We start from the raw sequence: 72,089 nt of genomic DNA on the forward strand, positions 1-72,089 counted from the left end.
GTTGGCAACCCAGAGAGACGGTCCCTTCCCTTCTTAGAACAGCGCTTGGCGCATAATAAGCACTTAATAAATGCCGTTATCATAATTATTATCACACAGTAAGCACTCAATAAATATGACTGAATGAATGCACACAGTAAGCGCTCAATAAATACGATTGAATGAATGAATGAAGGAGCACACAGTAAGCGCTCAATAAATACCACTGAATGAATGCCCACAGTAAGCGCTCAATACGACTGAATGAATGCACACAGTAAGCGCTCAGTAAATACGATTGAATGAATGAATGCACACAGTAAGGGCTCAATAAATACGATTGAATGAATGAATGAGCACATAGTAAGCGCTCAGTCAATACGATTGAACCAATGACAAGTTGGTAACATAGAGAGATGGTCGCTTCCCTTCTTAGAACAGCGCTAGGCACATAATAAGCGCTTAATAAATGCCATTATTATTATTATTATCACACAGTAAGCGCTCAATAAATACGATTGAATGAATGAATGAATGAACGCACACAGTAAGCGCTCAATAAATACGATTGAATAAATGAGCACACAGTAAGCACGATTGAATGAATGACAAGTTGGCCACATAGAGAGACGGTCCCTTCCCTTCTTAGAACAGCGCTTGGCACATAACAGGTGCTTAATAAATGCCGTCATCATTATTATTATTATCACACAGTAAGCGCTCAATAAATACGACTGAATGAATGAACGCACACAGTAAGTGCTCAATAAATACGACTGAATGAATAAATGAGCACACAGTAAGCGCTCAATAAATACGACTGAATGAATGCCCACAGTAAGCGCTCAATCAATACGATTGAACGAATGACAAGTTGGCAACCCAGAGAGACGGTCCCTTCTCTTCTTAGAACAGTGCTTGGCGCATAATAAGCGCTTAATAAATGTCATTATTATTATTATCATCACACAATAAGCGCTCAATAAATACGACTGAATGAATGAACGCACACAGTAAGTGCTCAATAAATACGACTGAATGAATAAATGAGCACACAGTAAGCGCTCAATAAATACGACTGAATGAATGCCCACAGTAAGCGCTCAATCAATACGATTGAACGAATGACAAGTTGGCAACCCAGAGAGACGGTCCCTTCTCTTCTTAGAACAGTGCTTGGCGCATAATAAGCGCTTAATAAATGTCATTATTATTATTATCATCACACAATAAGCGCTCAATAAATACGATTGAATGAATGAACGCACACAGTAAGCGCTCAATAAATACGATTGAATAAATGAGCATACAGTAAGCACGATTGAATGAATGACAAGTTGGCCACATAGAGAGACGGTCCCTTCCCTTCTTAGAACAGCGCTTGGCGCATAATGAGCGCTTAATAAATGCCATTATTATTATTATCACACAGTAAGCGCTCAATAAATACGACTGAATGAATAAATGAGCACACAGTAAGGGCTCAATAAATACGATTGAATAAATGAGCACACAGTAAGCACGATTGGATGAATGACAAGTTGGCCACATAGAGAGACGGTCTCTTCCCTTCTTAGAACAGCGCTTGGCACATAATAAGCGCTTAATAAATGCCATTATTATTATTATTATTATCATACAGTTAGCGCTCAATAAATACGATTGAATGAATGAATGAATGAACGCACACAGTGAGCACTCAATAAATACGATTGAATAAATGAGCACACAGTCAGCACGATTGAATGAATGACAAGTGGGCCACACAGAGAGACGGTCCCTTCCCTTCTTAGAACAGCGCTTGGCGCACAATAAGCACTTAATAAATGCCATCATTATTATTATTATCATCACACTGAAAGCTCTCAATAAATACGACTGAATGAATGCACACAGTAAGCGCTCAATAAATACGACTGAATGAATAAATGAGCACACAGTAAGCGCACAATAAATATGACTGAATGAACGCCCACAGTAAGCGCTCAATCAATACGATTGAATGAATGAGAAGTTGGCAACACAGAGAGACGGTCCCCTTCCTTCTTAGAACAGCGCTTGGCGCATAATAAGCGCTTAATAAATGCCGTTATTATTATTACTATTATCACACAGTAAGCGCTCAATAAATACGACTGAATGAATAAATGAGCACACAGTAAGGGCTCAATAAATACGACTGAATGAATGAGCACACAGCAAGCGCTCAATCAATCAATATGATTGAACGAATGACCAGTTGGCAACACAGAGAGACGGTCCCTTCCCTTCTTAGAACAGCACTTGGCACATAGTAAGCGCTTAATAACTGCCATTATTATTATTATTATTATCACACAGTAAGCGCTCAATAAATACGATTGAATGAATGAACGCACACAGTAAGCGCTCAAAAAATACGATTGAATAAATGAGCACACAGTCAGCACGATTGAATGAATGACAAGTGGGCCCCATAGAGAGACGGTCCGTTCCCTTCTTAGAACAGCGCTTGGCACATAATAAGCGATTAATAAATGTCGTTATCATTATTATTATCAGACAGTAAGCGCTCAATAAATACGATTGAATGAATGAATGAACGCACAGAGTACGGGCTCAATAAATACGATTGAATAAATGAGCACACAGTAAGCACGATTGAATGAATGACAAGTTGGCCACATAGAGAGACGGTCCCTTCCCTTCTTAGAACAGCACTTGGCACATAATAAGTGCTTAATAAATGTCATTATTATTATTATTATTATTATTATCACACAGTAAGCGCTCAATAAATACGATTGAATGAATAAATGAGCACACAGTAAGGGCTCAATAAATACGATTGAATAAATGAGCACACAGTCAGCACGATTGAATGAATGACAAGTGGGCCACATAGAGAGACGGTCCCTTCCCTTCTTAGAACAGCGCTTGGCACATAATAAGCGCTTAATAAATGCCATTATTATTATTATTATTATTATTATTATCACACTGTAAGCGCTTAATAAATACGACTGAATGAATAAATGAGCACACAGTAAGGGCTCAATAAATACGACTGAATGAATGAGCACACAGTCAGCACGATTGAATGAATGACAAGTGGGACACATAGAGAGACGGTCCCTTCTGTTCTTAGAACAGCACTTGGCGCACAATAAGCGCTGAATAAATGCCATCATTATTATTATTATCATACAGTAAGCGCTCAATAAATACGATTGAATGAATGAATGTACACAGTAAGCGCTCAATAAATACGATTGAATAAATGAGCACACAGTCAGCACGATTGAATGAATGACAAGTTGGCCACATAGAGAGATGGTCCCTTCCCTTCTTAGAACAGCACTTGGCGCACAATAAGATCTTAATAAATGCCATTATTATTATTATTATTATTATTATTATTATCAGACAGTAAGCGCTCAATAAATACGATTGAATGAATGAACGCACACAGTAAAGGCTCAATAAATACGATTGAATAAATGAGCACACAGTCAGCACGATTGAATGAATGACAAGTTGGCCACATAGAGAGACGGTCCCTTCCCTTCTTAGAACAGCACTTGGCACTTAATAAGCGCTTAATAAATGCCATTATAATTATTATTGTTATCACACAGTAAGCGCTCAATAAATACGATTGAATAAATGAGCACACAGTCAGCACGACTGAACGAATGACAAGTTGGCCACATAGAGAGACGGTCCCTTCCCTTCTTAGAACAGCGCTTGGCGCATAATAAGCGCTTAATAAATGCCGTTATTATTATTATTATTATTATCACACAGTAAGTGCTCAATTCATACGATTGAATGAATGAACGCACACAGTAAGCGCTCAGTAAATACGATTGAATAAATGAGCACACAGTCAGCATGATTGAATGAATGACAAGTTGGCCACATAGAGAAACGGTCCCTTCCCTTCTTAGAACAGCGCTTGGCACACAATAAGCGCTTAATAAATGCCATTATTATTATTATTATTATCACACAGTAAGTGCTCAGTAAATACGATTAAATGAATGAGTACACACAGTAAGCGCTCAAAAAATACGATTGAATAAATGAGCACACAGTCAGCACGATTGAATGAATGACAAGTTGGCCACATAGAGAGACGGTCCCTTCCCTTCTTAGAACAGTGCTTGGCGCATAATAAGCGCTTAATAAATGCCATTATTATCATTATTATTATTATTATCACACAGTAAGTGCCCAATAAATACGACTGAATGAATAAATGAGCACACAGTAAGGGCTCAATAAATACGATTGAATAAATGAGCACACAGTCAGCATGACTGAATGAATGACAAGTTGGCCACATAGAGAGACGGTCCCTTCCTTTCTTAGAACAGTGCTTGGCCCATAATAAGCGCTTAATAAATGCCATTATGATTATTATTATCACACAGTAAGCGCTCAATAAATACGCTTGAATGAATGAATGAACGCACACAGTAAGGGCTCAATAAATACGATTGAATAAATGAGCACACAGTCAGCACGATTGAATGAATGACAAGTGGGCCACATAGAGAGACGGTCCCTTCCCTTCTTAGAACAGTGCTTGGCGCACAATAAGCGCTTAATAAATGCCATTATTATTATTATCATCACACAGAAAGCTCTCAATAAATACGACTGAATGAATGCACACAGTAAGCGCTCAATAAATACGACTGAATGAATAAATGAGCACACAGTAAGCGCACAATAAATACGACTGAATGAATGCCCACAGTAAGTGCTCAATCAATACGATTGAATGAATGAGAAGTTGGCAACACAGAGAGACGGTCCCCTTCCTTCTTAGAACAGCGCTTGGTGCATAATAAGTGCTTAATAAATGCCGTTATTATTATTATTATTATCACACAGTAAGCGCTCAATAGATACGACTGAATGAATAAATGAGCACACAGTAAGAGCTCAATAAATACGATTGAATAAATGAGCACACAGTCAGCACGATTGAATGAATGACAAGTTGGCCACATAGACGGTCCCTTCCCTTCTTAGAACAGCGCTTGGCGCATAATAAGTGCTTAATAAATGTCATTATTATTATTATTATTATTATTATTATCACACAGTAAGCGCCCAATAAATACGACTGAATGAATAAATGAGCACACAGTAAGGGCTCAATAAATACGATTGAATAAATGAGCACACAGTCAGCACGACTGAATGAATGACAAGTTGGCCACATAGAGAGACGGTCCCTTCCCTTCTTAGAACAGCGCTTGGCACATAATAGGCGCTTAATAAATGCCATCATTATTATTATTATTATTATTATTATTATCAGACAGTAAGTGCTCAATAAATAAGATTGAATGAATGAACGCACACAGTAAGCGCTCAGTAAATACGATTGAATAAATGAGCACACAGTCAGCACGACTGAATGAATGACAAGTTGGCCACATAGAGAGACGGTCCCTTCCCTTCTTAGAACAGCGTTTGGCGCATAATAAGCGCTTAATAAATGCCATTATTATTATTATTATTATTATTATTATCACACAGTAAGCGCTCAATAAATACGACTGAATGAATGAGCACACAGTCAGCACGATTGAACGAATGACAAGTGGGCCACATAGAGAGACGGTCCCTTCCCTTCTTAGAACAGCGCTTGGCGCATAATAAGCGCTTAATAAATGCCATTATTATTATTATCATCACACAGTAAGCGCTCAATAAATACGACTCAATGAATAAATGAGCACACAGTAAGGGCTCAATAAATACGATTGAATAAATGAGCACACAGTCAGCACGATTGAATGAATGACAAGTGGGCCACATAGAGAGACGGTCCCTTCCCTTCTTAGAACGGCGCTTGGCGCATAATAAGCGCTTAATAAATGCCATTATGATTATTATTATCACACAGTAAGCGCTCAATAAATAAGATTGAATGAATGAATGAATGCACAGAGTACGGGCTCAATAAATACGATTGAATAAATGAGCACACAGTAAGCACGATTGAATGAATGACAAGTGGGCCACATAGAGAGACGGTCCCTTCCCTTCTTAGAACGGCGCTTGGCACATAATAGGCGCTTAATAAATGCCATTATTATTATTATTATTATTATTATCAGACAGTAAGTGCTCAATAAATAAGATTGAATGAATGAACGCACACAGTAAGGGCTCAATAAATACGATTGAATAAATGAGCACACAGTCAGCACGACTGAATGAATGACAAGTTGGCCACATAGAGAGACGGTCCCTTCCCTTCTTAGAACAGCGCTTGGCGCATAATAAGCGCTTGATAAATGCCATTATTATTATTTATTATTATTATTATCAGACATTAAGCGCTCAATCAATGGGATTGAACGAAGGGAAGGCCGTGGGGGAGCAGGCTCTGGCTGAGGGGAGGCGGGGTTGGGCGGGCCTCAGGCTTCAGGGCGGGGCCTAGGCCGCGGCTCCCGGAAGTGGCCAAGGCAGCCACTTCCGGTCGGCGCGGAGGGTGTCGGGAGCGGCCCGTCGCCCACCTCAGCGGGGCCGGCCTGAGGGGAAGGAGGCCCGCCATTGGGGGGCTGAGGCAGACGGCGCTTGACCCCTCAGGACCGGCGACATGGGTGTCGCCGACACGTTGTGAGAGGCCGGCGGGGCCCCGAGGATGGTTTGGGGGCGGGTGGCGTCCAGGCAGGAGCCAGAGGGGCGGCCCACCCGCCGTTGAGGCGCCTCTGAGGGAGGGGAGAGGGGGGCCTCAGTTTCCCCCCACCCCCCCCCCCCACCATGGCCTCCTCGTCGGGGAACGACGATGACCTCACCATCCCCCGGGCGGCGATCAATAAGATGATCAAAGAGACCCTGCCCAATGTCCGGGTGGCCAACGATGCCCGGGAGCTGGTGGTGAACTGCTGCACCGAATTCATCCACCTCGTCTCCTCCGAGGCCAACGAGATCTGCAACAAGTCGGAGAAGAAGACCATCTCCCCCGAGCACGTCATCCAAGGTGGGTGCCCCCCCCCCCCCCCCGAAATCGATCGATCAGTCAGCATCGTGATGGCGTTTGGTAAGCGCTTAATCAATCAATCAATCGTGTTTATTGAGCGCTTACTATGTGCAGAGCACTGGACTAAGCGCTTGGGAAGTACACATTGGCAACACATAGAGACAGCCCCTACCCAACAGTGGGCTCCCAGTCTAAAAGGGCTTAGCGTGGCTCAGTAGGAAAGAGCCCGGGCTTTGGAGTTAGAGGTCATGGGTTCAAATCCCGGCTCTGCCAATTGTCAGCTGGGTGACTTTGGGCAAGTCACTTCACTTCTCTGGGCCTCAGTTCCCTCAACTGTAAAATGGGGATTGAGACTGTGAGCCCCCCGTGGGACAACCTGATCACCTTGTAACCTCCCCAGCGCTTAGAACAGTGCTTTGCACATAGTAAGTGCTTAATAAATGCCATTATTATTTATTATTTACTATGTGCCAAGCGCTGGGGAGCTTATAAGGTGATCAGGCCCCCCCCCCCGCGGGGTTCTCACAGTCTTCATCCCCGTTTTCCGGATGAGGGAACTGAGGCCCGGAGAAGCGAAGCGGCTTGCCCAAAGTCACGCAGCTGAAAATTGGCCCAGCCGGGGTTTGAACCCGTGACCTCTGACTCCAAAGGCCGGGCTCTTTCCATTGAGCCACGCTGCTTCTCGTCAGTCAGTCGTATTTATCGAGCGCTTACTGCGTGCGGAGCACTGCGCTAAGCGCTTGGGAAGTCCAAGTTGGCAACATATACAGTCCCTACCTAACAGTGGGCTCACAGTCTAAAATCAATCAATCAATCAATCGTATTTATTGAGCGCTTACTGCGTGCAGAGCACTGGACTAAGCGCTTGGGAAGTACAAGTTGGCAGCATGTAGACGGTCATTCATTCATTCAATCGTATTTATTGAGCGCTTACTGTGTGCAGAGCACTGCACTAAGCGCTTGGGAAGTACAGGTTGGCAACATATACAGTCCCTACCTAACAGTGGGCTCACAGTCTAAAATCAATCAATCCATCGTATTTATTGAGCGCTTACTATGTGCAGAGCACTGGACTAAGCGCTTGGGAAGTACAGGTTGGCAGCATATAGACGGTCATTCATTCATTCAGTCATATAGAGCGCTTACTGCGTGCAGAGCACTGCGCTAAGCGCTTGGGAAGTCCAGGTTGGCAACATAGAGAGACAGGCCCTACCCAACAGTGGGCTCACAGTCTAAAATCAATCCATCGTATTTATTGAGCGCTTACTATGTGCAGAGCACTGGACTAAGCGCTTGGGAAGTACAAGTTGGCAGCATGTAGACGGTCATTCATTCATTCATTCAGTCGTATTTATTGAGCGCTTGCTGCGTGCAGAGCACTGCGCTAAGCGCTTGGGAAGTACAAGTTGGCAACATATACAGTCCCTACCTAACAGTGGGCTCACAGTCTAAAATCAATCAATCCATCGTATTTATTGAGCGCTTACTGCGTGCAGAGCACTGGACTAAGCGCTTGGGAAGTACAAGTTGGCAGCATATAGACGGTCATTCATTCATTCAATCGTATTGAGAGCTTACTGCGTCCAGAGCACTGTGCTAAGCGCTTGGGAAGTCCAGGTTGGCAACATAGAGAGACAGGCCCTACCCAACAGTGGGCTCACAGTCTAAAATCAATCAATCCATCGTATTTATTGAGCGCTTACTATGTGCAGAGCACTGGACTAAGCGCTTGGGAAGTACAAGTTGGCAGCATATAGACGGTCATTCATTCATTCATTCAATCGTATTTATTGAGCGCTTACTGCGTGCAGAGCACTGCGCTAAGCGCTTGGGAAGGCCAAGTTGGCAACATATGAGACAGGCCCTACCCAACAGTGGGCTCACAGTCTGAAATCAATCAATCAGTCGTATTTATTAGAGAAGCAGCGTGGCTTAGCGGAGAGAGCCCAGGCTTTGGAGTCAGAAGTCATGGGTTCAAATCCCGGCTCCGCCAATTGTCAGCTGGGTGACTTTGGGCAAGTCACTTAACTTCTCTGGGCCTCAGTTACCTCATCTGGAAAATGGGGATTAAGACTGTGAGCCCCCTGTGGGGCAACCTGATCACCTTGTAACCTCCCCAGTGCTTAGAACAGTGCTTTGCACATAGTAAGCGCTTAATAAATGCCATTATTATTATTATTATTTATTGAGCGCTTATTATGTGCAGAGCACTGTACTAAGCGCTTGGGAAGTACAAGTTGGCAGCATATAGATGATCATTCATTCAATCGTATTTATTGAGCGCTTACTGTGTGCAGAGCACTGCACTAAGCGCTTGGGAAGGCCAAGTTGGCAACATATAGAGACAGGCCCTACCCAACAGTGGGCTCACAGTCTAAAATCAATCAATCAATCGTATTTATTGAGCGCTTACTGTGTGCAGAGCACTGTACTAAAAGGGCGACCGTGGTGGGGCTACCCCTTCCTTCATTCGGTTCGCCCCGGTCGTGTGAGCCTGCTGTTGGGTAGGGACCGTCTCTCTATGTTCCCAACTTGGACTTCCCAAGCGCTTAGTACAGTGCTCTGCACCCAGTAACCGCTCAGTCAATACGCTTGATTGACTGATTAAGCGTTTAAGGTGTGCTGAGCGCCCTACGGGTTCAAATCCCAGCCCCGCCACTTAATAATAATGATGGCATTTGTTAAGCGCTTACTATGTGCAGAGCACTGTTCTAAGCGGTGGGGGGATACAAGGTGATCAAGTTGTCCCACGTGGGGCTCACAGTCTTAATCCCCATTTTACAGATGAGGTAACTGAGGTTCAGAGAAGTGAAGTGACTTGCCCAGGGTCACACAGCAGACATGTGGCGGAGTCGGGATTCGAACCCATGACCTCTGACTCCAAAGCCCGTGCTCTTTGCACTGAGCCACGCTGCTTCTCACTTGTCAGCTGTGTGACTTGGGGCAAGTCACCTCACTTCTCTGGGCCTCCGTTCCCTCATCTGGAAAATGGGGATGAAGGCCATGAGCCCCCCGTGGGACAACCTGACTTCATTCGTTCAATCGTATTTAATAATAATGGCATTTATTAAGCGCTTACTATGTGCAAAGCACTGTTCCAGCGTATTTATTGAGTGCTTACTGTGTGCAGAGCACTGTACTAAGCGCTTGGGAAGTACAAGTTGGCAGCATATAGAGACGGTTGTTCATTCATTCAATTGTGTTTATTGAGCGCTTACTGTGTGCAGACCACCGTACTAAGTGCTTGGGAAGTACAAGTTGTCAGCATATAGAGACGGTCATTCATTCATTCAGTCGTATTTATTGAGCACTTACTGTGTGCAGAGCACTGTACTAAGCGCTTGGGAAGTACAGGTTGGCAGCATATAGAGACGGTCATTCATTCATTCATTCAATCGTATTTATTGAGCACTTACTGTGTACAGAGCACTGTACTAAGCGCTTGGGAAGTACAGGTTGGCAACATCTAGAGATGGTCCCTACCCAACAGTGGGCTCACAGTCTGATCAACCTTGTAACCTCCCCAGCGCTTAGAACAGTGCTTTGCACATAGTAAGCCCTTAATAAATACCATTATTATTATTATTACTAAGCGCTCGCTTCTAGACTCTGAGCCCCTTGTTGGGTAGGGACCATCTCTATACGTTGCCAACTTGTACTTCCCAAGTGCGTAGTACAGTGGTCTGCACATAGTAACCGCTCAATAAATACGATTGAATGAATGGATGAAAGAGTGCTTAGTACAGTGTTCTGCACACAGTAAGCACCCAGCGGGGCTAAGTGGAAAGAGCCCGGGCTTGGGAGTGGGAGGTCATGAGTATTTGTTAAGCGCTTACTATGTGCCAAACACCTTTCTAAGCTCTGGGGAGGATACGAGGAGATCAATTTATCCCATGTGGGGCTCACAATCTTAATCCCCATTTTCCAGATGAGTTGACTGAGGCCCAGTGAAGTGACTTGCCCAAGGTCACACAGCTGACAAATGGCGGAGCAGGGATTAGAATCCAGCGCTTAGAACAGTGCCTTGCACATAGTAAGTGCTTAATAAATGCCATTAAAAAAAACCCCATGACCTCAGACTCCCAAACCCGGGCTCTTTCCACTGAGCCATGCTGCTTCTCTTGTTAGCTGTGTGACTTTGGGTAAGTCACTTCGCTTCTCTGGGCCTCATCTGTAAAATGGGGATGAAGACTGTGAGCCCCCCGTGGGACAACCTGATCGCCCTGTAACCTCCTCAGCGCTTAGAACAGTGCTTGGCATATAGTAAGCACTTAATAAATGCTTATATTTAATTTGTCACCATTAATTTGTCCCTATTTTTCATTCATTCACTCACTCGTCATTAATAATTACGAGTGAGTGAATGAATGAACAATAGTGACATTCCAGGCTCACAGTCTAGAGAGGAGGGGAGGCAGACATCAATACAAATAATTTGCAATGATGATGATAATAACAGTGAGGGTATTTGTTAAGCGCTTACTATGTGCCAAGCACCGTTCTAAACCCTGGGGTAGATTCAAGGTAATCAGGTTGTCCCACGTGGGGCTCACAGTCTCAAACCCCATTTTATAGATGAGGTCACAGAGGCACAGAGAAGTTAAGTGACTTGCCCAGGGTCACCCAGCAGACAATGGCGGAGGCGGGATTAGAGCCCATGACCTCTGACTCCTTGTACTTTCCAAGCGCTTAGTATAGTGTTCTGCATCCAGTAAGTGCTCAATAAATACGATTGAATGAACGAATGAATAAATAAAGGAGAGGTCCCTCCACCGGCCCTATCCCGAAAACACCAAAAAAAATAAAAATAAAAAGGTCACCCGTGCAATAAAGGCTCGTATTGCCGAAGAAAAAGCACTTGGCACTCGTGTGACACCTTTTTATGCACAGTGACTACAAGTTAATCATTCCCGGGATTAATTATGGCCCATAACATCCCCTACGGGGAAGTGGTAGCCTTTTTGCACATAGCCAAACCGAAGCAGCGCGATTAGCCGGCTTGCCCAAGGTCACCCCAAAACAGTGGCAAACGGGTGGGGATTGACTTATTCTCCCGGAGAGATTTAAATAACATTCCATGGTTCCCTAAAAAGTATAGCTTTCTTTCTTTATCCTCTACCTGAAAGGAGTGAAGAATCCTTTGCCAGTCACCCTTTCTTTTTCCTGAAAGGGCAGTGTAGGAAATCATATTTATTTTTTAAAAGAAAGGGCATAGGTTCTGCTCTTGAAAGACCAGTTTGCAGTGTTCTCTGGTCGCATGGGTACTTTAAGAAAAACACTGGTTCCTCATGTTATGGAGATGAGAATGTTTGTAGAGGGGCCGTGTTTACTCGTTCCTGTAATCTTCCATCACAGTTGCCCTTATATTTTGCTTTTTACGTTAGCCAGGAGAGAGAAAAAATATTTGGTTGTTGCTAGAAACTTGGATGGAAAGCTTATTTTGGAAATCTGAAACTGACCATTTTCCTATTGAATATTTTTATGCTGGCATAATCAATTGAATTTATATACTCTCAAGTCATTTGAGCCATGTTTGTATGCGAAAGCATAAACTGTTTCTTCAGCTGCCATATTAGATTTGTGGGTTTTTTTTCCCCCCACCTTTTAAATGACCAAATAGAGATGTTTGGGGATTGTTTGTGTGTTGTTACCCATCATGATGGACCTTTTGGGGTGCCTTTAGGTAATACAGAACCTGGTAGTTTCCCAAAAAACCTTCATGAAAAGGACTATGTAACTGTTTGGTTTTTATTCCTGATGTTCCTGTGTGTTTAATTTAATAGTGTTAACTCCACCCCACAGCAGTGATGTAAACTGCAGCAATTACTGTTGCAACCTGAGTGCTCTCAGTACTTTCTATGTGTGTATCTATACATATATATATCAATATATCAAGCGGATTAACTACAGCAGCCAATTTGTACTTCCCAAGCGCTTAGTACAGTGCTCTGCACACACTAAGTGCTCAATAAATACGATTGAATGAATGAATGAATCTGAGTTTTGTTAAAACCAATTGCTGTTTTCTGTAATTATAAAGAGAAGAAACCCACTTTTCTGAGATGGAGAATACTTGGTTTCAGGGCACTCATTGATTGGCAAAGATCTCATAGTGTGCAGGTCAGTCAGTCAATCGTATTTATTGAGTGCTTACTGTGTGCGGAGCAGGTGATATTTTACTCTGAGTATTGATGAAAGGAATAAATGTGAAGATCTTGACTCTCTGCTGGGTAGCTGTAAAATCTACCCCATGTTCTTGTTGGAAAGGAGACCTAAAACCCCATTAAAAAGGTTTTTGCCATCACAAAGACATCATCAATCAATATAGATTTTCTGTTTTGCAGCTGCATCTGCTTACTGTGCTGAAAAATGACAGTTCAGCAGAGTGCTTCCTTTGGGCTGAATTTTTATCTTGGCTCTTTCTGATTTGTCAGAACTACTTACTGTAGCATCTACTATACAAGATTATCCATAATAGAAAGTCTTAGTAATAATGAGGGTTTCTATGAAGTGCTTACTATATGACAGTCCCATGCTGGGGTAGATGCAAGAGAATGAGCTCACAATCTAACATGGGGCTCACAATCTGAGAGGTAAGGAAGCATTTTATTGCAATGTCAATATAATAAATAATCCTTTTGTGTTGCTTTTTTTATGAAAAGAAGCATGAACAAACTTAAAAAAGAGTGTGCCTCAACCTTCACTACTGAAGTTGAGATCTTTCCAGAATTTAATAATACCTTACAAACAGGCTCCCTGGGCACAGCTTATTCTGTTCTATGGTATGTTTAGATTTGATTGACATAATGGAAAAAAAATGCTGGTGGAGCAAACAATATGGTATTTCTGCATTCTGAAAAATGTGTGGGTGTGGATGTCGCTAAATTGTGAGTCACGATTTAGAATCAGAATAAAAAGGGTAACTTCTCTGGTGTCCCAAAATTAAAAACGGTAATTTATCCAAAGAAGTGAATCCTGTGAAAGGGGACATGCTGTACTTGCGCTTCAACCAAAAGTAACTTGTGATTCAGAAGCAGCCTATTGCTGGTTTTGCTGCTTCATGAAATATAGATTAGTGGTAATGGGGCTATTCAGTGTGGCCATTAAAAATCAAAGAATCAAGGTAATTCCTTTGAAAATTTCATTTTTATTTTACTAGATCCCCTCAACTTAATCTAAATCAAGTTTTTAAAGATGCAGTCATTAAAATGTTGTGCTGCAATAGTAGCCACAGCAAAATAATCAGTTTTGGAACACTGGGTTTGTGTTCTGGATCAAAGAACCCTGTGCTCACGAAAACTGGCCATGTAATACATCTCTACTGATATTTTGTGCATGTCCAAGAACCTTACCACGCTGTCTTGTTGGAAGAATCCAACGCTTAGTACAATGCTTTGCACACAGTAAGCGCTCAATAAATACGATTGAATGAATGAAAATAATCCAGGTGTGTTGTGGGAAGAAGGTTCCTTGATAACTCATTTTGGATAGAATGAAATCGAGGGATGAAAACTTGTGTTAATAAAATCCCCTTCTAGACTATAATAAGGTCGTTGTGCCTGTCAGTTCTGTTGCATGTGCTCTCCCAAGCGCTGAGTACAGTGCTCTGCACACAGTAAGCGCTCAATAAATACCATTGATTAAATGAAAGGACTGTATTTTTAAATCACCGCTTAAAAGATTCTTATTGTGGAGCTGTGGAGTAGTAGTATTAATGGCATTTACTAAGTGCTTACCACATGCCTCTCTCCGGCACTGCAGACCCGCGTGGTCCCCGATTTGGGACCGACTGACTGGTGGTGGGTTCATTCTGTTGTGGAGATGTCTGCAGCCTGCCTGGATGGGAGCATGTCCCTGCTGGAATTCCTCATGGCGTAGAGGTGAATGATTTGGATAGGTGGAGGGGCTAGGAATTCTTCATAGTGTGGGGCTGAATGAATTGGATAGGTGGTGGGGGGAGATGCATTTCAAAGCAGCATGCCTAGTGGGTAGAGCCCAGGCCTGAGGGTCAGAAGGACTGGGTTATAGTCCCAGCTCCTCCATTTGATAATAATAATAATAATAATAATGGCATTTATTAAGCGCTTACTATGTGCAAAGCACTGTTCTAAGCGCTGGGGAGGTCACAGGGTGGTCAGGTTGTCCCACGGGGGGCTCACAGTCTTCATCCCCATTTTACAGATGAGGTAACTGAGGCCCAGAGAAGTTAAGTGACTTGCCCAAAGTCACACAGCTGACAATTGGCGGAGCTGGGATTTGAACCCCTCACCTCTCACTCCAAAGCCCGTGCTCTTTCCACTGAGCCACGCTGCTTCTGCTGTGTGACTTTGGGCAAGTCACTTCACTTCTCTGTGCCTCAATTACTTCATCTGTCAAATGAGTATTAAGACCCGGGAGCCCCATGTGGGACAGGCACTGTATCCAACCTGATTTACTTGTATTGATCCCAGCACTTAGTACAGTGTCTGGCACATAGTAAGCCCTTAACAAATGCCACTGTTATTATTATTATTATTATTATTATTGATGATAATAATGACATTTGTTAAGGTAGTTGATAATAATATGTGTATATATTATATATAGAATATAATAAATAATAATGGCATTTGTTAAGCGCTATGTGCCAAGCACCGATCTAAGCACTGGGGGGATACAAGGTAATCGGGTTGTCCCACATGGGGCTCACAGTCTTCATCCCCATTTTACAGATGAGGTAACTGAGGCCCAGAGAAGTTAAGTGACTTGCCCAAAGTCACAGCTGACAAGTGGCGGAGCCAGGATTAGAACCCACAACCTCAGACTCCCAAGCCCGTGCGCTTTCCATTTAGCCACGCTGCTTTTCTCTCTCCCTCTCCCCCTCCCCCCCACCTCACAACCAAAGTTTCGGAGAGTAGGTTGGGGGAAATAATTGGAAAATAGCTTCTGAAATTACATACATATGTGTGTTTCCAATTTTTCGGTTGGAAATGGATATGTTAATGACAATAGAAGGATCATTTGCATGGTAAATCATTTTTTCATAAAATGATTGGGGAAAGTATAATTTAAAAATGAACATATTAATGAAATTAGACTTCCTCCTAGTTGTAGTATCTGTAATTTAAACCTGAGCTGACTAAAGACTATTGCAGTTACTAAGTAGTGATTCAGTATCACTATGTAATAGCACTTCTTTATCCTTTCACTTGCCAATACTTTGTACATTGGAAGTGCACAGTCACAAGTAACCACAAAGGTGTACTAACTGGCTCCAGACAACAAGAGAGGAGAAGCAGCATTTCTCTTGTTATATGTTCCTCTACTGGCCTGAGATGCATGAGAAAATCAATAGTCCCCTGTTTCTGGCTGGTGCAGTGCAGAGGGTGAATTTTTTGTATGCTACTCCTTTACGATCTACAAGTGTTGCGCCCAACCATTCGTAAGTAAGCTTGAGTACTTTGTGCAGAGTATTGTACTATATGCTTGGAAGACTACAGTAGTTAGTAGACCTGAGTTTACAGTCTAGTTGGGGAGAAAGGAACTGAAATATAAGGGGACGTAATAGAATATAAAGATATGCAACTAAGTCTTAACTGTGTGAGTACTCGAGTTCTTAGGTGATACGGAATTGCTGAAGTGTAGATGAGGAAATATGGTGGAGAGGTGGGAGATTTATTAGGGAAGGCCTCCTGGAGGGAGTGCGATTTCCTTGATGTGGTGGGCCTTGAAGATTAGAAGAGCAGATGATCTGCCAGATGTAAAGGGGGACAGAGTTATAGGCAGAAAGGAGGATGAGAGTGGGTGGCTGGAGCCAAGAGTAAAGCGGAGTAAAATAGGGTGGAGCGGAATGAGAATAAGCAGGGGAGAGAAGGCTGATTGAGTACCTTAAAGCAAATAATAATTGGGGTATTTAAGCTCTTACTATATTTCAAGCACCAAACGGAGCTCTAGTGTAGTTACAAGGTTATTAGGTCGAATGCAGTCTCTGTTACCCGTGGGGCTTAGAGGGAGGGACAACAGGAATTTAATTTCTTTTTTTACAAAAGAGGAAACTGGGGCCCAGAGAAGTTCAGTTACTTGCCCACAGCAGAAGGTAGTGGTGGAGCTGAAATTAGAACCCAGATTCTCTGGTCAAGAATTTCTGCTTGAGCATAGAGGAGTGGGCAACTGCTGGAGGATTTTGAGGAGTGGGGAGACGTGTGCAGAATGATGTTTTAGAAAAACGATCTGGACAGCAGAATCAAGTATGGACTGGAGAGGGGAGATGCTGGAGGAAGGGAGGTCTTCCAGATTGTACTTTCTGTGAACAAGGGCACTGCATGATGAAAAGGATTCATTGTCCAGAAAATACAGTGTCGATCTTAGTGCACGGATTAGCCAGGCGTGAGGTTGATTTCACAGGGATCAGGCCTTCCAAATCTGCCCAGAAAAAAATCTGGTGTGCTCTCAAAGAATTTCCTGGGCTTCTGTGTGCTCTGTCCAATGCTCCCGCTGCTTTCTGGCTCCAGCGTGTGGGGGATAACAGTGCATTTTGTTTCTATTCATTGTTTAGTGTGCCATTTGATGTTTTTTTGCTTTTTCCCCTAATTTTCACCAAAAAAGTGAAAATTGCTCCCCTCCAACGCTTTCCACTCTTGAGTATCATAGTCAGGATGATGTTGACTATCACTGTTGATAGTCAATATGACTATCGCAAGTGCTTGGCACATAGTAAGTGCATAACAAATACCATCATCATCATGATAGTTGACAATATGGCTACCAGTATTGTAGTTTTACCAAGTAGATGAGGGCGTAGTGGTGGGTACTCCTTTTCCCGTGACTTCAGGCTACTCCTGGTCTCCCTACCAGTCATCTTTCACTGTAAGCCCTTGGGGTTGAGGACTCAGTCCATAGAGCATGGATGGCTCAGTGCAAACCGTCATCAAAACTGCCAAAACAAATTAAACACGTATCCTGTTAGTAGGAGATCAGTCAGTCAGTAGGATCTAATAGGCACTTTACTGTTTGTAGAACACCATACTAAAGGCATGGGGAAAGTATAACACTATAGAGCTGTACTTTCCCCCTCTTAACCATTGGTTAAGCATTGAGCAATGCTTCCGCGAATGTTGAAGAGCCTCAAAAGGTACACAGGTGGATTTTCATGGTTAAAGTGTCCAAAAGTGTCTCTCTGACACCTGCACTCATGGAATCAGTCTCACCATCAGGAATATCATCTTGGAACCCAATAGTTTTCCTTCAGTACATAAGTTGAATAAAATAAGGCTGTACATTTAACCTGGATAAACCTGTAAAATTATTTAGTAAGCAAAAACTAGTATTGATTGTGGAGCATATTGTGTTTAAAATATTTAGTGCCATCTTTGTGGAATTTTTAAGAATGTTGGCTGTTTCTAGTTATTATTAGATATATTGGCAATTTCAAGCAGCTTTTTTTCTTATAGAAAAGTTTCATTCATTCAGTCGTATTTATTGAGCGCTTACTGTGTGCAGAGCACTGTACTAAGCGCTTGGAAAGTACAAGTTAGCAACATATAGAGACTGTCCCTACCCAACAGCGAGTTCACAGTCTAGAAGGGGGAGACAGACAACAAAACAAAACGTATTAACAAAATAAAATAAATAGAATAAATATATACAAGTAAAATAGAGTAATAAACATGTATAACATATATACATATATATAGGTCCTGTAGGGATGGAAAGGAGGTAAGGTGGGGGGGAGGGAGAGAAGGGGGAGAAGAAAGAGAGGGCTCAGTGTGGGAAGGCCTCCTGGAGGAGGTGAGCTCTCAGTAGGGCTTTGAAGGGAGGAAGAGAGCTAGCTTGGCAGATGTGCGGAGGGAGGGCATTCCAGGCCAGGGGGAGGACGTGGGCCAGGGGTCGATGGCGGGACAGACGAGAACGAGGCACAGTGAGGGGGTTAGTGGCCGAGGAGCAGAGGGTGCGGGCTGGGCTGTAGAAGGAAAGAACAGAGGTGAGGTAGGAGGGGGCGAGGTGATGGACAGCCTTGAAGCCGAGAGTGAGGAGTTTCTGCCTGATGCGTAGGTTGATTTCATTGGCAACATTTTGTTCTGTGATGGAGGTGGGGAGTACTAGGGGTAGGATATTCTGTTATTGTAATGCAGTGAGAATCAGAGGCAGGAGAGGCAGAAAGGCATTAGTGTTAGTCCAGAGGGCATTGGAGAGGAACTTTGGAAATGGAAGGTGACATGGGGAGTCAGGATGAAGTTGACAGGTTTCTTCTCTACCTCTCACAAGCTCTTCTGGGCTGGCTGTAATTACTGCCAACTCCCTTTATTACCCTCCCCTCCATCATTTTAAATACAGTATTCTTATCCTCTCCATCCAAACTGTTACCATGCTGATCCAAGCTCTCATCCTATCCCGCTTTGATTACTGCATCTGGCTCCCCATTGACCTTCCTGCCTCTTTCCACTGCAGTCCATACTTCACTCTGCTGCCTGGATCATTTTTTCTAAAAAAAAAATATTCAGTCCACATCGCCTCACTCAAAATCCTCCAGTGGATGCCCATTCACTTTGGCATCAAACAAATGCCTTACCATCGGCTTTAAGGCACCCAGTCACCTCTCCCGTTCCTACCTTTGGTTTCCTACTACATCCCAGCCCACACACTTCACTGCCAGTCTACTCTCTGTACCTCATTCTCTAAGCCTTTGCCTGTGTCATCCCTCTAGGCTAGAGCTCCCTCCTTTCCTCATTTAGTCAGTCATATTATTGAGCGCTTACTGTGTGCAAAGCATTGGAGAAGCAGCATGGCTTAGTGGAAAGAGCACGGACATTCATTCGTTCAATCGTATTTATTGAGCGCTTACTGTGTGCAGAGCACTGTACTAAGCGCTTGGGAAGTACAAGTTGGCAACATATAGAGACGGTCCCTACCCAACAGCGGGCTCACAGTGTAGAAGGGGGAGACAGACAACAAAGCAAAACATATTAACAAAATAAAATAGAATAATAAATATGTACAAGTAAAATAGAGTAATAAATCTGTACAAACATACATACAGGTGCTGTGGGGAGGGGAAGGAGGGAGGGCGGGGGGATGGGAAGGGGGAGAGGAATGGGGGGGCTCAGTCTTGGAAGGCCTCTTGGAGGAGGTGAGCTCTCAATAGGGTTTTGAAGGGAGGAAGAGAGCTAGCTTGGCGGATGTGCGGAGGGAGGGCATTCCAGGCCAGGGGGAGGACGTGGGCTGGGGGTTGACGGCGGGACAGGCGAGAACGAGGCCCAGTGAGGAGGCTAGCGGCGGAGGAGCGGAGGGTGTGGGCTGGGCTGGAGAAGGAAAGAAGGGAGGTGAGGTAGGAGGGAGCGAGATGATAGCCTTGATGCCAAGAGTGAGGAGTTTTTGCCTGATGCGTAGGTTGATTGGTAGCCACTGGAGATTTTTGAGGAGGGGAGTAACATGCCCAGAGTGTTTCTGCACAAAGACGATCCGGGCAGCAGTGTGAAGTATAGATTGAAGTGGGGAGAGACAGGAGGATGGGAGATCAGAGAGGAGGCTGATGCAGTAATCCAATCGGGATAGGATGGGAGATTAAGTAGGGTAGCGGTTTGGTTGGAGAGGAAAGGGCGGATCTTGGCGATGTTGCGGAGGTGAGAGCGGCAGTTTTGGTGATGGATTGGATGTGAGGGGTGAACGAGAGAGCGGAGTCAAGGATGACACCAAGGTTGCGGGCTTGTGAGACGGGAAGGATGGTAGTGCCGTCAACAGTGATGGGAAAGTCAGGGAGAGGTCAGGGTTTGGAAGGGAAGACAAGAAGTTCAGTCTTGGACATATTGAGTTTTAGATGGCGGGCAGACATCCAGATGGAGAGGTCTTGAAGGCAGGAGGAGACACAAGCCTGAAGGGAAGAAGAGAGAGCAGGGGCAGAGATGTAGATATGGGTGTCATCAGCGTAGAGATGATAGTTGAAGCCGTGAGAGTCATGAGTCAGAGGACATGGATTCTAATCTCAGCTCTGGCTCTTGTCTGCTGGGTGACCTGGGGCAAGCCACTTAACTCCTCTGTGCCTCAGTTACCTCATCTGTAAAATGGGGATTAAGACTGTGATCCCCATGTGGGACAACCTGATTACCTTGTATGTACCCCAGTGCTTAGAAGAGTGCTTGGCACATAATAAGTGCCTAACAAATACCGTAATTATTATTATTACTAAACACTTGGGAGAGTACATTACAACAGCAGACACATTCCAGCCACAACAAGTTCACAGTCTAGAAGGGGAGGCAGACATTACTATAAATAAATAGACAAATATAATAATAATAATGGCATTTATTAAGTGCTTACTATGTGCAAAGCATTGTTCTAAGCACTGGGGAGGTTACAAGGTGAACAGGTTGTCCCACAGGGGCTCACAGTCTTAGTCCCCATTTTACAGATGAGGTAACTGAGGCACAGAGAAGTTAATTGAATTGCCCAAAGTCACACAGCAGACAAGTGGCGGAGCTGGGATTTGAACCCATGACCTCTGACTCCAAAACCGTGCTCTTTCCACTGAGCTATGCTGCTTCTCAATTTATATCTAAATAAAATATAGTTATAACCATATACCTTCAAAGCCCTCCTAAAATCACATCTCCTCCATAGAGTCTTCCCTGATGAGGTCTTTGTTTCCCATTCCCACCTTCCCTTTTATGGTGCCTGTGCCTCAGATCTGTACACCTTAAGTACTTGAAATTCACCCCAAGCCCAGCCCCACAAGCACTTAGGTACAAAACCTTACACTCTGCCATTTCCCTATCTATAATTTACTTTGTCTGTCTCCCCCGCCAGACGGTAAGCTCCTTATGGGCAGGGATCACATGTACTAATTGTATTGTACTTTCCCACGTGTTCATTACAGTGCTCTGCACTCTGTAAGAAGTCAGTAAGAACCATTCATTAATTGATTATTGGGGTAGGTAATCATTTGGCAACCTTTTAGACTAATTTTGGAGCTGGGATGTAAATGCCAAATATCCTTGCAGTTATTTTCATCTCTGTTTGTTTGCCCTCTTTCAGTGATGAATATTTATGGAAAATAAAATATGTGGTGTTACCTTCACCCTTAAAAAGGTGAAAAAGGCCATGATTTTAGGTATCAGAAATGTGCCTTGTGGTTGGGGTGACCATATATCCTGACTTAGCTGGAACTGGAAAAAGCATAAAATGTCTGTTGGCCAAACTACCTCACCTATCTTGCTTAATTCAAATTGTAGGACTTCCTAGCTGGAACATGCCGAGTTATTAGTGCACTTCAGGTCACAGCCTCCTGAGACCCTAGCTGTCCTACACCCTCTCCTGACCCATCCCACACTGACAGTTGACATTAGGCTGGGAAAGGTGCCCAAGTTTGGGATGATATCCCAGTGACCTAGTTCTCAACTAAAATGAAATGATCAGTCTCCTTGTTGGTAAACTCACTTAGAAACTTTCAGGTATGTAGCGATTTCTAAAATTCTAGTATAATGGTGCACTGCCTTGCTGGAAAATTTACATTAAGAATTAGAAGTTACTGGCTCTTTTATGGCAATTTTGGGTCCTTAGGCCAATCAGTTAACTTTGATTTCCCCATCTCTGTGTGGGTGGGTAGATTTCTTTTCCTTTTTTTTTTTATGAGCCCAGTTTTGCACTTCAGGATCCTAGACTTTGGAGGGAGAAAAAGATCTTTTCTCAGAGCCCCTCCAGGTTTCTCCAAAGCAGCTGGGTTTATGCCTTGGTTGTCCCTGGAGAAGCAAATGACTGCCACCACCAGCCACATCCCCAACTCTCTGGAGGCTGAACATAACCCTTTTTTAATTCTTTTTTTTTTTACTGCTGAAATTTGGGAAATTGCCCTGGTAATATGCTCCCTGACTCTCTGGCCCCACTCATTTCTCCCCCTTCCCTTCACTCCTACCCGAAGGGGCCGTGATGACTCATAATTAAATAGGTAAAGTATTGAAGCACAAGGCCACTCTCCCTGTGCATGACAAGGTGTTTTAGGGGGGTGGTTGGGGACAGGCAGGCTTTAGACCTTCCCGTTTTGTATGGCTTTCGAGAGCTGCCCTCTGAGGTTTGCTGACAGCTCATTTTCTAGGATAGGAATTCCTAGCTCAGAAATGTTGAGTCTACCAATGTTTGTAAAATAGTCTGAAAGCTGCAGATCGGGCGCTTTCATCCTTTCTAAAGCTATATCCACACAGCCTCCGTTTTTCCACACCATCCCCTTTCCAAACCCACTCCTTTTCTCCCCGTACACTTAAACCCATTCTTCCCTTTCTTCTCCATCCTTCCCTCCACCGAAACACACAAAGATGAAGGGGGCTAGAGCAGAGCATTTGGGAAAAAAAAAAAGTCCTATTTCCTTAACTTGGTGCTTCAAGGCTTGTGGGAAATGCTTCATGCTACGCTCCTGCAGAGGTTCAAAGCTGGGAGGTTTGCAGCAGGGGTTTGTTGATTAATTGATCTATTTGCAGCATGGCCCAGTGGAAAGAGTATGGGATTGGAAGTCAAGTGACCTTGCCTAATCTTGGGCAGATCACTTAACCACCCTGTGCCCCAGTTGCCTCATCTTTAAAATGGGAATAAAATTCCTCTGCACACTACCGGTTAGACCGTTAAACTCCATGTGGGGCGGGGACTGTGTCTGATCTATCTTGTAGCTACCCCAGCACTTAGCACAGTGCTTGGCACTTAGTAAGCGTTTACCCTACTTCTTGTTGGCTTCTTGTGGGTTTCTGTCCAAGTGTTTAGCTGCATAGCTATCTAAAGACTTACCCTGGGGAAGTGACCCGAAAAGAGGTCAGACTAAAAATGACCCCAAAGTAGCTCAACCTTGCTTCCTTTTTATCGCAGCTATAGCTGTTTAAGCAGAGCAGTAATAGATTCCATATGAAACTGTTCTTGTGGTGTGGCCCCAACCAGGATCTAATCTAAAACATATAACACAGGAAAGTAAACTGAACTTTCTCCCCAAGTTCTTAATGAGAACTTGCCCCAGCACAAGAGGGTGGGGCTTTGTCACTATTGGCGGAGGAGCCAGTCTTCTCCCAGAATGCCCCAATCGTTTCTGGAAAACGTGGGCAAAACCAGTCCCTTGGCACTATGGATATTGTGGAATGCTAAAAAAAAAAAGCATTTTAAAATTATTCTACGTACCAAACACTGTCCGAAGCGCTCAGGTAGCTACAAGATAATCAGGTCAGACACGCAGTCCTTGCCCTCCATGGTTGCTCCCAGAATGCAGAGCACTGTACTAAGTGCTTGGGAGAGTGTAATACAACAGAGTTGGTAGATCGGGTCCCTGCCTACAGTGGGTTTCCAGTCTAGAGGGGCAGATGGATATTAATATAAATAAATAATTTATAAGAGGTACGTATGGGGCTTGGGGGTTGCTAATGGGTACAGATCCAAGTGCTTAGACAGCGTGGAAGGGAGATAGAGTCGGAAAAGAGAGCTTTACCCGGGACTTTTAGACTGAGCCCACTGTTGGGTAGGGACTGTCTCTATATGTTGCCAATTTGTACTTCCCAAGGGCTTAGTACAGTGCTCTGTAAGCACTCAATAAATACGATTGATGATGATGAAAGACTCTTCAAGACTGTGAGCCCGTTGTTGGGTAGGGACCGTCTCTATATATTGCCAACTAGTACTTCCCAAGTGCTTAGTACAGTGCTCTGCACACAGTAAGCACTCAATAAATACGATCGATTGATTGATGTAGTCTTAAAGCTCTGAAGGTGGGAAGAGTGGTGGTATAGCCTGAGCTCATTATGGGCAGGGTACTTGACTGTTGTATCCTACACTCCCAAGCGCTTAGTACAATGCTCTTCACACAGCACTAAATAAGAACCATTGATTGATTGATATGGAGGGGGACGGAGTTCACAGTTAACCGTAGTGAAGCAGCATAGATCAATGGAAAGAGCACGGACTTTGGAGTCACGGGTCATGGGTTCAAATCCCGACTGTCACTTGTCAGCTGTGTGACTGGGAAGTCACTTAACTTCTTTGGGCCTCAGTTACCGCATCTGTAAAATGGGGATTAAGACTGTTGAGCCCCCTTGGGACAATCTGATCACCTTGTAACCTCCCCAGCGCTTAGAACAGTTCTTTGCACATAGTAAGCGCTTAATAAATGCCATTATTATTATTAACCATTTAATTCACTTCCCCTTGGGCTGTGAACCCCATGTGGGACAGGGACTCTGTCAGACCTTATTATCTTGTATGTACCCCAGCTCTTGGCACTTAGTAAGCGCTAAACCAACACCACAGTTATCGTCATCATCATTGCTTCTGGGTTTCACTTTTAGCATGGACGAACAAGTGTACTATTTATGAGACTGGCGAACAGGGGAAGATGTAATAAATCTAAACTGATGTGAAGCAGGGGAAAATCCAGTTTGTAAAATTGTTCTATAACCTTTAAGAGCCCCTTCTTCTTCCCCTGCAGGCCTTTCTCTCTCATTTGGAAAGAGCAGGAGAGTAGAATAAAGTACATCTTTGCCTCGTGGTCCCCGTCCCCCAGCCTTTAGTGCCACAACATTTGTAATTTGTCTTTGCACTGCTTCCTGCTATCCCTCTGAGGAAAGCCTGTTGGCTCCACGTGTACACAGCTTATCATGGGCCTCTTCCACTGACCTATCCAGATCTTATTAGCCATTTCTGATTTTATCTTAAAAAAAAAAGTTATATTTGAACAAAGGAAGAACTTTGTTTATTCAGTCTATCCTTGTGAAACTTAGAAGAGCAGGCCTAAACTCTTGTGAGCAGGAGACACCATGTAGAACAATGAATGTTTCAAGTATATGGCCTTTGAGTATGATTACTTCCGTGGGTCATGACTTATCCTGTCTGTGGATGGTATGTGAAATATCTAGCCTACCAAAACCACATGTCCTTACTTAAGTTGGAACTTCTTTCATGGGAGGTGTGTTTGGCTTATTAAAATTTTAGTCATTGGGGAAAATTTCATTCTTTCAATCATATTTAAGTGCTTACTGTGTACAGAGCACTGTACTAAGCGCTTGATGGAAGTGAGAGTTCTGAAATTGGTTCTAGCAACTGCTTTGTGTTTAACCTTTGGCAAATTAAAGTTGTGGCAAATTTTTATATTCGCCATCCAGCATGTAGCTGTAAAATAGATAAAAATGAGTTATTACAGAAAAAACTCAAACATGCCAAAATCTTAAAGTCTTTATTGGAAAATATGCTGTATGGAAACTTACTGTGGTTTTTTGTGTGTGTATGTGTGTCTGTTTTTTTTCCCCATCTCAGCACTAGAAAGCTTGGGCTTTGGCTCCTATATTAGTGAAGTAAAAGAAGTCTTACAAGAATGCAAAACAGTAGCACTAAAAAGAAGAAAGGCCAGTTCTCGTTTGGAAAACCTCGGCATTCCTGAAGAAGAGCTGCTAAGGCAGCAACAGGAGTTGTTTGCAAAAGTAAGTCATGCAGTTTTTATGGTTTTACATTAAATCCCAGGAAGCTTCTGCTTTGTAAACAAAATTGGTATGGATCTTTCTAAGGTTTTCAGGCACTAAAATGTCTACTTAATGTGCTGCAGACAAAACCCCCAGCATCTTGAGAAATTTAAGAGATTTGGTTGTGGAAATCAGTCTGACTCGTGAAATAGTTATAAGTGATTGTAGCAAAATATTTTTTCAGAAATAGCTGTGGTAAATCTAGTGTGTGTTTTTATAAGGATTTGCCTTAAGGTGGAAATTTAGAAACACGCCTATTAAAAGCAAGGCAAGTTTTGGGATGAAAATGATGATTCTAGATTTTATGAAAAATGCTAATCATTGGCAACCTAGTGTAACAGTTATCGGTTTTACCAATTTGGAGCACCAAAAAGCCCTTTGGTGACTGCTTTCAGTAGCACTTTTTAACACCTGGCCAAAGGAGTCCCTGGGAAAGGGAGGTCCTCCTTCCTCCCGATTCTTTCTTTCTGCCTGCCTGGGATTCTAGCAATTGAAAAAGCTCTAATGCAGCCTCGGAAAGAAAAGCAGCATGGCCTCGTGGCAAGAGCACAAACTTGGGGGTCAGAAGACCTGGGTTGTAATCCTGGCTCCGCCACCTGTCTGCTGTGTGACCATGGGCAAGTCATTTGACTTGTCTCTGTGCCTCCGTTCTTTCATCTGCAAAATGGAGATTCAATCCTCGTTCTCCCTCCTTCCCTCCTACGTAGGCTGTGAGCCCCATGTGGGACCTGGCTGATTATCTTGTATTTACCACAGCACTCAATGCAGGGCTTGGCACATAATAAGCGCCTATCAAGTACCGCAATTATTATTACCATTATTATTTTTCACTTGGCTGTGCACCCTCCTCGGAGCAGGAGTCAGCAACCTATGGTTCTCGAGCCCTATAATAATTGCGATATTTGTTAAGCGCCTACTATGTGCCACGTGTGGCTCGGCAAACCCCAGCCTCGCCCCAGAGAGCGACCAGCAGATGGGTAGACTGTCTGAGTCTCCTCCTTCTTCTGTTTTTGGTGACTCGATCCCTGTTGGTGGGCAGTTGCCGGCCCCTGCCTTAGAGGAAGTTAGACTGGACTGGAGCGGGATAGGGGAATGGTGGTGATGACCTCTTGGAGGCAGGATGGGATGGGGCTGAATGGCTTCGTGTCAGAGGGCTTTTGCTCAGCCAGGGTGGATTAACATGGCTTAGTAGATAGGACACAGGTCTGCGAGTCAGGAGGACCTGGGTTCCAATCCTGACTCCATCACCATCATCTTCTAGACTGTGAGCCTGTTGTTGGGTAGGGACCGTCTCTATATGTTGCCAACTTGTACTTCCTAAGCACTTAGTACAGTGCTCTGCACGCAGTAAGCGCTCAATAAATACGATTGAATGAAAGAATGAATCACCTGTCTGCTGGGTGACCATGGGCAAATCACTTCACTTCTCCGTGCCTCCGTTCCCTCGTCTGTAAAGTGGGGATTGAGAGTGTGAGCCACATGTAGGAAAGGGACTGTGTCCAACCAGATTACCTTATATCTAATGTCTATATATAATGTCTATATCTTATGTCTTCTCCCCCTCCTCCCCCTCCCCATCCCCCCGCCTTACCTCCTTCCCCTCCCCACAGCACCTGTATATATGTATATATGTTTGTACAGATTTATTACTCTATTTTATTTGTACATATTCTATTTATTTTATTTTGTTAATATGTTTTGTTTTGTTCTCTGTCTCCCCCTTCTAGACTGTGAGCCCACTGTTGGGTAGGGACCATCTCTATATGTTGCCAACTTGTACTTCCCAAGCGCTTAGTACAGTGCTCTGCACACAGTAAGCGCTCAATAAATACGATTGAATGAATGAATCTACCCCAGCGCTTAGTACATTGGGGAAGCAGTAGGGCGTAGTGGTTAGAGCCTGGGCCTGGGAGACAGAAGGTCATGAGTTCTAATGCCGGCTCCACCACTCATCTGCCATGTGACCTTGGGTAAGTCACTTCACTTCTCTGGGCCTCAGTGAGTGATCTCATCTGTGAAATGGGGATTGAGACTGTGAGCCCCAAGTGAAACAGGGACTGTGTCCAACCTGATTTGCTTGTATCTACCCCAGCACGTAGTACCGTGCCTGGCACATAGTAAGCGCTTAACAAATGTTATTGTTGTTATTATTATTATTGTTATTACGGTGCCTGGCACATAGTAAGCACTTAACAAAAGCCACAATTATTAATAACAAGAATCAGTTCCCATGGGCTGGCTTGCCACACCACTGTTGTAGGAACACAAAGTGGCTTGCCCCTAAAAGTGAAACTCCTCTTTGTGTACCAGTAGGCCAGCTTCCTCATTTCCACTGGTTAGCGATTGGCCACCCTGGCACCATAGGGCACACCGTCCACCCATTCAGCCAAGTTGCCAACCCCGTCCTAGGTCCTCTTTTTAGGCACCTGTGAAAAACTACTTGATTCCCATTTGAGTTCTAGAGCCTTGTAATTACTTAGAATGACCAATTGGTCCCTCTAAGACATTTATGTTCCCTAACTCTGAAACCTCTGTTACTAACTTAGCCTTGGATGAACCATCCCTGCCTGGGGACCTCAACACTGTGTTCCAGGGTGCCTGGATTTTTCTACTCACCAAATCACGAGAAGCAGCGTGGCCTAGTGGGTAGAGCACGGGCCTGGGATTCAGAAGGGACTGCCACGTGTCCAGTGTGTGACTTTGGGCAAGTCACTTCTCTTCTCTGAACCCCAGTTGCCTCATCTGTAAAATGGGGGTTGAAGACCGTAGACTCATTGTGGGCAGGGAATGAGTCTGCTTATTATTATATTGTACTCTCCCAAGCACTTAGTGCAGTGTTCTCCATACAGCGAGGGCTCAATAAATATGATTGAATGAAAGGATTGAATGATGTGGATGGGCTGAGTCCAATCTGATTAGCTTCTACCCTAGCATTTAGTACAGAGCCTGGCAGATAGGAAGCGCTTCACAAATACTTCTACAAAAAAAAAATCATTCCGTCCTTTCACAACACACACTAAGGCCCCTTCAGATCTCTAATCCCTGCTTTCCCTCTAAAACCTTCTCTTGGTCCTGCCTTCCCACCTCTCTTTTCCATGTCCTGTCCTCTGACTCATTTGCCCAATCATCATGCAGAGCTCTAGGGCTGATTGAGTGTAATAAGAATGAAGCCTCATGGATTGCTAACATTGCATTTTAAGGATGTGGAAATCCTTGCAACCTAATTGCAGATGGTTGAAGTAGGTTTTAGAGGAGTTGTTTTATGGTGTTCATTCATTGTCGTATTTATTGAGCACTTACTGGGTGCAGAGCCCTGTACTAAGTACTTGGGAGAGTACAGTACAACAATAAGCAGTCACATTCCCTGCCCACAACAAACTTACAGTCTAGAAGGGGAAGACAGACATCAATACAAATACATAAAATGACACGTGCTGTGGGGCTGGGAGAGGGGAAGAGCAAAGGAAGCAAGTCAGAGTGATGCAGAAGGGAGTGGGAGATGAGGAAAAGTGGGGCTTGGTCAGGGAAGGCCTCTTGGAGGAGGTGTGCCTTTAATAAGGATTTGACGGGTTGGGGGGGGGGGCGGGGGTGTCATTGGCTGATGGATTTGAGGACGGAGGGCATTCCAGGCCAGAGGCAGGACATGGGCTGGGGGTCAGCAGCGAGACAGGAGAGATGGAGGCACAGTGAGAAGGTTAGCACTAGATGAGCAAAGTGTGCAGGCTGGGTTGTAGAAAGAGAGAAGTGAGGTGAGGTAAGAGGGGGCAAGGTGGTGGAGTGCTTTAAAGACAATGGTGGGTTTTTGTTTGATACGGAGATGGATAAGCAACCATTGGAGATTTTTTGAGGAGGGGAGTGACCATGGCCTGTCACATACACATTTTTGTAGAAAGATGATCTGGGAAGCAGAGTGAAGTATGACTGGAGTGGGAAGAGACAGGAGGTTGGGAGGTCAGCAAGGAGGCTGATGCAGGATAGGACGAGTGATTGTATTAATGTGGTAACAGTTTGGTTGGAGAGGAAAGGACAGATTTTAGCGATGTTGTGAAGGTGGGACCGACACGATTTAGTGATTGGGTTTGAATATGATGTTAGGGTTGAATGAGAGAGGAGTCAAGGATGATGCCAAGGTTACAGGCTTTTGAGACAGGAAGGATGGTGGCACCGTCTACAGCAATGGGAAAGTCACAGGGAGGACAGGGTTTGGATAGGAAGATAAGGAGCTCCGTTTTGGACATGTTAAGTTTGAGGTGACAGGAAGAAATCCAAGTAGTGATGTCTTGAAGGCAGGAGGAGGTGCAAGCCTGGAGAGAGGGAGAGAAATCAGGGGAGGAGATGTAGATTTAGGAATCAGCCGCATAGAGGTGGTAGTTGAATGCAGGTGAGTGAATGAGTTCTCCAAGGGAGTGGGCATAGATGGAGAAGAGAAGAGGACCCAGACCTGAACCTTGAGGGGTGGGAGGCAGAGGAGGAGCCCGCAAAGGAGACTGAGAATGAATGGCCAGAGAGACAAGAGGAGAACCAGGAGAGGACAGAGACAGTGAAGCCAAGATTGGATAACGTTTCCAGGAGAAGGGGGTGGTCCACAGTGTTGAAGGCAGCTGAGAGGTTGAGGAGGTTTAGGATGGAGTAGAAGCCATTGGATTTGGCAAATAGGAGATCAGAGAGAGCGGTTTCTGTGAAGTGGACAGAGCCAGATTGGAGGAGGTCAAGGAGAGAATTGGAGGAGAGGAATTTGTGAGAGAGTGAGGCAGCTCACTCAAGGAGCTTGGATAGGAATGGTGGGAGGGAGATGGGGCGATAACTGGAGGAGCCATGGGGTCAAGGGAGTTTTTTTAGGATGGGGGCGTGGGCATTTTTGAAAGCAGTGGGGAAGAAGCCATTGGAGAGCGAATGGTTGAAGAAGGCTGTTAGTGTTTACTATGTGTCAAACGCTGTTCTAGCTTTGGGGTAGGTACAAATGAATTAGGTCAGACACAGTCCCTGTTCCACATGGGGCTTACAGTTTAAGTAGGAAGGAGAACAGATATCCCCATTTTACAGTTGAGGAAACCAAGCCCCGGAGAAGTTAAGTGATTTGATCAAGGTCACACAGCAAGCAAATGGCAGAGCAATGTTTAGAACCCACGTCCGTCTGTCCCAGAGACTGTGTTCTCTTCAGTAGGTCACACTGCTTCAAAGAATAACAGTAAGTGAGCAGGGTTCAGAGTCGTACTCTTGAATTGCCAAGAATTAGGGGAAATTAGTAGAAAAGATGAGACCTAATAATAATAATAGTAATTGTGGTATTTGGTAAAAACTTACTATGTGCTAAGTGCTGCAGTAGATACAGTACAGTCAGATCAGACACAATCCCTGTCTCAATTGGACCTCCCAAACTAAGTGGTAGGGAGAGCAGAAATTTTATTCCCATTTTACAGATGAGGAAACAGAGGCACAGAGAAGTTAAGTGACTTTCCCCAAGTCACACAGCAGCAAGCAGCAGAGCAGAACCTGTGTTTTCTAAATCCTGGTCCTGGGCTTTCCATGAACTAGGGTACGCTGTTTCTCCATGACCTGACCTTACCGAGAGTATCATTTTTAAATTGTGTTTACTTCTTCCCCCGAGAATTTGAAAAGATTTTTCTAATGTGCATCGCAGTTAAAATAATTGCTAGGTGTTATTGGTATCTAGTGTGGAATGTCTAAGAATAATCTTTATTAGAAAGTGAAATGAATAATATTAGAGATTCCATTAGCTAAGGTCAAAAGTTCAAACACTTACCAAAGGTGCCTTTTACTTCAGTGGTATATACCCAAGGACCTACTCAGTAAGCACTGATTATGAAGATGAATATTTTGTATTCATTCTTATGTTTTAAAATTCAACTCAGAAAAGGATTGACTGTAGTTCTGTAAATGTTACCTTGAAGAACACGTTTGAAAATGTGAGCGATGAAATTGCCGAGCAGTTTTCTGTGCTCCAGGTCAAAAGGGTCAAAGTGCCTGTTTCCTAAAGTTGCTTCCGGCGCTCTGTGACTCTCCTGTCCATGCTTTTCGGACCCTGTTTTTCATTAGTCGGTAGCTCTGGCCTCCCCTGTTGGCGCCTACCCCTGCAGGCATCTTCCTGTCTTTCCCTCTTGTTCTTTTTCCTATTGCCTCTATTCTTTTTAATATCACTTCTGTTCAAAGGCCAGTTCAAACTTTTATGTACAACATCCCAGGCCAGTAGGCTTAGTCTGTGTCCTCTCTCTCCTGTCCCTCTCTCCCCCTTTCTCTCTCTTCTCTCCCCCTCTTTTCTTGCCCCTTCCTCCCTACACACATGCACGCACGCCCGCGTAAAGTGGAACAGAATATGTGTTCAGTTCCTGCCTTGGCAGAGCTTAACTTGGATCAGGATCTGCTGAAGCTCTTCCCTGTTGCCTTTGGGCTGAGCTCCAGGACCTGTCCTGGACTGCCAGGGCATTTAAGATTTTTTGCATGCCAGGACATAGTCGTGAATCTCACAAGGAGCATTGTTTTGAGGACCCAGGGCATCTTTAGGCATTTGATCTAGGGTGCTCCACGAGCCCTACCTCCTTCTCACCATGCTTCTAATCCCCCACTAGAATACTAGCCTTCTGGCCAGGAGAAATTTCATTCAGTGGGAGAGACTGGCGAGTTGCCCGTATGCAGTGCCTGGCGGCTCTCCAGTATAAATTTAGTATTGGTCCTCACCTTCTCTGGGCTGTTTCTGAGTGCTTGGTTTTATGAGTGTGGAGTGGACTATTGCCAGGCAAAATTTTGACTTCTGTTAAATTCCAAGCTACTGAAGGCAGGGGACTACATTTTTTTTTCTTGGTATTTAAGTGCTTTCTATATGCCAGGCACTGTACTGGAGCCCTGGGGTAGTTGCAAGCTGATCAGTTTGGACACAGTCCATGTCTCACTTGGGGCTCACAGTCTTAATCCCCATTTTACAGATGAGGAAACTGAGGCACGGTGAAGTAGAGTGATTGGCCCAAGGTCACACAGCAGACAAGCGGTTGAGCTGTTATTAGAACCAAAGGTCTCCAGGCCAATGCTCTATCTACTAGACCACACTGCTTCTGTTGTATTCCTAAGTGCTTAATGCAGTGCTCTGTACCCAGTAGCCCCTCAGTAAGGTGGTGGGCAGCTGAGGACTTGCATAATACTGTTCTGTTTGTGCCTAAAACAGACCCCAGAGCAATGGTGGATTTGTGGGATGCAGCAGTTAGGCCAATTCCCCACTAATTTTAGCCTTTCAGAATGGGAAGACAAATACTTCTGTGGTGGATTAACTGAATAATTCAATCAATCGGTGGGTTTTATTGAATGCTTACTATGTGCTGAGCACTGTACTAAGCACTTGGGAGAGTGCAGTGGTCCCTGCCACTGTAGCTCCCAAGGAGCTCTGAATTGGATGATCCCCACTACTTGCTGATGTTCTTCTAATAGGGTTGAATATCTAAGAAACGTGGACTGCTTATTCCACCTTAAAAAACAGTTTTCCTCAGGAGTGGAAAGCAGAATTTTGTGGTATCCCGAACAGTCCTAATCCAGCGGCCTCTCCTCCATCCTAATCTTCCTTGACCTCTCAGCTACCTTCAGTAGTGTCAGCGACCCGTTTCTCTTGGAAACATTATCCAACTTTGTCTTCACTGATACCGTCCTCACCTTTTTCTTCTCTCTTCTCCTCTTCTCAATCTCTTTTTCAGGCTCCTTCTCTGCCTCCCACCCTGTATCTGTGGGAGTCCTTCATGGCTCAGGTTTGAGTCCCCTTCTATTCACCATTTACACCCACTCCCTAGGAGAACTCATTCACTCCCATGGTTTTAACTACCATCTGTGTGTGGATGATTCCCAAATCTACATCTCCAGCCCTCTTCTTTCTTCTTCTCTGCAGTCTATTTCATCCTGCCTTCGGGACATCCCTACTTGGATGTCCTGATGACACCTCAAATTTAACATGTCCAAAATAGAACTCCTCATCTTCTCACCCAAACCCTGCCCTCCACCGACTTCCCATCACCACCATCCTCCCTGTTTCACAAGCCTTGACATTACCTTCGACCCACCTCTTTCATTCCACCCACATATTCGGTCTATCACCAAATCCTGTCAATTCAAACTAAACAGCATCAGTAAAATCCTCCCTTGCCTCTCCATCCAAACTGCTATCACGTTACTGTAAGCACTCATCCTATCCCACCTTGATTATTGTATCAGCCTCCTTCTAACCTCCTGTCTCTCCGCCTTTGAGTCCACACTTCTCTCTGCTGCCTGGATCATTTTTCTACAGAAACACTCGGTCCACGTTTCCCCACTCCTCAGAAGCCTCCAGTGGTTGCCCTTCCACCTCCATATCAAACAGAAACTCCGTACCATAGCCTCTAAAGCACTCAATTACCTTGCCTCTCCTACTTTACCGCTCTGATTTCTTACTGCAACCCAACCCACACATTCGTTCCTCTAATGCCAACCTATTTACTGTACCTCGATCTCGTCTATCTTGTCACCGACCCCTTGTCCACATCCTGCCTTCCTCCCCATACGTATCCAACAGATGATTAATGTCCCCACCTCCAAACTTTATTAAAAGTATATCTCCTAAGTGGCCTTCCCCGAACAAGCCCCTCGTTTCCTCTTCACCTGTGCACTTGGATTTGCATCCTTTCTTTACCCCACAGCACTTACGTACATATCCAAAGCTTATTTATATTACAGTCTCTCTCCCCCTTTAGACTGTAAATTCCTTGTGGGCAGGGAATGTGTCTTCCAGTACTGTTGTATTATACTCTACCAGGTGCGTAGTACAGTGTTCTGCACATAAGTGCTTGTGAGCCCACTGTTGGGTAGGGACTGTCTCTATATGTTGCCAATTTGTACTTCCCAAGCGCTTAGTACAGTGCTCTGCACACAGTAAGCGCTCAATAAATACGATTGATTGATTGATTGATAAATACTATTGATTGTATACTACTCTCAGTGAAACAATGGTTCTTTTCTGTGAAAATAATCGTACCAATGGTATTTGTTAAACGGTTACTACGTACCAAGCAGAGTACTAAGCAGTGGGATAGATAAGAGAAGCAGCGTGGCTCAGTGGAAAGAGCACGAGCTTTGGAGTCAGGTGTCATGTGTTCGAATCCCAGCTCCACCACATGTCTGCTGTGTGATCTTGGGCAAGTCACTTAACTTCTCTGAGCCTCAGTTACTTCATCTGTAAAATGGGGACAACCTGATCACCTTGTATCCCCCCCAGCGCTTCGAACAGTGCTTTGCACATAGTAAGCGCTTAACAAATGCCATCATTATTATTATTATATAAGGTAATCAGGTCAAAGTCCCTGCCCCACTGCATTATGCCAAAATGTTGTCTAGAAGGGAATGAGTACTGCTCTCATCTGAAACATCTACATACAATCAACGCATATTATAAATTAGGGTATTGTCAGCCCTCCTTCCCTGCCCATCTCCCTCCCCAGTTATGCCTTTAACTGGGGCATAAAATGAGGGAGGGTAGGGAAGTAGTCTGACTGTTGTCACCACTTGAACTGGTGCCAGCTGCAGGGCCGTCCAAAAAGTAGCAAAAATCTTGGAAGGGCATGGTGGTAGTCATAATCTTGTTAAGTTTTTCCTAATTCACCACCACCTCCCAACCCATGCCACACTGCTGCTGGGTACCGTATTTCTAATCCCGCCGTAGTGAGTTGTCAGCTGACAGAGGGGACTCTGGACTGAACCTCAGAATAATAATAATAATGATGGCATTTGTTAAGCGCTTACTATGTGCAAAGCATTGTTCTAAGCACTGGGGGGGGATACAAGATGATCAGGTTGTCGCATGTGGGACTCACAGTCTTCATCCCCATTTTACAGATGAGGTAACTGAGGCTTCGAGAAGTTAAGTGACTTGCCCAAGGTCACACAGCAGACATGTGGTGGAGCCGGGATTTGAACCCATGACCTCTGACTCCAAAGCCCGGGCTCTTCCCACTAGGCCATGCTGCTCCTCTAAGAAGGTCTAACTCCTTTCAGTGGTTAGAAAAAGGAGACTCAGGCTTTCCTTATTTTGGCAATTCTGTTGTTGGAGGTGAAGGCGGCCCTCCCCCCGGGGTCCGAAGATGAGGAATACCCTATTTACAACCCATTGTTCAGCCAATCTGGGGGACTGAAGAGGGTCGTAGTGGATGTTCATTGTACTTAATAATGAGGGGGGCAATTGCGGTGCTAAGAAAACTCTATGGATCCACTACCAGAACAATTGCAGATGGAGAGCGGGACACTCTGGGAGACATGTGTCTGTGATGTCTTTGTGGGTCAGAATCAATCAATCAATCGTATTTATTGAGCACTTACTGTGTGCAGAGCACTGTACTAAGCGCTTGGGAAGTACAAGTTGGCAACATATAGAGACAGTCCCCACTGAACAGTGGGCTCACAGTCTAGAAGGGAGAGACAGAGAACAAAACCAAACATATTAACAGAATAAAATAAATAGAATAGATATGTACAAGTAAAATAAATAGAGTAATACGTATGTACAAACATATATACATATATACAGGTGCTGTCCGGAAGGGAAGGAGGTAAGACGGTGGGGATGGACAGGGGGATGAGGGGGAGAGGAAGGAGGGGGCTCAGTGTGGGAAGGCCTCCTGGAGGAGGTGAGCTCTCAGTAGGGCCTTGAAGGGAGGAAGAGAGCGAGCTTGGCGGATGGGCAGAGGGAGGGCATTCCAGGCCCGGGGGATGGCGTGGGCCGGGGGTCGATGGCGGGACAGGCGAGAACGAGGTACGGTGAGGAGATCAGCGGTGGAGGAGCGGAGGGTGCGGGCTGGGCTGGAGAAGGAGAGAAGGGAGGTGAGGTAGGAGGGGGCGAGGGGATGGACAGCCTGGAAGCCCAGGGGGAGGAGTTTCTGCCTGATGCGCAGATTGACTGGTAGCCACTGGAGATTTTTGAGGAGGGGAGTAACATGCCCAGAGCGTTTCTGGACAAAGACAATCCGGGCAGTGGCATGAAGTATGGATTGAAGTGGGGAGAGACACGAGGATGGGAGATCAGAGAGGAGGCTGCAGACAAGTGAATTAAGGTGCATGCAACCTAGAATTTGGCTGTCTTTCTCAGTCTTCTGGCTTGCATCCTGTGGCTTACTCCTCGCATTTACCCATGAGTAACACAAGCAGGCGGTCCGTTTTAATGAATTAAAAAGCAAAGTGCACTGCGTTTGCAGGACATGAACAACAATTGAAATGATTTCAAGGCACCCACCCACCCATATGATCTCGCTTGGGCAGTTGCAGCTAAAGGGATGGTTTGGGTATAGGAATAACTACCCCAGTGGAAGAGCCACGGGCCAGAAAGCCGAAAGTCCCGGGTTTGAGTTATGGCTCTGACAAGCATTCCCTTGTGTGGCCTTGGGCAAGTCATTTAACCTCCCCATGCCTCAGTTTCCCCAGCTGTAAATTGGGGGTAATAATACCTAAACACTGCCTCACAGGGTTGTTGTGAGGAGTAAATAAGGAATGTAAGGCGCTTTAATCATCATCATCAATCGTATTTATTGAGCGCTTACTGTGTGCAGAGCACTGTACTAAGCTCTTGGGAAGTGCAAGTTGGCAACATATAGAGACAGTCCCTACCCAACAGTGGGCTCACAGTCTAAAAGGGGGAGACAGAGAACAAAACCAAACATACTAACAAAATAAAATAAATAGAATAGATATGTACAAGTAAAATAAATAAATAGAGTAACAAATATGTACATACATGTCTTTGATAATGTCTTTGATAATCAAAGCACCACCCAGGAACACCCCTTCTAGACTGTAAGGCCGTTGTGGGCAGGGGTTGTCTCTCTCTATTGCTGAATCGTCCTTTCTAAGCGCTTAGTACAGTGCGCTGCACACAGTAAGCGCTCAGTAAATAGGTCGAATGAATGAATCTTGTGGCCTGGTCCGCTGTTGCCAAAATCCGTGTGTGACCAGACTGTTTGTGTGCCCTTAGGCAAGACAGCAGCAGGCAGAACTGGCCCAGCAAGAATGGCTACAGATGCAACAAGCCGCTCAGCAAGCGCAGCTCGCCGCTGCCTCGGCCAGCGCATCCAATCAGACGGGATCTTCTCAGGACGAAGATGACGAAGATGACATCTGAAATTCCACCAGCTGCGTTTCTACCTTCCCTCCTCAAGTCTTTCCCCGCCCCAATGAAACAGTTGCAACGAATGCTTAATCTGTAATTTTGTCTGCATCTTGGTGGACTGGCCTCTGGTGTTCTAAGGATGTCCGCTGTTAAGTCCCAGCTATCGTGCGTTATACATGTCGAAAAACTGTTTCTTTGAACTCTTGAAGATTTATGGCTCAGTATCCTATCAATTTTGAATTTTTAATGGTGTTTATGGAAATTTTAGATAGCAGTGAGGTCCTTTATTTGATCAATAAAAAGCAGTGTTACCATAAACTAAAGTTTATAAAATACAGTGGGATTTATACAGAAGCTCTAATCTACACTTGCAGATCCTCTGCCCTTTTAACTCTATATATAAAAGAAGACACATAGGGAATTTTTTAATTTTTTTTGTGGGGCGGAGGTAGTCATGCAGTCGGCTTTGGGGTGGGTTAGTGGGGAAAAAAGTCAAGAATTCAGTTCCCAAGAGGCTGAGTTTTTTGTCCTTTTAAAAATGTGGCTAAATGAATGGCAGTAGATATTGTGTGTGCTCCAGTAATGCACTTAAAAAGAAATTTGAAAATGAGAAACTTCTTCAAAGCTGGGGAAGAGCGTGTTTAAAAGGAGTTGTACAAATTCGATTGTCTTTTGTTTTTTGTACAGTGGTTAAAAACCGAGATTTTTATCGTGCCATCTATTTAGTCTTGATCTCAACTAATACGACATTTCAACGCTGCCCAGTTTTGAGGACTGTCCTGGTTGTTTCACTCCTATCTGATGATGTTCTTGATGCTGTCAATTGCATGAATCAAACTCGTTCAGGTTCTTAAATTGTATTGGTAGTACATGGCGAACTATTGCCTTTCATGGTGTAACTGGGATTCATGAATATCCAATTTAAGGGATGGGGAAATGGAAACCGATAAGTATGCTTTGCAGTAAGAGGGATTTATTTTATTTTATTTCTTTTCATTTAACCCATAGTTGTTAGATTATTGTTGTCAGCATAATCACATTTTCCTGGCTAGGTTACCAACAGGTTTCTAGACTACCTTTTGAAATGACATTGTTGTCTTCTTAATTCCAATTGGGTAGTAGTTTAAAAAATGAATCTCGACTGTTACGTGAACCTGCCCCGGAGCAGATCGGCACCACATAGAGAGTGAGTGGAACATCTTTTAACTGGCTAAATGAAATACACCCCGTCCCTCCCAAACTGGATGAAAAGTTCTTCTTTGGTTCAAATAAAGCACAGTAGCGTCAGCCATAGAAATCTAATATTTCGAAGTTCTGGTTCACATTTTGGAAACAAGGAAAAGCCACTTGTATGATATTTGGGGATGACCCATTTACCTGCGTCAGCCGTGTCCTTATATTTCTAGGGCAAGAAGGTATGAAAAAACAGATGTATTTTTACAGAATTCATGACAAAATCATGTGACTGTTTTAAATAGAGAGCTGACAGGTACAATGAGAGGTTACTGAAATCACTTAAGAATGATGCTTTGCAGTTTTAAGCAAGGTGAAAAGTTATCCAGCATTAATTAAACACACCCCTCCATGCAATGAAAAAGGCAGTTTGAGTATATGAAATTATTTCATGGAGACTGCTTGAAGTATGTTGGACAAGATTTAAGGAAATGTTTTTTTAAAGGTGTAAGTACCAAAGGTAGTAAAGCTAGTCTAGAGAATTAATATGTCAATAAGCAGTGTTGGCTTTTTCTAATTTGTACTGTAACATCTTTACACTTTCTATTTTTAAAGAATCTTTCTTTAAGCTACTTAGGATTTTTTTTATGCCTCTTTTCCGATGCAGAGTTCAGGTTAATATTTTACTGCATCTGGTATGTATGGTATATTATGTTTGGATCCTTGTGACTTTTCCTTTTGGACATTCTTGTGCTTTCATATGCTATATTCTTCAAGCAATAAAATTCTGATGTGTTTTATAAATTGTTTTTATATTTAATACTTTGTATACATTTATAATGTGAGAAAGCTGGAGTTGCTCTTGCTGCTATCTTCTTTTTCAACTGCTTCCTTATAATGTATTCCATTGTTGGTCGGACTTAGGTACACGTTTGACAAACAGCGATTTATATCACTTCCTTGTTTGCTCTCTTTTTTTGGGAATTGTCATTTTGGTTGCTGGCATTTTGTAATACAACAAGTATGGTAAGTGTGGAAAATTAAAGAAAGGCTGAAGTTTGTTTAGCATTCCGGGGCCAACAGGTGCTTCTACTTGATAATTTATTCAACTGCTGCTGTGAAATTGCTAGAGTCTCTGGAGGGTTAAAAACAAACAAACAAAAAAAAACTTTGCTTAAGTCCTGTGCTTTATATAAATAAAGATTTCCCATTTCCCTGGGTGTATAATTTTGGCAGGTTGGAAGGACCACAGTGCAGTAACAAGGGTACCAGTTAGTGCACCAAAGAATTGATTTATACTATTCACATCAAAAAGCTAGTGAAATTTCCAAAGTGCCTGACTTGTACCCCGCTTAGTTATCCAATGTCATGTGGCCTGTTTGTTATTTAGGCTTATTTGAAAGAACAGCTTAATTTTACTAAATGAAATAGGATTTTTGGAAGAAGACTTTTAATAATACTGGAGTCCGTGAAAAATGCCTGGCATAAGATACAAATTAATATGAAACATGACTGTGTTATTGCAAAATGAAAGCATGAGCTAGAGGACTATAGTTGAAAATGTTAGTGATGGCATTTGTTGTGTAAAGTATGTATAATTGCTTTCTTGTTCGTTTACACTTGCTATTCTTAAGCTTTGTGACTTTGCATTTTCTGTTTTAGCATGAACTTGGAATTTGGGCAGATTGCTCAGATACAGATTTGGCTCTTTTCTGAAAGAAATAGTAACTTGATATTGTACAGTATAAATTTCAGGAGTTCCGGTGACGTAGTTGATACAATGTTTCCTTGAGAAGAAACACACGAAGGCCTCGAAACTCAAGGGTAACTTCCTAGTGTGATGATATTCTTTCCTGCGTGATGTAGCAAAATTGTGGTAAGCAGAGTAACACTGACATGCTTTCGTCACCTATTGAAATTTGTTGGATGAGAATTATCAGTGGATAATAAGCTGCCAGGATGCAGCAGTGTTTGAGACCATTGTGTTCCTTTTCATTGCTTTAAAATGTTAAAGGGCAAAAGATTTATGATGTTGCTATATCTGTGGATTAAATTATGTACATTTGTATTGGCCTTCATTCAGTATTTGCTTAGATTTCCACCGTTTCACCCCTGGTGCCCTTTGGTAACTTGGCCTTTTACAGTTGCGGGCCAGGTCTGGAGTTCTTCTATCCAAGGCTATGGAAAGAATCTTTTCCCTTCACCCTCCGGGTTGCAGTGCTCAACTGAAAACTCAAATCCTGTTCAACAGCCAGGGAGAACAGTCTTGCCAAAACTCTGAGTGTTTTTTTCAGATTTTTCTGAACATTACATTTCCCCTGCTTTAAGAAAATGGCAGATGCTCTGCAGCATCAGATGACTTCCAGTAAAAGTCATTCATGGGCTATTAGATTTGAAATGAAAGCTTTAGGAAATGGACAGTGTGCTGTATAGCTTTCCTACGTTCATCTATTTTAGTGAATTTGAGATTGCTTTGAAACAGAGCTTGGGTCATTTTTGTGCTCAGGCTCTAGGAGCAGTGCAGAGTGTGTGTGTTAAGAAATTAGAATGTTGTGGTCCAAATGTCTGCAAGGAACTGATTCCCACTGAAATTGCGGACTCAAAACTGGATTTCTAATATTAAAATCGTTCTTTAGCTTGTGGTAACTGTTATTTATAATCGGGATTACCTGTCGCCATTTCCTCTCCTCCAACACGCTTTCTCACAGGCTGGGATTTCAAGATGGGAGAAGTAGCTCATCCCATTGTTCTGAAAAACAAAATGCTCTAGAAACTTCAGGAAATTGAAAGGAAAACATCTCCCCCTGTTCACTGGTATGCCTCTGCCCCGTTTCTCTTAAATGGACCCTATTGTTAAACCCTCTTTTTCCTTTAACTGTCATCCTGGTTTTTGTCATTGTCATGCTTATTCGTATACATGAATGCAGGAGATGGGTAGACTTCTCTCCTTGGCTGTAGGTGAAGGCCTGGTTTGGCTCCTTTCTCCAGCCCTTCTTAATCCAGGGCTCCGCCTTCTCCTTTAGCACTTGAAGTGGGAGGGAGAGGCAGGACAATCAATCATAGCTATTGAGTGCTTACTCTGCGAAGAACACTGTACTAAGCGCTTGGGCGAGTACAACAGAATTAGCAGTTCCCTGCCTAGAATGAGCTTACAGTCTAGAGGGGGAGACTGACATTAATATGAATAAATAAGTAATTTATAAATATATAATGGAAAGATACGTACGTAAGTGCCGTGGGGTTGGGGTGAATATCAGATGCCCAAAGGACACAGATTGAAATGCATAGGTGCAGGAAGGAGAGCCAGCTGGGGAAAAGAGGGTTTAATCCAAGGAAGGCCTCTTAGAGGAGAGGAGATCTTAGTAATGCTTTGAGGGTGGAAAGAGCTGGTCTAGCATATATGGAAGGGGAGGAAGTAGGAAAAGGAGTTGGCGGCGAGATAGATGAGATTGGGGCCTGGTGGGCTGGGCTGTAGTAGGAGATTAGTGAGGTGAGGTAGGATGGGGCAAGATGATTGAATGCTTTGAAGCCTGTGAGCCCCATGGGGAACAGGGACTGTCCATCCTGATTTGCCTGTATCCACTCCAGCGCTTAGTACAGTGCCTGGCACATAGTAAGTGCTTAAATACCATTATTATTAATAATAATAAAGACTCTTCACTGAAGACTGAATATTGAAGACTCAATAATAATGGTCAGGAGTTTCTGTTTTTTTGCAGAGGTGGATAGGCAGCAGCCTTTGCAGGTTCTTGAGTAGTGGGGAGACATGAACTGAACATGGCTCAGAGTTCAATCTCTCATCCTAACCCTACTGGATTACTGCACCAGCCTCCTCTCTGATTTCCCATCCTCCTGTCTCTCCCCACTTCAATCTATACTTCACGCTGCTTCTTGGATGATCTTTGTGCAGAAACACTCTGGGCATGTTACTCCCCACCTCAAAAATCTCCAGTAGCTACCAATCAACCTACGCATCAGGCAAAAACTCCTCACTGTCGGCTTCAAGGCTGTCCATCACCTCGCCCCCTCCTGCCTCACCTTCCTTCTTTCCTTCTCCAGCCCAGCCCGCACCCTCCACTCCTCTGCCACTGACCTCCTCACCGTGCCTCGTTCTCGCCCATCCCACCGTCGACCCCCGGCCCACGTCCTCCCCCTGGCCTGGAATGCCCTCCCTCCTTCCGCACATCCGCCAAGCTAGCTCTCTTTCTCCCTTCAAAGCCCTACTGAGAGCTCACCTCCTCCGGGAGGCCTTCCCAGACTGAGCCTCCTCCTTCCTCTCCCCCTCCTCACCCTCCATATCCCCCCGCCCTACCTCCTTTCCCTCCCCACAACACCTGTATATATGTTTGTACATATTTATTACTCTATTTTACTTGTACATATTTACTATTCTATTTATTTTATTTTGTTAATATGTTTTGTTGTCTGTCTCCCCCTTCTAGACTGTGAGCCCGCTGTTGGGTAGGGACTGTCTCTAAATGTTGCCAACTTGTACTTCCCAAGCGCTTAGTACAGTACTCTGCACACAGCGCTCAATAAATGCGATTGAATGAATGAACTGAACGTTTTTGTTGATAAATGATTCGTGTAGCAGAGGGAAGTTTGGATTGGAGTGGGGCAAGACCAGAGGCCAGGAGATTAGTGAGGAGGCAGATGATAGGCAGGTTAGGATAAGTGCTTGGATTCACATGTTCGCAGTCTGGATTGAGAGGAAAAGGTGGACTTTAACCATGTTATGAAGGTAGAAAAGACAGGATTTGGTAGTGGATTGAATATGTGGATGGAACGAGAGAGATGAGTCAGGTACAACGCCAAGGTTATGGGATTGTGAGGTAGGGTCGTATTGTTGCCCACAGTGATGGGAAAGATGGGGAGGATGGGTTGGGTGGGGAGATAAATTCAGTTTTGGATATGATTAATTTCTGATGTCGCTAGGGCATCCTAGTAGATATGTCTTGAAGGCAGGAGAAAATGCAAGATTGCAAGGAAGGAGAGAGGTCAGGGCTGGAGATGTAGAGATGGTAATTGAAGCCATGGGAGCGAATAAGTTCTCCACGGGAGTGGATATAGAGTGAGAATAGAAGGGGAGCAGCGTGGCTCAGTGGAAAGAGCATGGGCTTTGGAGTCAGAAGTCATGGGTTCAAATCCCAGCTCCGCCAATTCTCGGCTGTGTGACTTTGGGCAAGTCACTTAACTTCTCTGTGCCTCAGTTCCCTCATCTGTAAAATGGGGATGAAGACTGTGAGCCCCCCGTGGGACAACCTGATCACCTTGTAACCTCCCCGGCGCTTAGAACAGTGCTTTGCACGTAGTAAGCGCTTAATAAATGCCTTCATTATTATTATTGAGGGACCCCTACTATCAGAGGATGAGGGACAGAAGAGGAGCCACCAAAAGAGACTGAAAAGGGGGGGTCTGAGAGATAGGAGAACCAAGAGAGGATGGTGTCAGTGAATCCAAGGTTGGATAAGGTTTCAAGAAGGGGGTGGTCAACAGTATCAGGCAGCTGAGAGGCCTGGAAGGATTAGGATGGAGTAGAGGCCGTTAGTTTTGGTAAGAACGTCTTTGGTTACCTTAGAGGGAACTGTTTCTGTGGAGTGAAGTGGGTGGTGACCAGATTGGAGGGGATCTAGGAGAGAATTGGAGGATAAGAAGTGGAGACTGCGGGTGGAAACAACTCAAAGTTTGGAGAGAAATGGTAGGAGGGAGATGGAGTAATAACTAGAGGGACATGTGGGGTCAAAGGAGTGTCTTTTTAGGATGAGATACATATGCATGTTTAAAAGCAGTGGGGAAGATGCTTTTAGAAAGTGAACACTTGAAGGTGGCAGTTTAGAAGGGAGGGAGCGAGTGTTTTAAAAGGGTATGCAGGGATGGGGACAAGCATAGGTGGAGGGCTGAGATTTAGGAGATGAGCGGTTTCATCTTGAGTTACTTCAGTGAACGTAGGGTGAATTTAAGTGGGTAGAGGAAAAAGGGGGATTGGAGAGGAACGGGAAATTTTAGGGAGATTCATTCGTATTTACTGAGCGCTTACTGTGTGCAGAGCACTGTACTAAGCACTTGGGAAGTACAAGTTGGCAACATATTGAGATGGTCCCTACCCAACAACGGGCTCACGGTCTAGAAGGGGGAGACAAACAACAAAACAGAACATGGGCAGGTGTCAAGTCGTCAGAACAAATAGAATTAAAGCTAAACGCACATGAACAAAATAAATAGAATAGTACATATGTACAAGTAAAATAAATAGAGCAGACCTGATGGCTCCGATTTTGTCCATGAAGTAGGTAGCTGGGTCATTCAGGGAAAGAGATGGTGGGGGCACAGGAGGTTTGAGGAGGACAATGGTGTGCTGTACTTCAATGCAAGGAGCTTGAATGCAGTGCCTTAACCATTCATTCATTCAATTTTATTTATTTATTGTATTTTATGTATTTATTGAGCGCTTACTGTGTGCAGAGCACTGTACTAAGCACTTGAGAAGTCCATTGTAAAATGAACCATTGTGTTGAGTGATAAAATAACTCATTTCGGTTTTACAAAATGCACATCGTATAGCAGTAATTCCTTGGCTTTTATCAACTGACGGCACATCCTCCTTATCCTCTCTTTTCTCACTACGCCCCAGCTTTTTTCCCTCTCAAGCTCTGTGTGCAGAGCACTGTACTAAGTGCTTGGGAAGTCCATTGTACAATGAACCTTTGTGTTGAGTGCTAAAATAACTCATCTTGGTTTTACAAAATTCTCATCGAATAGCAGTAATTCTTTGGCTTTTATCAACTGTCGGCACACTCTCCTTATCCACTCTTTTCTCACTACGCCCCACATTTTTCCCCCTCAAGCTAACCTACTTCCGGAGTCTCATTCTCATCCCTCCCCCCCTGCTTTCTCCCGTCTCTCCTTTTCCCTTGTTCACACTCTTCCTCCTGCCTGGAATTCCCTCCCCATAAAAATCTGCTAGACCACAGTTTTAAGTTTTAAAATTAATGTTTCTACTCCCTAGGTCATATCTCCGCAGCCACCACCTCAGCACTCATGTCTTGAGGTCTGCCTATCTTACATACCATTACTATCGAAGCACTTAGCTGTGTCTGTCTCCCCTCTAGATTATAAATGTGTCAATCAATCATATTCATTGAGCACTTACTGTGTGCAGAGCACTGTACCAAGTTCTTGGGAGAGTACAACACAGGAGATATCTTTTGACTCATGTTCTCTCTCAAATTCTTAGTTCGGTGTCCTAAACAGTAGGTGTTTAATAAGTAATAATAATAATAATGGTATTTGTTAAGCGCTTACTATGTGAAAAGCACTGTTCTAAGCGCTGGGACGGTTACAAGGTGATCAGGTTGTCCCCACGGGGATGCTCACAGTCTTCATCCCCATTTTACAGATGAGGTAACTGAGGCACAGAGAAGATAAGTGACTTGCCCAAAGTCACACAGCTGACTGTTGGTGGAGCTGGGATTTGAACCCATGACCTCTGACTCCAAAGCCCAGGCTCTTTCCACTGATTGATTAGTACTGGCAGAAACTATTGGCTCAATGGAAAGAGCCCGGGCTTTGGAGTCAGAGGTCATGGGTTCAAATCCCTGCTCTGCCAACTGTCAGCTGTGTGACTTTGGGCAAGTCACTTAACTTCTCTGGGCCTCAGTTCCCTCATCTGAAAAATGGGGATTAAAATCTGTGAGCCCCCTGTGGGACAACCTGATCACCTTATAACCTCTCCAGCGCTTAGAACGGTGCTTTGCACATAGTAAGCGCTTAAATACCATTATTATTATTCATTTTTATTTTAGTACTAAAATATCCTCAAATCTGTGTTGGAGGGTTTGAGGTATTGTAGAAGTAATCAAGTGGGCTATCAATGATCGTTGTTAATAGTAGCTAGTATGACATCATATAATAGAGCATTTAAAGGGGCCTGAAGATCTCCTGATCTTCAAAGTCAGCAAAGTGACTTCTATCTCATACGTGTGTTAGACTGATAATAATGGTGGTATTTAAGCACTTACTAGGTGCCAAGCACTGTACTGAGCGCTGGGGGTAGATATAAGATCATCAGCTCCCACATGGGGCTCACAGCTCCCCCTCGTCCCCCTCTCCATCCCCCCCATCTTACCTCCTTCCCTTCCCCACAGCACCTGTATATATGTATATATGTTTGTACATATTTATTACTTTTACTTGTACATATCTATTCTATTCATTTTATTTTGTTAGTATGTTTGGTTTTGTTCTCTGTCTCCCCCTTTTAGACTGTGAGCCCACTGTTGGGTAGGGACTGTCTCTATATGTTGCTAACTTGTACTTCCCAAGCGCTGAGTACAGTGCTCTGCACACTGTAAGCGCTCAATAAATATGATTGATTGATTGATTAGGAGGGGGTGGGGTGGGTATTGAATCCCCATTTTGCAGATGAGGGAACTGAGGCCCAGAAAAGTTAAGTGACTTGCCCAAGAGCACACAACAGGTATGTGGCAGAGCTGGGATTAGAACTCCGGCCCTCTGACTCGCAAGCCCGTGCTCTTTCAACGAGGCCATGCCGCTTTTATAAAACCCTTGTGAGAGATGTAACTCACACTGGACATCACAAGGAGTGCCTTCCCACGTTCGGGTCACTAAAAGAATGATATTGTCATGGACATTAGTGGATGTAGCAATCAATCGTATTTATTGAGTGCTTACTGTGTGCAGAGCACTGTACTGAGCGCTTGGGAAGTACAAGTTGGCAACAGTACAAGTTGGTAGCACTCTAACCAAGATAGAATATTTAGTTTCTGTTTCTGGCTCGCACACTGTCTTCCCATTTAACAATTGACAAGGTGCTTCAAAAAACCATGTAAGTGTTAAGAGAAAACTGAAGAGTTAGCTCCCGCCTCCTCAGGGATTTGCCAGTGTTACCTACAAAGCTCAACAAATGCTAGCTTAGTTAACCGTAGTTAGTCAGGTTCCCTTTAAATCTTTGGAAAAGTGTGAGTATGGTTGTGTGGCGTCTAATTTGTCGTTTGTTGGCTGTCTTCTTTCAGTAACTGCATCCCACCTCCTTCGTTTGATGATTTTATATCTACCCCCAGCGCTCAGTACAGTGCTCGGCACACAGTAAGTGCCAAAATACCACAATTATTATTAGTCTAACACACGTATGAGGTAGAAGTCATTTTGCTGACTGAAGATCAGGAGATCTTCAGGCCCCTTTAAATGCTCTATGCTTAAATGCTGCAATTTAGGATTTGAGAATAATTTGGTGTCTAATTTGTTGTTTGTTGGCTGTCTACTTTCAGTAACTGCATCCCACCTCCTTCGTTTGATGATTTTATATCTACCCCCAGCGCTCAGTACAGCACATTAAGTGCTAAAATACCACAATTATTATTAGTCTAACACACGTATGAGGTAGAACTCATTTTGCTGACTGAAGATCAGGAGATCTTCAGGCCCCTTTAAATGCTCTATGCTTAAATGCTACAATTTAGGATTTGAGAATAATTTGGTGTCTAATTTGTCGTTTGTTGGCTGTCTACTTTCAGTAACTCTGCCTCCCACCTCCTTCGTTTGATGATTTTCTATCTACCCCCAGCGCTCAGTACAGCGCTCGGCACACATTAAGTGCTAAAATACCACAATTATTATTAGTCTAACACACGTATGAGGTAGAAGTCATTTTGCTGACTGCAGATCAGGAGATCTTCAGGCCCCTTTAAATGCTCTATGCTTAAATGCTACAATTTAGGATTTGAGAATAATTTGGTGTCTAATTTGTCGTTAGTTGGCTGTCTACTTTCAGTAACTCTGCCTCCCACCTCCTTCGTTTGATGATTTTATATCTACCCCCAGCGCTCAGTACAGCGCCCGGCACACATTAAGTGCTAAAATACCACAATTATTATTAGTCTAACACACGTATGAGGTAGAAGTCATTTTGCTGACTGAAGATCAGGAGATCTTCAGGCCCCTTTAAATGCTCTATGCTTAAATGCTACAATTTAGGATTTGAGAATAATTTGGTGTCTAATTTGTCGTTTGTTGGCTGTCTACTTTCAGTAACTGCATCCCACCTCCTTTGTTTGATGATTTATATCTACCCCCAGCGCTCAGTACAGCACATTAAGTGCTAAAATACCACAATTATTATTAGTCTAACACACGTATGAGGTAGAAGTCATTTTGCTGACTGCAGATCAGGAGATCTTCAGGCCCCTTTAAATGCTCTATGCTTAAATGCTGCAATTTAGGATTTGAGAATAATTGTCAAGCTCTGGCTATTGAGATTATCCCTTTGTCTTCCTCGACGGAAGGCATTTTGGACTTGCAATTTAGGGTTGGAACAGTCCAGTTCGAGCCACGTTTGCATATGGATCCAGTCCGGTGATTGGGTTGAGCAGTGAACGCAATCTGAAGTCCTTAGGCCAGTGATGAATTCCAGTCTGGAACTGTGCTGTGGTCTGTTAGTCTTTTGTGGTGAAGACGTGATGAATACCAGCCGAGTCTCTGATTCTTTGGGAAAAGGGCAAGGACAAGATCCGCATGAAAGCTTTGGAAGATACGACTCCGGAGATTTGGCTCGTGCCTGGCCTCAGTGCCGCCGAGTGGAAAGCAAGCAAGTGGAGAAACTGCCAGTCTAGATTTAAAAAAATAAAATAAAAAACTGGGGCAGTCGGAGGAAGGCTAGGACCGCCCAAGATGGCCCGTTGAAATTAGAGAATTTCAAGAAGGAGGCAGGAGAGTTGGGGGTGATGGGTGGTGGAAATACACCCCATTTTGGTGAATCTTACTGAAAGTCTTAGGTAGTAGCCCACTGTTGGGTAGGGACTGTCTCTATATGTTGCCAACTTGTACTTCCCAAGCGCTTAGTACAGTGCTCTGCACACAGTAGGTGCTCAATAAATACGATTGATTGACTGATAGTACAATTGTGATTGGTGTCACAATAGCAGCATTTTCATTACTTACATGAATGGTCTTTTTCAAAGTGCCATTTCACATGGAATCTACAGGGGCTTTGGGGGTGTTTTTGTAACTTTTTTTTTTTGGATTTAAGTGCTTACTCTGTTCCAGGTACTGTACTAAATGCCACGGTAGGTACAAGCTAGTCAGATTGGACACAGTCCATGTCTCACATGGGGCTCACAGTCTTTATCCCAAATGAGGTGACTGAGGCCCAGAGATGTTAAGTTCATTCAGTCGTATTTATCGAGAGCACTGTACTGAGCACTTGGGAAAGTGCAATACAGCAATGAAGAGAGACAATCCCTGCCCACAATGAGCGCACAGTCTAGGTGGGGGGAGTCACTCGCCCAAGGTCACGTAGCAGACAAGTGGCGGAGCGGGAATTAGAATCCAGGTCCTTTGGACTCTCAGGCCCATGGACCTGGGTTCCAATCCTGACTCAATCACCATCATCTTCTAAATTGTGAGCCTGTTGTTGCATAGGTACCGTCTCTATATGTCGCCAACTTGTACTTCCCAAGCGCTTAGTACAGTGCTCTGCACACAGTAAGCGCTCAATAAATACGATTGAATGAATGTTTGATCCACTAAGCCACGCTGCTTCTCAGGTGCATCACCAAGAATTCAATTGTTTCTTTCAGCTCCGCATCGGGAATTGAGTACTTCACCTCAGCGTGTAAGTTTTCCTAGTTTTGTGCCAGTGAAGAACTGCGCCTGCATGCTGGCATGTGTGGTTAAACTGTGCCAGTCAGTCCCGCTAAATAATGTAGTTGTTAATCATAATGGTAATAATAATAATGATGGTATTTGTTAAGCACTTACTATGTGACAAGCACTGTTCTAAGCGCTGGGGGGGTTATATAAGGTGATCAGGTTGTCCCACGTGGGGCTCACAGTCTTCATCCCCATTTTACAGATGAGCAGAGGCATAGAGAAGTGAAGTGAGAGCTCACCTCCTCCACGAGGCCTTCCCAGACTGAGCCCTCTCCTTCCTCTCCCCTTCCTCCCCCTCCCCCTCCCCCCGCCTTACCTCCTTCCCCTCCCCACAGCACCTGTATATATGTATATATGTTTGTACATATTTATTACTCTATTTTATTTGTACATATTTATTCTATTTATTTTATTTTGTTAATATGTTTTGTTTTGTTGTCTGTCTCCCCCTTCTAGACTGTGAGCCCACTGTTGGATAGGGACCATCTCTATATGTTGCCAACTTGTACTTCCCAAGTGCTTAGTACAGTGCTCTGCACACAGTAAGCGCTCAATAAATACGATTGAGTGAATGAATGAAGTGATTTGCCCAAAGTCACACAGCTGACAAGTGGCAGAGCGGGATTAGAACCCACGACCTCTGACTCCCAAGCCTGGGCTCTTTCCACTGAGCCAAGCTGCTTCTCTGGTGTTTCAGCGCTTACTATGTGCCAAACACTGCTCTAAGCACTGGGGTTGATTCAAGGAAGTGAGGTTGTCCCACGTGGGGCTCACAGTCTTAATCCCGGTTTTAATAATAATAATAATAATGGCATTTATTAAGCATTTACTATGTGCAAAGCACTGTTCTAAGCACTGGGGAGGTTACAAGGTGATCAGGCTGTCCCATGGGGGGCTCACGGTCTTAATCCCCATTTTACAGATGAGGTCACTGAGGCCCAGAGAAGTGAAGCGACTTGCCCAAAGTCACACAGCTGACAACTGGCGGAGCCGGGATTTGAACCCCTGACCTCTGACTCCAAACCCCGGGCTCTTTCCACTGAGCCACGCTGTGAATGGGGGGGGGGGGTACAGATGAGGTAACTGAGGCACAGAGAAGCGAAGTGACTTGCCCAAAGTCACACAGCTGATAAGCGGCGGAGCCGGGATTAGAACCCACGACCTCTGACTCCCAAGCCCGGGCTCTTTCCGCTAAACCATATTGCTTTTCTAAATGGGCTAAATGGGCCAATGGCGACTGCAAATGACTGACACACACCCAGTAGGCTAAGTCCCTGGTGTAAATCAATCAATCAATCAATCGTATTTATTGAGCGCTTACTATGTGCGGAGCACTGTACTAAGCGCTTGGGAAGTACAAATTGGCATCACATAGAGACAGTCCCTACCCAACAGTGGGCTCACAGTCTAAAAATGAAAAGTCCTTTTTCTTTCTATGACATAAACTGCTTACTATCCTCGATAAATTCTCGTAGACCTTTTAATCATTAACCGCTGGATGGGCATTTTCCTCTGGCCATTCATCATCATCATCAATCGTATTTATTGAGCGCTTACTATGTGCAGAGCACTGTACTAAGCGCTTGGGACGTACAAATTGGCAACATATAGAGACAGTCCCTACCCATATGTTTTACCGCTTACGTTTGCGGACCTATTCTATTTATTTTATTTTGTTAGTATGTTTGGTTTTGTTCTCTGTCTCCCCCTTCTAGACCGTGAGCCCGCTGTTGGGTAGGGACCGTCTCTATGTGTCGCCGACTTGGACTTCCCAAGCGCTTAGTACAGTGCTCTGCACACAGTACGCGCTCAATAAATACGATTGATTGATTGGGTTTACCGGCTAATCCTCTGAAATTCTGTTACCTGGCATTTATCATCATCATCATCATCATCATCAATCGTATTTATTGAGCGCTTACTATGTGCAGAGCACTGTACTAAGCACTTGGGAAGTACAAGTTGGCAATATATAGAGACAGTCCCTACCCAACAGTGGGCTCACAGTCTAAAAGGGGGAGACAGTTTATCAGTTAAACTCTAAACTCTAAAATTAAAACATGTCCTAGTGCTTTTATTGAGAAATGGCTCATAATCTATTTTTAGTAGATGGAGGCAACTAAGCAATAATGGATTGGGCCCCCTGTGATAGACGCTACCCTGCTGAAGCTTGAGCACCCCCTACTGGCTAGTTATCATCAATCGTATTTATTGAGCGCTTACTGTGCGCAGAGCACTGTACTAAGCGCTTGGGAAGTACAAGTTGGTACTTGTATGATTTATGATGATGATGATGATGATGGCATTTATTAAGCGCTTACTATGTGCCAAGCACTGTTCTAAACGCTGGGGAGGTTACAAGGTGATCAAGCTGACCCACGGGGGGCTCACAGTCTTAATCTCCATTTTACAGATGAGGTCACTGAGGCCCAGAGAAGTGAAGTGACTGGCCCAAAGTCACGCAGCTGACAATTGGCAGAGCCGGGATTTGAACCCGTGACCTCTGCTTCCAAAGCCTGTGCTGTTCCCACAGAGTCACGCTGCTTGACTGACTGGCGCCAGTCAGTCCAACGTGCGGAACACTGTACTAAACGCTTGGGAGAGTGCAATAGAATCAGAAGACACATCTCCATGAACTCACTGTGGGAGTCTAGAGGGAGAGACAGATGTAAAGAAATCCATTACGGATATGTACATAAATGCTGCGGGGCTGGGAGGGGAGATGAATAAAGAGAGCAAGTCAGGGAGATGCAGAAGGGAGTGGGAATTGTACTTTCCCAAATCAGGGCGACGCAGAAGGGACTGGGAATTGTACTTTCCCAAGTCAGGGTGATGCAGAAGGGAGTGGGAATTGTCCTTTCCCAAGTCGGGGCGACGCAGAAGGGAGTGGGAATTGTACTTTCCCAAGTCAGGGCGACGCAGAAGGGAGTGGGAATTGCACTTTCCCAAGTCAAGGCGATGCAGAAGGGAGTGGGAATTGTACTATCCCAAGTCAGGGCGACGCAGAAGGGAGTGGGAATTGTACTTTCCCAAGTCATGGCGACGCAGAAGGGAGTGGGAATTGCACTTTCTCAAGTCAGGGCGACGCAGAAGGGAGTGGGAATTGTCCTTTCCCAAGTCAGGGCGACGCAGAAGGGAGTGGGAATTGTGCTTTCCCAAGTCAGGGCGACGCAGAAGGGAGTGGGAATTGTACCATCCCAAGTCAGGGCGATGCAGAAGGGAGTGGGAATTGTCCTTTCCCAAGTCAGGGCGACGCAGAAGGGAGTGGGAATTGTCCTTTCCCAAGTCAGGGCGACGCAGAAGGGAGTGGGAATTGTACTTTCCCAAGTCAGGGCGATGCAGAAGGGAGTGGGAATTGTACTATCCCAAGTCAGGGCGATGCAGAAGGGAGTGGGAATTGTCCTTTCCCAAGTCAGGGCGACGCAGAAGGGAGTGGGAATTGTACTTTCCAAGCGCCTTGTACAGAGCTCTGCACGCAGTGAGCGCTCAATAAATACGACTGAATGAATGAGAAGAGGAAAGGAGGACTTGGTCGGGGAAGGCCTCTTGGAGGAGATGTGCCTTCCATAAGGCTTTGAAGCGGGGGAACGTAATTGTCAGTCGGATTTGAGTTCCCTGCCCTTCTAGAGGGGGAAGAGATAGGGAATTATGGGTTAGGCTTCAGTGCTTTCCCTTTGGGAAGGAGTTATGAGATTCTTTTTAACCCAAGATAAGGTAATTTATGAAAATCGGGCCTTGTAGAGCAATCCAGCACATCCAAAATGACAGGCCCCTAGTCCAACGCTACATAAAGTATTAATCCAGAGGTTAGAATAGATTCTATGCAAAGTAGGTAGGCAATGTCTGCCTATAAAGCCATTTTTATTTCACTTTATGATTTCCGAATGGGGAAAAATAGCTTTTATCAGGATGTGAAATCTGTGTCCAGTGTATTTCAAAATGTGAACAGGTGGCTTAGAAAGTGATGCTCTCGAAAATATATGTGGATGTACCGGATTGTCCCCTACAACGTTTGGAAAAATTGGGAGTCAGGGGACCTGGGTTCTAATTCCAGCTCCACCATTTGCTTGCTGTGTGACCCTGGGCAAGTCATTTAACCTCTCTTTGCCTCAGTTTCCTCAACAGTAAAATGGGGATGAAGTAGTTATTCTCCCTTCTACTTAGACTGTGAGCCCTATGTGGGACAGAGACCGTGTCCAACCTGATTAACTTGTATCTACCCAGTGCTCAGAACAATGCTCGACATAGTAAGTGCTTAACAGCATGGCTCAGTGGAAAAAGCCCGGGCTTTGGAGTCAGAGGTCATGGGTTCAAATCCTGGCTCCGCCACTTGTCAGCTGTGTGACTTTGGGCAAGTCACTTAACTTCTCCGTGCCTCAGTTCCCTCATCTGTAAAAATGGCGATTAAGACTGTGAGCCCCACGTGGGACAACCTGATCACCTTGTAATCTCCCCAATGCTTAGAACAGTGCTTTGCACATAGTAAGTGCTTAATAAATGCCATTATTATTATTATTATTAACAAATACCGTAATTTTTTTTTATTATTCACTGACATCACTGAACACTTCCACTGTGGGAAGGGAACATGTCTACCAACTCTGTTATACTGTACTCTCGACCAAGTGCTTAGTACAGTGCTCTGCACACAGTAAGTGCTCAATAAATACGATTGATGGATCAATCTTCAGCAGGTAGGTCAAATGCATTCCTGAGGACGTGACTGCTTTATATGGTGCTGCATATTTTTTGGTGAAACTAATTACTGACTTAATACATTATTATACATTATTATTGTATTTAAGATAATAGTGTTAGCTAGAAGCCCTTCCATGTAGGAAGGGGCAGTGGGCTAATTAATAATGATGGCATTAAGTGCTATGTGCTGCACACTTTGCTAAGAGCTCTCAAGTCAAACAGATTGGACATAGTCTGAGTGAAGGATAACGCATTTTATCTCCATTTTGCAGATGGGGAAATCGAGGCACAGAGAAAGTAGGTGGCTTGCCCATAGGGATCCAACAGTGGAATGATGGAGTGGGACTCAAGCCCAGTCTCCTGACTCCCGGAATTGAGATGAACCGGGAGAGAAGAGACCTGGAAGGGAGAAAGGAACAGGGAGAAAACATGTTCACCCTGTTGACCGTCCTCCTCAGACAGCAATCAAAAAAGCAGAAGGGGAGCTCCTCCCCTCCCTCTACTGACAACCTGGGCCAACTCTTGCGGGCAGGGAATAATAATAATAATAATAATAACAATTATTATTATTATTATTATTATCATTATTTTACTGGGTTTAAATAATAATAATGGCATTTATTAAGCACTTACTATGTGCAAAGCACTGTTCTAAGAGCTGGGGAGGTTACAAGGTAATCAGGTTGTCCCACGGGGGGCTCACAGTCTTCATCCCTTGCAGTCTTCATCATCATCAATCGTATTTATTGAGCGCTTACTATGTGTAGAGCACTGTACTAAGCTCTTGGGAAGTACTAATTGGCAACATATAGAGGCAGTCCCTACCCAGCAGTGGGCTCACAGTCTAAAAGGGGGAGACAGAAAACAAAACCAAACATACAAAATAAAATAAATAGAATAGATATGTACAAATAAAGTAAATAAATAGAGTAATAAATATGTACAAACATATACATATATACAGGTGCTGTGGGGAAGGGAAGGAGGTAAGATGGGGGGATGGAGAGGGGGACGAGGGGGAGAGGAAAGAAGGGGCTCAGTCTGGGAAGGCCTCCCGGAGGAGGTGAGCTCTCAGCAGGGCCTTGAAGGGAGGAAGAGAGCGAGCTTGGCGGAGGGGCAGAGGGAGGGCATTCCAGGCCCGGGGGAGGACGTGGGCCGGGGGTCGATGGCGGGACAGGCGAGAACGAGGTACAGTGAGGAGAGTAGCAGCGGAGGAGCGGAGGGTGCGGGCTGGGCTGCAGAAGGAGAGAAGGGAGGTGAGGTAGGAGGGGGCGAGGGTATGGACAGCCTGGAAGCCCAGGGGGAGGAGTTTGATTGGTAGCCACTGGAGATTTTTGAGGAGGGGAGTGATATGTCCAGAGCGTTTCTGGACAAAGATAATCCGGGCAGCAGCATGAAGTATGGATTGAAGTCGAGAGAGACACGAGGATGGGAGATCAGAGAGAAGGCTGGTGCAGTAGTCCAGACGGGATAGGATGAGAGCTTGAATGAGCAGGGTAGCGGTTGGGATGGAGAGGAAAGGGTGGATCTTGGCAATGTTGCGGAGCCGAGACCAGCAGGTTTTGGTGACGGCTTGGATGCGAGGGGTGAATGAGAGAGCAGAGTCGAGGATGACACCAAGGTTGTGGGCTTGTGAGACGGGAAGGATGGTAGTGCCGTCAACAGAGATGGGAAAGTCAGGGAGAGGGCAAGGTTTGGGAGGGAAGAGAAGGAGTTCAGTCTTCGACATGTTGAGCTTTAGGTGGCGGGCAGACATCCAGATGGAGATGTCCTGAAGGCAGGAGGAGATGCGAGCCTGGAGAGAGGGAGGGGGAGAGAGCAGGGGCAGAGATGGAGATCTGGGTGTCATCAGCGTAGAGATGAGAGTTGAAGCCGTGGGAGCGAATGAGGTCACCAAGGGAGTGCGTGTAGATTGAGAACAGAAGGGGACCAAGCACTGAACCTTGGGGAACCCCCGCAGTGAGAGAATGGGAGGGGGAGGAGGAGCCTGCAAAAGAGACTGAGAAAGAACGACCGGAGAGGTAAGAGGAGAACCAGGAGAGGACGGAGTCTGTGAAGCCAAGGTCGGATAGCGTGTTGAGGAGAAGGGGGTGGGCCACAGTGTCGAAGGCAGCTGAGAGGTCGAGGAGGATTAGCACAGAGTAGGAGCCGTTGGATTTGGCAAGCAGGAGGTCATTGGTGACCTTTGAGAGGGCGGTTTCCGTGGAATGTAGGGGACGGAAGCCAGGCTGGAGGGGGTCGAGGAGAGAGTTGTTGTTGAGGAATTCTAGGCAGCGCGTGTAGACAACTCGTTCAAGGAGTTTGGAAAGGAATGGTAGGAGGGATATGGGACGATAACTAGAAGGTGAGGTGGGGTCAAGAGAGGGTTTTTTTAGGATGGGAGAGACATGGGCATGTTTGAAGGCAGAGGGGAAGGAACCAGTGGAGAGTGAGCGGTTGAAGATGGAAGTTAAGGAGGGGAGAAGGGATGGAGTGAGAGATTTCATGAGATGAGAGGGAATGGGGTCAGAAGCACAGGTGGCTGGAGTAGCACTTGAGGGAGACTTCATCAGAATGTGACTACTGGCTCTGTTATATTAATAATAATAATGGCATTTATTAAGGACTTACTATGTGCAAAGCACGGTTCTAAGCACTGGGGAGGTTACAAGGTGATCAGATTGTCCCACGGGGGGGCTTACAGTCTTCATCCCTCACAGTCTTCATCAGAATGTGACTAGTGGCTCTGTTATATTAATAATAATAATGGCATTTATTAAGCACTTACTATGTGCAAAGCACTGCTCTAAGCGCTGGGGAGGTTACAAGGTGATCAGTTTATCCCACGTGGGGGCTCACAGTTTTAATCCCCATTTTACAGTTGAGGTAACTGAGGCACAGAGAAGTTAGGTGACTTACCCATAGTCACACAGCTGACAATTGGCGGAGCTGGGATTTGAACCCATGACCTCTGACTCCAAAGCCCGGGCTCTTTCCACTGAGCCACGCTGCTTCTCTGCCATATTCTATATTGCACTCTGCCAGACGCTCAGTACACAGTAAGTGCTCAATAAATACCATTGATTGATTCTGCTCCAGGCCACGGGGACCACTACGGGGCATGGCTGGGGGGCCAGCATTTGGCTGCCCTGAGGCACAAAAAATCCCCTCCCCGCCCTTTCATATGACATTCATTTATTCATACATTCAATAGTATTTGTTGAGCGCTTACTGTGTGCAGAGCACTGTACTAAGCTCTTGGGAAGTACAAATCAGCAATATTAGAGATGGTCCCGACATAATAAAGAATGATGGTATTTGTTAAGCGCTTACTATGTGCAAAGCACTGTTCTAAGCACTGGGGGGATACAAGATGATCAAGTTGTCCCACTGGGGGCTCACAATCTTAATCCCCATTTTACAGATGAGGTAACTGAGGCACAGAGAAGTTGTGACTTGCCCAAAGTCACACAGCTGACAACTGGCAGAGCCGAGATTTGAACCCATGACCTCTGACTCCAAAGCCCGGGCTCTTTCCACTGAGCCACACTGCTTCTCTAGACATCACAGGCAATGTTGAAAAGTAGCGTGGCCTGGTGGACAATGCATGGCCCTGGAAGTCCAAAGGACCTGGGTTCTAATTCCAGCTCCGCCACTTGTCTGCTGTGTGACCTTGGGTGAGTCCTATAACTTCTCTATGCCTCAGTTACCTCGTCTGTAAAATGGGGATTAAGACTGTGAGCCCCCTTTGGGACAGGGACTGTGTCCAACCTGATTAACTTGCATCTACCCTACTGAGGCCCTACTGAGAGCTCAAGGCCCTACTGAGAGCTCACCTCCTCCAGGAGGCCTTCCCAGACTGAGCCCCTTCCTTCCTCTATCCCTCGTCCCCCTCTCCATCCCCCCCCATCTTACCTCCTTCCCTTCCCCACAGCACCTGTATATATGTATATATGTTTGTACGTATTTATTACTCTATTTATTATTTATTTTATTTGTACATATCTATTCTATTTATTTTATTTTGTTAATATGTTTTGTTTTGTTCTCTGTCTCCCCCTTCTAAACTGTGAGCCCACTGTTGGGTGGGACCGTCTCTATATGTTGCCAACCTGTACTTCCCAAGCGCTTAGTACAGTGCTCTGCACACAGTAAGCGCTCAATAAATACGATTGTCTCCCCCTTTTAGACTGTGAGCCCACTGTTGGGTAGGGACTGTCTCTATATGTTGCCAATTTGTACTTCCCAAGCGCTTAGTACAGTGCTCTGCACATAGTAAGCACTTAATAAATACGATTGATGATGATTGATGATGATTGAATGAATGAATGAATGAATCTACCCCAGCACTTGTGCCTGGCACAAAGTAAGTTCCTAACAAATACCATAAAAAGAAATCTGAACAGCCTTTTGTCACCCCACTTCTCAACACAGTGAATAATAATAATAATGGCATTTATTAAGTGCTTACTATGTGCAAAGCACTGTTCTAAGCGCTGGGGAGGTTACAAGGCGATCAGGTTGTCCCACAGGGGGCTCACGGTCTTAATCCCCATTTTACAGATGAGGTAACTGAGGCCCAGAGAAGTGAAGTGACTTGCCCAAAGTAACCCAGCTGACAATTGGCAGAGCCAGGATTTGAACCCATCAATCAATCAATCAATCGTATTTATTGATCGCTTACTGTGTGCAGAGCACTGTACTAAGTGCTTGGGAAGTACAAGCTGGCAATATATATATTGAGAAGCATCGTGGCTCAGTGGAAAAGAGCCCAGGCTTTGGAGGCAGAGGCCATGGGTTCAAATCCCGGCTCCGCCAACTGTCAGCTGTGGGACTTTGGGCAAGTCACTTCACTTCTCTGTGCCTCAGTTACCTCATCTGGAAAATGGGGATTAAAACTGTGAGCCCCCCGTGGGACAACCTGATCACCTGGTAACCTCCCCAGCGCTTAGAACAGTGCTTTGCACATAGTAAGCGCTTAACAAATACCATCATTATTAATATATAGAGACAGTCCCTACCCAACAGTGGGCTCACAGTCTAGAAGGGGGAGATAGAGAACAAAACCGAACACACTAACAAAATAAAATAAATAGAATAGATAGGTACCAAGTAAAATAAATAGAGTAATAACCCATGACCTCTGTCTCCAAAGCCCGGGCTCTTTCCACTGAGCCACGTTGCTTCCACGAGTCCTTTAACTTCTCTATGCCTCAAGTTACCTCAAGAATACATATCTATTCTATTTATTTTATTTTGTTAGTATGTTTGGTTTTGTTCTCTGTCTCCCCCTTTTAGACTGTGAGCCCACTGTTGGGTACCTCCCAAGCGCTTAGTACAGTGTTCTGCACATAGTAAGCGCTCAATAAATACGATTGATGATGATGATGAAGTTACCTCGTGTGTAAAACGGGGATTAAGACTGTGAGACCCCTTTGGGACAGGGATTGTATCCAACCTGATTAACTTGCATCTCTCCCGGCACTTGCGCCTGGCACAAAGTAAGTTCCTAACAAATAGCATAAAAAAAAATAAAATTTGAACAGCGTTTTGTCTCCAGTTCGGAGGGGAACAGGGAGGTCGTGCCCTTTCCTCAGCCAGTGTGAGTGGGCGGAAACCCCCGGACCTGTGACCTTCTTCAACAGACACCTGAATAGCCTGTGACTTCCCTCTTTCTGGCAGTGGCTAACTGGCTTTTTTGGTTTTTATCGGTATTTGTTAAGCACTTACTATGACAGAGGTAATAATAATAATAATTGTGGTATTTGTTAAGCGCTTACTATGTGCCAGGAACTGTTCTAAACTCTGGGGAGGATACAAGGTAATCAGGTTGTCCCACATGGAGCTCGCAGCACTGGACTAAGCGCTTGGGAAGTCCAAGTTGGCCACATATGGAGACGGCCCCTACGGAACAGCGGGCTCACAGTCTAGAATAATAATAATGATGACGTTTATTAAGCGCTTACTATGTGCCAAGCACTGTTCTAAGCGCTGGGGGGATACAAGGTCATCGGGTTGTCCCATGTGGGGCTCACAGTCTTCATCCCCCATTTTACAGATGAGGGAACTGAGGCCCAGAGAAGTGAAGTATATAAATAAGTATATAAATCCCAGTATATATCCACCTGTATATATGTATATATGTTTGTACGTATTTATTACTCTATTTTACTTGTACATATCTATTCTATTTTGTTAGTATGGTTTGTTCTCTGTCTCCCCCTTCTAGACTGTGAGCCCACTGTTGGGTAGGGACTGTCTCTATATGTTGCCAACTTGTACTTCCCAAGCGCTTAGTACAGTGCTTTGCACACAGTAAGCGCTCAAATACGATTGATTGATTAATCCTCATTTTACAGATGAGGTAACGGGCTCGAAGGAGCTACTATACTAAGAGGTACTATACTACGTGCTGGGGTAGATACAAGCTAATCAGGTTGGACATCTTCCGTGATGATGATGGCATTTATAAAGTGCTTACTATGTGCAAAGTGCCGTTCTAAGCGCTGTCCCACATGGGTCTCAGTCTTCATCCCCATTTTACAGACGAGGTAACTGAGGCACCGAGAAGTGAAGCGACTTGCCCGAGGTCCCATAGCAGGCAAGTGGCAGAGTTGGGATTAGAAACTAGATCCTTCCTACGCCCAGGCCTGTGCCGTAACCACTAGGTCACACTGCTTCTCCCTTTTCTGGCCCTCCCTCCTTCCCTTCTTCCCTCCCTCTCTCCCCCCACCCAAAATTCCCAGGGCTCCAAGTGTGACAGGCCTGCTCTACAGCTTAATGATCCCAACTTAATTACCAGGCCGGAAAATTGGCCTTAACTGGGTTTCCCTTAATTAATATGAAACAACCAGAAGCCTGACTGTTTTTAATGAAGATAATGGCCGGGCTGGGGGCCGCAGCGGGAGTTAGGGGAGCAGACAGCAGAAGAGGGCCAGTTACCGTTGTGGCAAATGCCACAACTAGCTAAATAATAATAATAATAATAATAATAATAATGGCATTTATTAAGCGCTTACTATGGGCAAAGCAATTTTCTAAGTGCTGGGGAGGTTACAGGGTGATAAGGCTGTCCCACGGGGGGCTCACAATCTTAATCCCCATTTTGCAGATGAGGTCACTGAGGCACAGAGAAGTTAAGTGACTTGTCCAAAGTCACACAGCTGACAATTGGCGGAGCCGGGATTCGAACCCATGAACCCTAACTCCAAAGCCCGAGCTCTTTCCACTGAGCCACGCTGCTCCCCCCTAAATTCATTCATTCATTCATTCAATTGTATTTATTGAGCGCTTACTGTGTGCAGAGCACTGTACTAAGCGCTTGGGAAGTACAAGTTGGCAACATATAGAGACGGTCACTACCCAACAGTGGGCTCACAGTCTAGAAGATGCCCCTTCTACCCCCCTGCTCCCTTCTCTTTTACAGATGAGGTACAACGGTACAGAGAGGAGAAATGCCCTGTGGGCAGCGAAGGCCTAGGCCTCATCCCCGATCAACACCACCTCTGTCTCCCTTCAAGAAGAGAAGTGACAAATTTGGAAAAAAAAAACCTCCTGGGATTTGGCGGTGGGAACACAAAGGGATGGCCACAAACTTCCTGGACACTAGTTGCATTTGGTTTAGGCAGGCAGAGTCCAGAGATGGGTAGAGGGAGGAAGAAAAGGAGGCCCTATTGGGACAGGACTTCAGGAGCAAATATTACGCTTGCTTGACTTTGGGAAAAATTGCAAGTGATGAGGAGAAGCCAAGGGAGAGAGAGGTCAAGTGGGGAAGAAGGAGATGAGGAAGGCAAGGAAGGGAAGCGGTGTGGTCCAGGGGGAAGAGCATGGGCCTGGGAATCAAAGAATTTAGGTTCTAATTTTGGCTCTGCTGCCTCAGATTCCCCATCTGTAAAGTGGGGACTCAACCGCCGTTCTCTCTCCTATTTTGACTATAATTCCCATGTGGGATGGAGACTGTCTGCTGTGTCTGCTCTGAATATCTTTACTCCAGTACTAAGTATAGTGCTTGGCACGTAGCGCTGCATAAACACCATTATTGTTGTTCATTCATTCATTCAATAGTATTTATTTAGTGCTTACTGTGTGCAGAGCACTGTACTAAGCACTTGGGAAGTACAAGTTGCAACGTACAATGAACTAAGCACTTGGGAAGTACAAGTTGGCAACATACAGTGAGGCTCTGGACCCTCATTGGTATTCATTCATTCATGCATTCAATCGTATTTATTGAGCACTTACTGTGTTCAGAGCACTGTACTAAGCACTTGGGAAGTACAAGTTGGCAACATACAGAGACGGTCCCTACCCAACAGTGGGCTCACAGTCTAGAAGGGGGAGACGGACAACAAAACCAAACATTAACAAAATAAAATAAATAGAATAAATATGTACAAATAAAATAGAGTAATAAATACGTACAAACATATATATATATATATATAGGTGCTGTGGGGAGGGGAAGGAGGTAAGGCAGGGGGTAGGGGGAGAGGAAGGAGGGGGCTCAGTCTGGGAAGCTCTCCTGGAGGAGGTGAGCTCTCACTTCACTTCTCTCTGCCTCTGCTCATCTGTAAAATGGGGATGAAGACTGTGAGCCCCACGTGGGACAACCTGATCACCTTATTGTAATTAGTATTAATAGTTGGAGAGTGACAAGGGAGGAAGGAAAGGTGCGAGAGAGAAAAGAAAGCAATTTAGAAAAACCGGCTCATATTCATTTCTCTCCCACTGCCCGCCAGCTCTCCACGTGAATACAGATGAGTTCAATCTCTCCCACTCTGACCTTTTCAGGGTCAAAAGGGAAGGGCATAGGCTGGGAAGGGAAGAGGGAATGTGGGGATGGTGTGGGATCCAGCGACTGTGAGCCCACTGTTGGGTAGGGACTGTCTCTATATGTTGCCAACTTGTACTTCCCAAGCGCTTAGTACAGTGCTCTGCACACAGTAAGCGCTCAATAAATACGATTGATGATGATGATGATCCAGAGGGGAAGCAGACATGAGACGAGAGAGAACAGCAGAAGAGGGAGAAGAGCCAGGCCTGGAGAGAAGAGAGGGGCAGAGTGGGGAAGCACAGAAGCAAGGTGGAAGGCTCTGGACTCTCATTGGTATTCATTCATTCATTCAATCATATTTATTGAGCGCTTACTGTGTGCAGAGCACTGTACTAAGCGCTTGACAAGTACAATTTGGCAATATATAGAGACGGTCCCTACCCAACAGCAGGCTCACGGTCTAGAAGGGGGAGACAGACAACAAAACAAAACATATTAACAGAATAAAATAGATAGAATAAATATGTACAAGTAAAATAAATAGAGTAATAAATACATACAAACATACATACGTACAGGTGCTGTGGGGAAGGGATGGAGAGGGGGAAGGGGCTCAGTCTGGGAAGGCCTCCTGGGGGAGGTGAGCTCTCAGCAGGGCCTTGAAGGGAGGAAGAGGTAGAGAGCAGAGAAGTAGAGGTTACGCGTTGTCTCCGGCCTCCGAGGCTGGCAAGAGGCAAACAAGCGTAGAAACTTTGCTTGTCTTCTCACAGTGAAGGAACTTTAACCTGTCTGGGTTGCTGAGCTGTAAGCCTGAGCGTTCCCCCGTTTGCCTTTTATTCTGATCATCATCATCAATCGTATTTATTGAGCGCTTACTGTGTGCAGAGCACTGTACTAAGCGCTTGGGAAGTACAAGTTGGCATCACATAGAGACAGTCCCTTCTGATGACTTGACACCTGTCCACATGTTTTGTTTTGTTGTCTGTCTTCCCCTTCCAGACTGTGAGCCTGTTGTTGGGTAGGGACCGTCTCCGTATGTTGTCGATATGTACTTCCCAAGCGCTTAGTACAGTGCTCTGCACACAGTAAGCGCTCAATAAATACGGTTGAATGAATGGCATCAGGCCTTCGGACACCTGCTTCTCCCAGCCCTGTCCTGAGGCTCAGAATATATTCTGAACAATTCCTCGTTTCAGTTGATCCCGGGGCAATTTCTTAGCTAATTCTGTACTGGCCTGCCCGCTTACCTGCGCCAGGCTGAGGTGTGATCCCGGGAAGAGATGTTGGGGGCAAATTTCTGGAGCATGAACCAGTTTAGGGCGGTTTTATTTTAGGATCGGTTGGACCATAGGTGGCTTTATTTAAGGGTTGGTTGGATGGGTGAGGAGGAAGGGGCTGGTGTCAGGTTGCCAAAGCCCCATTTACTTTGCCCAGGATACCCAAGAGAAGGCATTGATTGTAAAATTACAGCACAAAATGATGTAGCAGAGAAGCAGCGTGGCTCAATGGAAAGAGCATGGGCTTGGGGGTCAGAAGTCATGGGTTCAAATCCCAGCTCTGCCACTTGTCAGCTGTGTGACCTTAGGCAAGTCACTTAACTTCCCTGAGCCTCAGTTCCCTCATCTGTAAAATGGGGATTAAGACTGTGAGCCCCACGTGGGACATGTATCCCCCCAGCACTTGAAACAGTGCTTTGCACATAGTAAGTGCTTAAATGCCATTATTATTATATTACATTACATTACATTATATTACATCATATTATATATTATATTTATTATATTATATTATATCATATTATATCATATATCATATTTATTATATTTATTACATTTCTCACATTTATTATATTATATTATATTATATTTTATATTATGTTATATTATATTATATCGATTATATTATATTATGTTATATTATGTTATATTATATTATGTTATGTTAGGTTAGGTTATGTTATATGTTATGTTATATTATATTATATCATTTGTATATTATATTATATTATTATATTGTATTATATTGTATTATATTATATTATATTATATTATACTATATTATATTATATTATATTATATTATATTATATTATATTATATATTGTATTATATTATTATGTAGATTTTTTTAAAGCACAGGGCTTCCATGAAGTACCATTTTCTTTTCCGCCTCTAGATAGCAGTCAAGTCCAAGGAAAATGATTGCCTTCCGTAGGCCATGCAGGACTCTTAACCTGTTTTCCTGAAAGATTACCAATTAATCTTTGGGAAAATGTATTATTTAAACTCCACTGTGTTTGACAGTCTGTTGAAAGACGCATTTGATTTCATGACTCTAAAAGTATCACTTTCTTCATTGACTTGGGCTGCGTTTTTCTATAAATGCCTCAGTCACTCCGCCAAGGTAAGCTAAGGTGGAAAATAATTGCCTTATACCAAAAGCTGTCCTCAAATTAGGGAGTGATTTTTGAGGATGCCGGGGATGCGGGGTCTGCCGGGATGGTCCAGGCTGGCTGGAAGGATGGGATGGGATGGGCCCTGGCATCCCAAGCTTCTCCTGCCTTATTGTAATCAATCAGTTAATCAATGGTATTTATTGATTGCTTACTGTGTGTGCGCACAGCATTAGACTAAGCGCTTGGGAGAGTACAACAGAGCTGGTAGACATGTTCCCTGCCCACAAAGAGCCTGCAGTCTGGATTTTATCAGAGTTCATCTCCCTGGGTGACCTGGAAAGAAGGTTTTCTCAAGGGAAGGGGCCAGGTTCTCTCTTATTCTTACTCTTCCTTCCCCTCTCTCTCTTCTCCCTCGACTTCCCAGGCCATTAGGCTGGGATCAGTTGCTCATGTTGATGTTTTGAAAGTTTTGGGGGTTTTTTGGGTTTTTTTTGTGTGTGTGTGTGTGTGTGAGAGAGAGAGAGAGAGGAAGGATATGGCAGGAGGGAGGTTCTAAGGTTCATCTGTGAGTGGTGGAGTCGCCCTTTGGTGAATTCATTCATTCATTCAATCTTCTTACTACTACTGCTACTAATAATAATAATGACATTTATTAAGCGCTTACTATGTGCAAAGCCCTGTTCTAAGCGCTGGGGAGGTTACAAGGTGATCAGGTTGTCCCATGTGGGGGGTTCACAGTCTTAATCCCCATTTTACCGATGAGGTAACAGAGGCACAGAGAAGTGAAGTGACTTGCCCAAAGTCACACAGCTGACAATTGGTGGAGCCGGGATTTGAACCCCTGACCTCCGACTCCAAAGCCTGGGCTCTTTTCACTGAGCCACGCTGCTTATTGAGCACTTACTGTGTGCAGAGCACTGTACTAAGCTCTTGGAAAGTGCAATTCAGCAACAAATAGAGACGATCCCTGCCCACAATGGGCTCACAGTCTAGAAGGGGGGCGGCGGCAGGCATCAAAACAAGTAAAAAGGCATCAATAGAAATAAATATTTCTATTTCTATTTATGTGTACATAAATATTATGTGTACATTTATTATAGTATATAATTATATCACATATACTATATGAATATATTAATATTAATAATATTAGTAATAAATACCATTATAATATAATATAATAAGATTAGTGATATTATCACTATTACTTATTAATAAAATATTATTATTGATAATATATTATATTATATTTATATTATATATTGTTATATTTATGTGTACATAAATAGATATGTACACATTAATATAAATAAATGGAATTGTAAATATGTACATATATACACAAGCGCTGTGGGGCGGGGAGGGGGGTAGAGGAAAGGAAGTGAGTCGGGGCGATGGGAGGAGCAGAGAAAAAGGGGGGCTTAGTCTGGGAAGGCCTCCTGGAGGAGGTGAGCTTTCAGTAGGGCAGGACAGGTGAGAATGAGGCCCAGTGAGAAGGTTAGCACCAGAGGAGTGGAGTGTGCGGCCTGGGATGGAGAAGGAGAGAAGGGAGGGGAGGTGATGGAGAGCTTTGAAGCCAATAGTGAGGAGTTTTTGCTTGATAAAGAAGTTGATAGGCAATCACCGGAGATTTTTGAAGAGGGCGGGGTGACATGCTCTGATGTTCGAGCCTCAATCAATCCTGAAGACTTGGCAAGAAGCAGCGCAAGGGAATTGATTATTGTCACTTTATTTCTCTGTGCCTCAATGACCTCATCTGTAAATGGAGATAAAGATTGTGTGCCCCACGTGGCGCAGGGACTGTACCCAACACAATGAGCTTCGATCTACCCCAACGCTTGGAACAGCACCTGGCCCATAGAAAGTGCTTAACAAATGCCATAAAAAAAGATCGTAGTGCGAGGGCTTGGCACAGCTTTTGTTTTGTTGTCTGTCTCCCCCTTCTAGACCGTGAGCCCGTTGTTGGGGTGGGACCGTGTCTATATGTTGCCGACTTGTACTTCCCAAGCACTTAGTACAGTGCCTTGCACACAGTAAGTGCTCAATAAATACGATTGAATGAGCAGCTAATTGTCTGCCAGTTGTGGATTGTGCTCAATCAGTGGTTGTTATGGAGCGCTTATTGTGTGCAGAGCACTGTGCTAAGTGCTTGGGAGAGTTCAGCTCTACAGAGCTCCTTTGGTAAGCTTACATTCTAAGGGAGATGACGGATATTTAGCTTTAATTCTATTTATTCTGACGACACTGCCCACATGTTTTGTTTTGTTGTCTGTCTCCCCCTTCTCGACTGTGAGCCCATTGTTGGGTAGGAACCGTCTCTATATGTTGCCAACTTGTACTTCCCAAGCACTTAGTACAGTGCTCTGCACACAGTAAGCGCTCAATAAATACAACTGATCGATTGATTGATTGTCTCCCCCTTCACGACTGTGAGCCCATTGTTGGGTAGGAACCGTCTCTATATGTTGCCAACTTGTACTTCCCAAGTGCTTAGTACAGTGCTCTGCACACAGTAAGCGCTCAATAAATACAATTGATTGATTGATTGATTGTCTCCCCCTTCTAGACTGTGAGCCCGTTGTTGGGTAGGAACTGTCTCTATATGTTGCCGACTTGTACTTCCCAAGCGTTTAGTACAGTGCTCTGCACACAGTAAGCGCTCAGTAAATACAATTGAATGAATGATATTAATACCACCGAATTATGGGTCTGTACGTTAGTTCTGTGGGGCTGAGGGTGGGGTGAACATCAAGTGCTTTAAGGTACACAGCTGAACACAGAGATGACACAGAAAGGAGAGGGACTAGGGGAAAGGAGGACTTTGTCAGGAAAGGCCTCTTGGAGATGTGATTTTCATGAGGCAGGGAGATTATTCCCAAGCGCTTAGTACAGTGCTCTGCACACAGTAAGCGCTCAATAAATACGATTGAATGAATGAATTAGCATAGCAAACCGTGTGGATTATATTGTAGGAAATCAGTGAGAGGAGGGAGAGAGCTGACTGAGTGTAGAGTGGGAGGGTGGGCATTGGCTCTGTGCTGCAGCCACTGTGACTGTAAAATGGGTTTTGTGCATCTGGGAGTAAATTTCACAGACGAGTAATGCAGAAAATACACTGAATTTAGAGACGCTCAGAGGAATTGCTGAAAAGTAAGAGGGAAACTGAGGACTAAAGGACAGAGGTAAGATAGAGAGGAAGAGGAGATAGAGCAAAATTTTGGGGGAGGGACTGGAGAGAGGAGGAGATTAGGGAAGAGACAAGGGCCTGTAAAACTCCCATTTTAATCATTCAGATTTTAATGAATGATTCATTCATTCATTCAATCATATTTATTGAGCGCTTACTGTGTGCAGAGCACAGTACTAAGCGCTTGGGAAGTACAAGTCGGCAACATGTAGAGACGGTCCTTACCCAACAGTGGGCTCACAGTCTAGAAGGGGGAGACAGACAACAAAACCAAACATGTAGACAGGTGTCAAAACCGTCAGAATAAATAGAATTATAGCTATATGCACATCATTAATAAAATAGAGTAGTAAATATGTATAAGTAAAATAGAGTCATAAATATGTATACGTAAAATAAATAGAGTAATAAATATGTACAAATATATTCAAGTGCTATGGGGAGGGGAAGGAGGTAGGGCGGGGGGGGCGATGGGAAAGAGGAGAAGAGGAAAAAGGGGGCTCAGTGTGGGAAGGCCTCCTGGAGGAGGTGAGCGCTCAGCAGGGCTTTGAAGGGAGGAAGAGAGCTAGTTTGGCGGATGTGTGGAGGGAAGGCATTCCAGGCCAGGGGAAGGATAAATACGATTGATTGAATGAAGGAATGAGTTCCCTCCTTCCTCTCCCGCTCCTCCCCCTTCCCATCCCCCGCCTTACCTCCTTCCCCTCCCCACAGCACCTGTATATATGTATATATGTTTGTACGCATTTATTACTCTATTTTATTTGTACATATTTATTCTATTTATTTTATTTTGTTAATATGTTTTGTTTTTTTGTCTGTCTCCCCCTTCTAGACTGTGAGCCCACTGTTGGGTAGGGACTGTCTCTATATGTTGCCAACTTAGACTTCCCAAGCGCTTAGTACAGTGCTCTGCACACAGTAAGCGCTCAATAAATACGATTGAATGAATGAATGAGTCCCCTCCTTCCTCTCCCCCTCCTCCCCCTTCCCATCCCCCGCCTTACCTCCTTCCCCTCCCCACAGCACCTGTATATATGTATATATGTTTGTACGGATTTATTACTCTATTTATATTTTATTTGTACTTATTTATTCTATTTATTTTGTTTTGTTAATATGTTTTGTTTTGTTGTCTGTCTCCCCCTTCTAGACTGTGAGCCCCCTGTTGGGTAGGGACTGTCTCTAGATGTTGCCAACTTGTACTTCCCAAGCGCTTAGTACAGTGCTCTGCACACAGTAAGTGCTCAATAAATACGATTGAATGAATGAATAAATACGATTGAATGAATGAATGAATGAATATATGTCTTTCCCTGTGGTGCTGAAGAGTAGGAAATATAAATGTTTTCCAAGATAATTCAGATGGTTGTAGTTGTGGAATGGTATTTGGAATGGAATGGTATCAATCAATGGTATTTTCTATAATCTCTTGAAATTTAGGTTCCTGATTTTTTTCCCCTCTTTTATGGAATGTTTTTTCTAAATATATTTTCAGATGCACCTGATGAGCGTAATGGCAAATTGATGAAATCAAAATAACAAACATTTCATAATCTAAACTTAGAAATCCTCAAGAATTCCAATTCCAAGAATTGAAGTCAGCCTGGCTAAACAGCCAGCCAGTTGTTCTTGAAAAATGATCCAGGAAATGGCTTGAGGTTTTTTCGGGAAGCTTGGAT

The 72,089-nt window shown here is 44.4% G+C and overlaps 1 protein-coding gene across 1 annotated transcript; it reads left to right on the forward strand.

The window, feature by feature from the left end:
* Positions 1 to 6,466: 6,466 nt before the first annotated feature.
* DR1 (down-regulator of transcription 1) lies at positions 6,467 to 42,347 on the forward strand. The gene is made up of 3 exons (XM_038745021.1): positions 6,467 to 6,967; positions 26,216 to 26,379; positions 38,405 to 42,347. Exons 1-3 carry the CDS (start codon positions 6,748 to 6,750, stop codon positions 38,549 to 38,551), a joined length of 531 nt encoding a protein of 176 aa, XP_038600949.1. The 5' UTR covers positions 6,467 to 6,747; the 3' UTR covers positions 38,552 to 42,347.
* Positions 42,348 to 72,089: the final 29,742 nt, after the last annotated feature.

The sequence above is a fragment of the Tachyglossus aculeatus genome, chromosome 4, assembly GCF_015852505.1.
Source record: "Tachyglossus aculeatus isolate mTacAcu1 chromosome 4, mTacAcu1.pri, whole genome shotgun sequence".
Lineage (NCBI taxonomy): Eukaryota > Metazoa > Chordata > Mammalia > Monotremata > Tachyglossidae > Tachyglossus > Tachyglossus aculeatus.

Coding starts and splice junctions, on each gene's coding strand:
- DR1 (XM_038745021.1), top strand. CDS start 6,748: ATGGCCTCCTCGTCGGGGAACGACGATGACCTCACCATCCCCCGGGCG. Junction 6,968..26,215: donor CCCCGAGCACGTCATCCAAG/GTGGGTGCCCCC, acceptor TCCCCATCTCAG/CACTAGAAAGCTTGGGCTTT. Junction 26,380..38,404: donor AACAGGAGTTGTTTGCAAAA/GTAAGTCATGCA, acceptor GTGTGCCCTTAG/GCAAGACAGCAGCAGGCAGA.